The following is a 72,089-nucleotide window of genomic DNA, read 5'->3' as shown; positions in this document are numbered from 1 at the left end:
CGGGCATTCACATGATCAAAGCCTGACTTGACTATGCAATTTGTAATGTATGCATGAATATTATGACAAATAAAATGCAAAGTGAATGTGAATAGAATTGTCGCGGATGTAAAATCCTATGATACGACTTGAAAATTCTCGTGGATCAGAAGATGTCCTCTTCTTGTAGTTCGAACTTTGTTGGGAATATCTGGTTATCAGTTGTCCGCTGTCCGAAGTAAGTAGTATGAATTGAAGTAAAGATCCGTCATCGGGAGATGTTCGCAAAGCGACCTCGTGGGGAAATCTTGGTTCCCGGAGTCTCAACCGTTCTCGGAGCAACTGTTTGTTTTCTTCCTATTGTTTGTAAACCTTAGAAAGAAACTTTCACTTTTATTTTTGCAAGTAAATTCGTTTTATTTTATGAAAACATTTGTTTCAAGAAAAATGATTGTTTAAACTTAAAATGCATTTCAAGAAACTGAATAAGACTAGATGTGCAAAGGAAAAGCACAAGGCTCAAATTATTATATATGGAATGGTAATCAGCCAAATGCTTGATTCCATGGAGTATTTACAAAGTTGGAAATTGGTAATTTTCGGAAAAAGGGCTACGATGAAACGTGACGACCGTTATCTTTCCCTTCCACTCCAAGTTGCGCTGTATTCGTGCTTCGTAGAAGATGACCTACTGCTGATGAATACTCCGCTATGGATTTTGAATGATCAAGTTTGGTCCTGAACACAGTTACTCGCCATATATCCCTAACTTTTGCGTAAACTACCCCTTTCGGGTTTTAAGTCTACCGGGATTGATTTTTATTATTTTTTATGTCTCTAACTTTTGCCTGAATCGCCCTTTCGGGTCTTCGATTCACTGAGACGCTCTTTTTTGCCTAAGCCGCTCTTTGCGAGTTTTCAACTTAGCGAGCTGTTCTTTTGTTTATTTAGGCGAAGTATTTCTTGACTGCGTCGATGTTCACAGGACGGGTGAATTCTTCTCCATCCATAGTCGTGAGTATTAAGGCTCCTCCTGAGAAAGCTCTCTTGACCACGTAGGGGCCGTCATAATTGGGAGTCCATTTCCCTCTCGAATCTGTGAGAAAAGATTGAATCTTTTTGAGTACAAGGTCGCCTTCTTTGATTGTGCGAGGTCGAACCTTTTTGTCGAAAGCTTTCTTCATTCTTTGTTGATATAGCTGACCGTGGCACAAAGCTGTCATGCGCTTTTCTTCGATTAAGTTCAATTCATCGAATCTGCTTTGACACCACTCGGCTTCTGTTAATTTTGCCTCCATCAAGACTCTCATTGATGGGATTTCAACCTCTATAGGTAGGACTGCCTCCATGCCATATACAAGGGAGAAAGGAGTTGCTCCGGTCGAAGTACGTACTGATGTACGGTAACCATGAAGAGCATACGGGAGCATTTCATGCCAATCCTTGTAAGTGATGACCATCTTCTGAATGATTTTCTTGATGTTTTTGTTAGCTGCTTCTACAGCTCCATTCATCTTTGGTCTGTAAGGAGATGAGTTGTGATGTTCAATCTTGAATTCTTCACAAAGCTCCTTCATCATTTTGTTATTCAAATTTGACCCATTGTCAGTGATTATCTTGCTAGGAATGCCGTAGCGACAGATGATGTGATTTTTGATAAACCTGACGACAACTTGTCTTGTAACGTTTGCATATGAAGCTGCTTCAACCCATTTGGTGAAATAGTCTATAGCTACCAAAATGAAGCGATGTCTGTTGGACGCTTTTGGCTCAATCATTCCAATCATGTCGATTCCCCACATGGAGAAAGGCCAAGGGGAAGAGAGTATGTTGAGAAGAGACGGTGGCACATGAATTCTATCGGCGTAGATCTGGCATTTGTGACACCTCTTTGCGTACTGGTAGCAATCTGACTCCATCGTCAGCCAATAATATCCTGCTCTCAGTAATTTCCTTGTCATGGTATGTCCATTGGTGTGAGTACCAAAGGAACCTTCATGTATTTCTCTCATGAGTATTTCTGCTTCTTTTCTGTCAACGCATCTGAGCAGAACCATGTCGAAGTTTCTCATGTACAGAATATCTTCATTTAGGAAGAATCTACAAGCTAACTTTCTCAAAGTCTTTCTATCTTTCTTTGACGCCCCAAGAGGGTACTCTTGCTTTTTGAAGAAAGTTCTTGATGTCGTGATACCACAGTTTGTTGTCGATGATGGCTTCTACTGTGAAAACATGAGCGGGCCTATCCAGGCGCATAACATCGATCTGAGGAATGTCATTCCAATGATTTATCCTAATCATGGAAGAGAGTGTGGCTAATGCATCAGCCAAATTAGTTTCTTCACGAGGAATGTGATGAAAATCTACCCTGTCGAAGAATGGTAACAATCTTCTCGCGTAGTCTTTGTAAGGAATTAGCCCTGGTTGGCGTGTTTCCCATTCTCCTTTGATTTGATTGATGACCAAAGCAGAATCTCCATATACATCCAAGTGTTTGATTCTTAGATCCATGGCTTCTTCGAGACCCATGATGCAAGCTTCATATTCGGCTTCATTGTTTGTGCATTTGAAAGTTAATCTGGCGGTAAATGGAATATGGGTACCCTTAGGTGTAACAATGATTGCCCCAATTCCTCGTCCATAAGCATTGACAGCTCCGTCAAAGATTAAGCCCCACTGGAATCCTATCTCAGGTCCTTCGTCTGGTAGTGGTTCATCGCGATCTTTCATCTTGAGGTACATGACGTCCTCGTCCGGAAAGTCGAAACTGGTTGATTCATGACCATTGAGTGGGTGGTGAGCCAGGTGCTCATCTAGAATGCTTCCTTTCACGGCTTTCTGTGCGTGATACTCAATGTCATATTCTGATAACAACATCTACCAACGGGCAATTCTCCCGGTTAAGGCAGGCTTCTCAAAGATGTACTTGATTGGATCCATATGAGAGATCAAACAAGTAGTATGTCGAATCATGTACTGGCGGAGACGCTTGGCAGCCCAGGCCAAAGCACAACACGTCTTCTCGAGCATGGAGTAGCGGGATTCACAGTCAGTGAATTTCTTGCTCAGGTAGTAAATGGCATGCTCTTTTCTCTTTGTCTCGTCTTGTTGTCCAAGGACACAACCCATGGAATCTTCTAAGACGGTTAAGTACATTATCAAAGGTCTTCCTTCCACTGGAGGAGATAAGATGGGTGGTTCGAGCAGATATTCCTTAATGCTGTCGAACGCTTTCTGACAATCGTCTGTCCAGACGCAACTTTGATTTTTCCGTAGAAGTTTGAAAATAGGAGCACAAGTTGCTGTCATGAGATATATGAATCTCGAGATGTAATTCAGACGTCCAAGAAATCCTCTAACTTGTTTCTCGGTTCTGGGTGAAGGCATTTCTTGAATTGCCTTGACTTTGTCTGGATCCACTTCAATTCCTCGTTTACTGACGATGAAACCAAGGAGTTTTCCTGAGTAGACACCAAAGGTACACTTGTTGGGGTTCAAGCGAAGCTGAAACTTCCGTAAGTGTTGAAATAACTTTGTTAGATCCTGTATGTGATCTTCTTCATTTTCTGATTTGGCAATCATGTCGTCCATATAGACTTCCACTTCTTTATGCATCATGTCGTGGAAAAGTGTAGTCATGGCCCTTTGATAAGTTGCCCCTGCGTTCTTTAGTCCAAAAGGCATAACACGATAGCAGAACGTGCCCTAGGGGGTGATGAAAGCTGTTTTTTCCATGTCTTCAGGTGCCATTTTGATTTGGTTGTATCCTGAAAATCCGTCCATGAATGAGAAAACTTTGGATTTTGCTGTACTGTCTACCAACATATCAATATGTGGTAAAGGAAAATCATCCTTAGGGCTAGCTTTGTTCAAATCTCTGTAGTCGACGCACATGCGGACTTTTCCGTCTTTCTTAGGAACGGGAACAATGTTAGCTAACCACTGAGGGTATTCTGAAGTGACGAGGAAACCTGCGTTGATCTGCTTTTGAACTTCCTCTTTGATTTTCATGGCCATCTCCGGATGAGTCCTTCTTAATTTTTGCTTGACCGGAGGGCATTCTGCTTTTAATGGCAAGTGATGCTCCACTATACTGATATCCAACCCTGGCATATCTTGATAAGACCAAGCGAAGACATCTGAGAATTCTTTGAGCAGCTGTATCAAACTCTCTCTGATCTCTGAACTGAGCGAAGCTCCAATCTTAACCTCTTTTCTGTTTCCATCGGAACCAAGGTTAATGATCTCTAGAGGCTCATTGTATGGCTGAATGGCCTCTTCCTTTTGTTGAAGTAATCGTGAAATTTCCTTTGATATTTCTTCGTCTTCTTCTTCCTCTGCCTCGAATACAGGAAACTCAAAGCTTGGAGAAGTCATACGGTCGTACGTTTCAACGGGGTATTTTATGATTAATCTGCATATGTGTGATAAGTTTTATTTAGACAACGAGGGAAGACTCGGTGTATGCAGTTAATGGAATATTTTGATGTTTTTTAAGGGTGTTTTTTAGGATTACCAATTTCCGAAAAAAGAAAAGGAAAAACTAAACGAAGGAACAGAATGACATTTTTATTTATTGACAGTCATTTCTTGAAACAAAGACCCTATAAAACAAAACTCTATTGCTTTGGGCGAAGCAAAGAGGGACATTTTCCTAAGAAATAGTAAAATGCAAAGCCCTATGAAACATCTCTCCACCCTGGGCTATGGTGAGAAGACAAAATAACGGTGAAAGTTCCTACTTAGGAGTGCGAACAACAGTTGAAACTTCAACAGCTGTCCAATAGTGGCGAACCCCATTGTGCACTAAGTTATCTGGAACCTTAGGCTTAAGCTGGCCTTTGGTAGGTCTTGATTTACCAACCACTGTCTTTGCAACACTCAGACGATCTTCTTCTACTTCAGCAGACTGAGCAGTGTGAGCATACCCATTTCCAAGTGAAGTATGTCGGTTTTTCTTTTGAGGAAACTTCCAATCTTCTGAATGGAGAGACTCGTTGTCGGAGACACTTTCGAGATCATCCTCTTCTGTATTTTGGTCTTGCTCTTCTCCCAAGATGGCATTGACTAGATATGTGAACTCTAAATCCGTAGTCTTGGAAGGTGACTTGGGGATATAATCCTCAATGATGACTTCACCAGATGCTGATGATGAATAGCAAGGGTTATACATCTCTTTTGGCTGAGAGAGGTATTCATAATCAATGTTCCATCCAGTTGGAACAATGTCTTCAAGAGAGATTCTTGAACTTTCAGGAGCGGAGTATTTCACCATGTAGTCGAATTTTCCGCTTGGTTCTCCTAATGTATCCCAAGTCTCTTCGGGGATAGGGGGAACTTCTTCTGATGAACCATGACTTCTGGTGGTGAAGCTGTCAGTAACTTCATCACTGCTTGGTTGAGTCTTACTTCCAGATCCTTTAGTCGGATAACAGCAAAGTGGATCAGACTCTGATAGGGAGATGTATCCTGCTTTGTTAAGATAGGATAACCATTCCTCTTCATCGGTGTTTTCCGTATCGATGGTATTGACTGTTTGTTGAACAGGTTGAAGAAAACCTCCACTGCAGAAAGTTTCTTGAATTGGGAGAACTACCTCAATCCCTGGAATAGCTTTTGATGATGTTGGAAAGAATCCAACTCCTGTTATGTTCTTGTTGTTGGTAGGAATATTAATGTGTCCCCAACCACTGGTAGTGCCACCCTTTACAACTTGGATTGCATCTTTGTATGAAGAAATAGACGCTGCTTTCTCCTTTCCTTTGTCTGAGGAAAGTGCTTGGAATTTAGTTCCAACAACTTCTTTTGGTTCTATGTCGGAGAATGATGACAGGTTGCTGACGATCAGAGCTTGTTCTCCACATACGGTTACCAATTTGTTATTTCTTATGAACTTTAGTTTCTGATGAAGTGTTGAAGTAATTGCCCCAGCCTCATGAATCCATGGGCGACCTAGAAGACAATTGTATTGTGCTGGAATGTCCATAACTTGGAAAGTGATTTTGAACGTCTGAGGTCCAATAGTTATGGGAAGATCCACTTCTCCGAAAACTGACTTTCTTGATCCATCAAATGCTTTGACGATGACATGACTTTTTCTTAGTGGGTAATCTTCGAAAGATAGTCTTGATAATGTTGATTTGGGCATGACGTTGAGGGAGGATCCATTGTCTATTAGGACTCTTGTGAGTACATCACCCATGCAGCCAACTGAGATGTGAAGTGGAAGATTGTGGTCCACTCCTTCTTCAGGAAGATCTTCGTCACAGAAACTTAGGTTAGTTCCGGCGGAAATGTTGGCAACGATGTTGTTGAATTGGCTTATAGTAACACTTGGTTCTACAAAAGCTTGTTCCAAAACTTTCTGTAGAGCTTCCCTATGAGCTTCAGAACTCAATAGCAGGGAAAGAACGGAAATCCTAGACGGAGTATGTAGTAATTGATCTACAATGTTGTATTCACTCCTCTGGATTAACTTCAAGATCTCATCATTTTCTTTCGCTTGAACAGCATTGGTCGGATGATTATCTTGCCTATGTGGTACTTCCTCTGAAGGTTTCTCCACATTTTCTGTTGCTCTGTTGAAGACTCGTCCACTTCTGGTGACTCGACTAACATCAGCAATGTTGACAACAGACGGTAACGGTATTTCCTTACCATTTTCAAAGAATGTAGCGTTGTATTTGTATGGTATGGCCTTGTCGGACTCATACGGTACAGGACCTGGTAAGTAGATGACTAATGGAGCAATTGCTGTCTTCCGGCTATCATACTTAACTTGCATAGGTTCAACTTGATTAATTTGAGGAGATACGGTAAAGACTTTATCATCTTCTCTGTTGGCAAGAACAGTAATGGTATTGTCATCCATCAGCTTTTGAATGTCGTTGCGAACACGCAAACATCCTCGTGAATTTCTTCGACAGGTTTCGCATCTACTGTAAGGATGGAAATCCGTTCCAAAGTAGGCAAGTCCATTTAAAGTTTTGTGGAACCTGACTATCGATCCTTCGAGATCTTCAACTTTGTAGATTTTGTATTCTCCTGGACATCCTTGAACCATGTTGATGTCATGTTCAGTTCTGACTCGGATATGTTGAATCCATCCTAAGTCCATTTGCTCTTGTAATGCAGCTTGAACTACGGCACATCCTTGATTATTCTTTGGACAAATTTCACATGTGAAGTAGTTGTGAGGTGGTACATGACCGTACCCAGCTTGTCTAGCGTGCATCTTGACAAGATTTTCCCCTATCTGACGAATGTCGTAGATTTGAATGACATCGGGGTGTTGATCTATCAGATTTACTGAAGCTTCTTTATGCTGCGGCAAAGGATTTGCTTGGACATTTGGATTAGTATCTTTGAAGGATAGCATTCCGCTCTTTACTAATCGTTGGACGTCCATCTTGAAAGAGAAACAGTTCTCAATATTGTGACCTGGTGCCCCTTGATGATAAGGACAAGATTGGTCAGCCTTATACCATGGTGAGGAACTGTTTGTAGGATTTGGAGGACCCCTTGTCTGAATGAGTCCTTTTGTCAGTAATGTTGGAAATAATTCTGCATACGACATTGGTACGGGGTCAAAGGCAGGATACCTTGGAGCCCGATTGTTGTAATTTGGAGGTCGAACCTGCTGCTGAGGTTGCTGCGACCTTTGTTGAATTTGTTGTTGCGAAACCTGAGGTTGATAAGCTGGCGCTGACTTAACAACCGGAGTTATTGTTGCAACCTGAGGTTGGAATTTCTTCTTGATTTTGTGCAAGACATTGCTGACATCTTGATCCTTTTTCTTCTGGAAAGAACTTCCATACTTCCTTGGACCAATAGAAGATTCTGGTTCTTTGTTCAAGCGTCCTTCCCGAACTGCTTCTTCTAAACGTACACCCATGTTTACCATTTCGGTAAAGTCACTTGGTGCACTTGCAACCATTCGTCCGTAGTAAAATGGACTCAAAGTCTTGAGATAGATTTTTGTCATTTCTTTCTCTTCAAGTGGTGGACAAATTTGAGCAGCAACTTCACGCCATCTCTGAGCGTATTCCTTGAAGCTTTCTCTATCCTTTTGAGTCATGGCCCAAAGTTGATCTCTGTCGGGAGCCATATCCAGATTGTACTTATACTGTTTGACGAAGGCCTCTCCGAGGTCTCGAAAAGTACGAATCTCTGAACTATCCAAGTTCATGTACCATTTGAGCGCAGCACCAGTCAGGCTGTCTTGAAAATAATGAATGAGCAATTGTTGATTATCAGTCTGAGTTGACATTCTTCGAGCGTACATTACAAGATGACTTTGTGGGCATGAATTCCCTTTGTACTTCTCGAAATCTGGTACTTTGAATTTGTGAGGAATCTTAACATTTGGAACCAGACAGAGGTCCGCAGCATTCTTCCCAAATAGATCTTGTCCTCGGAGAGTCTTGAGTTCCTTCTGCATTTGCAGAAACTGTTCTTGGAACTCGTCCAATCTTTCATACACGCCAGCGTCCTCACTTGGAGCGTGATGATATACTTGTCCTCCCTGCGGGGGAAAAGTATGCATAATCGGTCGTGGAGAAGCCATGACAGCAGATCTCGGAATCTCAGCGTTCTGTTGTGCGAAACCCATTGCCGTTGCTCTTGGAACTTCAATTTCCAGAGGTTTGTAACCCTCCGGTGGACGCATATCCATGGTGACTTTTGGAGCTTCAGAAGCTGGAGGTATGTACCCTTCTGGGGTAAAGTTATACGGCATGCCCCAAGGTCGATCAGGCGGCATGGTATACTGAGGAATAGGAGTAGAAACAATCTCGGAATCCACAGTCCTTTGCGGTTCTTCTGGCGTTGGTCGATTCTGTGCAACTACCAGGGCTTCTACCATACTATTGAGCCTTTCAACAGTACTTTTGAGAGTTTTGATCTCTTCTCTGAGTTCTTCATTCTCTTGCTCAAAGTCTTCCATTCTTTTCTTGCGACTTGAACGAGTGTTGTATGAATGAGACAGCTTGAAAGTCTTGATTCACCTCCTTCTCCTCCTCTCTTTCTGGAGAAAGGAAAGTGACTATTAGATCCGCGACAATTCTCGTGTCAGTGCGTACGACTAAAGCGATGTATGATATGCAATTAAGTTAATATTTTTCAAGGAAACACCATAATTACGTTATGAAACATCAAACTTTTACTAATTAAGCGAAAATGCCGTTTTTACACACTTTGAAAAAGGGAAATACAGAGAAACTGAGAGAAAGGACTCTAAAACTTTGACGATGAGCCGACTTCACGTTCTAACATCTTCTTTTGTTTCTTGAGCTGAGCGTTCTCTGACGTGAGTTGATCGATGATCCAGGAAGCATGAGGGATATGATGAGAAAGTGACGATTGTGTCACTTGTCGATCGAGTACTTCAAGTAACTCATCCTTCCTTCTTAGGATGTTTTGAATCTCAACATTTTCTGTGTTGACGATTCGATACTTGTTCTTCCAAGCATTCCTTTCTTGGCATACCTTGTTTAATGCCGCTTGCAATTTTTCAACATCGGTGGAGAAAAGGTAAATTGGTTCCCTTAGGGGAATAGGTTATTGATGTTGATATGGCATCCTAAGCTTGAATGCTCTGACGCGTACCCATTGAAGGTAAGGATCCAGGGAGATGCAAAGATGTTTTCCTAACAATCTTCTCCCTTTGCTGTGTACAAGACGCCAAGCTTGAACAATTTCCTTCTTCAGCACGTTGCCATGATCGTCGATGTTCTTGAAGAACAGACCCTCCAATTGGATATTACTTGGTATATTTTTCATGGGATAGCCGTATTGACGACGGGCTAAAGCTGGATTGTAACTGATTCCTCCCTTAGTTCCAATAAGGGGTACGTTGGGAAAACTTCCGCAACTGAAGATTATCTTGGTTTCGTCGTTGTCAGGACTACACCACTCAATGTCCGTATGAGTGAGAGACATGATTTTCTGTGACCAGTAAAGGCCATCCCTCATGTTCCAGAAAGTGCTAGACTTCGGCAGGTGTGAAACGAACCATTCGTATAACAACGGTACGCAGCATGTGATTAATCCTCCTCGCTGCAGGTTTCTTGAATGCACAGAGTAATAAGCATCCGCAAGCAAGGTTGGAACTGGATTTCCAATTAAGAAGATCTTAATTGCGTTGATGTCGACGAAATCGTTAATGTTAGGAAACAAAAACAATCCGTAGATAAGCAAAGCCAAGACTTCCTCAAAAGCGCTCATATCTTGGATGCTGACGAAGTACCGAGCTTGATCAAACAGGAATTTGGAGGGCAATCCTTGAATTCCTCCTCTACTCACCATATGAGTTCTGATGTCGACTACGTTCAAAGAAGTAGTTGCAGCAATGATAATGTCGTCAGGATTCTTTTCCAAACCGGAGTACGGATCTTGCGCGTACACGGGTATCCCAATCAGACGAGAGTACTCCTCCAATGTAGGCATGAGCTGATAATCTGGAAAGGTGAAGCAGTGATACGTTGGATCGTAAAACTGTACCAAGGTGGGAAGGATCCCAACCACAATATTGGTATTGAGCAAAGGCAGAAGTTTTCCATACTTCTCCTTGAAAGCCTGGGGGTTGACCACCAGTTTTCCGAGCTTTCCCAGTTCCTCGACCTGGGGAATCTTGAAGGTGTATTTCCTAGCTCTCTTTCTTCCATAATCCACGGTATAGATCCTTAAGTCCTTTCTCCGTTTCTCTCTTTCTATGAAGTTCAAAACGTTCGTTATTTAGTTTCCTTGAAAAACGACTCGAAAAAGACTCTTTTTTTTTAGTTGTTATTAATGAATGATGCATGAATGCATGAATGCACACACAAGAGTTTTAAACAAACATGGCGTTGAAGGGTATAGTGGTCATGAAGTCAAAACGCGAATCCCGCCCCACTGGTAAACTAAGGTTAAGGATTTTTGTACCTGTAGAACGGGTTCTAGGGGTCTCAGAGTTTTTGCTCAACCTTAAAGATACGTTGACTGGTATCTATAAGAGAGTTTCCTCTGAGTGTAGTATCTGCGTGACAATTACTTCCGTAATCACTGCTCTACGTCCTAAAAAAGGCTTTAAGTGGGGTTAATGTGTTTCTAGGTCCTCCTGGTACAAATCAGTCTCGGAATGCAGTGGCGCAGTTAATCACAACCAGCCAGGCAAATCCCAAGAGTAGACTTGGAAACCAAGATTAGAGGGCCTTCACCGGGAAGACATCCTCCATCCTATCTTATGTTGCACTCAAATCCGGGTATAGGATTTCTCACCACAAGGGGGAATCAAGCCCTTTCCCGATACAGAATAAACAAAATAAACAAATATATATGCAGCAAACACATGATATGACACAGAGGTTAGGCAGGACCTCTCTTGTTTGAGGGGGAATTTGACATCCCTAATTCCTCATTGGGGCTGGACCAGCAACAGGTCAACCATTGGTTTGGATGAAAAACCAAGGTTTTTAACACTTATATCCCCAGCAAAGTCGCCATTTTTCTGTGGTGTCGTTTTCTTTACCTCCCCGTTTCACTTGGGAGGACGGCACGCTAAACCCTTCACGCGAAATTTGGAAGGAGGATGCGCCCGTGGTGGGATGAATTTTGTTTCAGTTCTTCCTACGATATCACACGAACTTTCTTATTTGTCCTACGAGTAGGAAAGGGAAAAAAGATCTCAACTAAACCCTAGGAGTTTGCTAAGTGTGGGGATTTCACCTAGACTAGAAATTCTGGAGTCCGGGGGGTCGGTTATACATAGGGAAGTGTTTAAACACCCTACATATCTGTAGTACTCTACAGGAACCTTCTCTGTGTCATTGTGATTGTGTTTACTGCTAATGATTGGGAAAGTTTCTCCTTTGTGTTAGGAGAAGGAATTGAATTGATTAAAGAAAGACAGACAGACAAACAAAACTGACTATTTTTGGTATTTTATTAGCTCGCTGAGATTCCTTGTGAACCTCATGCCTACATATCCCTAGTGGAAGTCAGAGCTTAATGTAGTTCGGGCAACTAACTAGGGAAATTAAATGTTTTTGGGTGCCTTGCTTGAAGCTCAAGGTTGAAGCTTGAATTAAATCTCTGTTTACAGTAAAGAGACATGAAATCATCTCTACAGAGAGGTATCTGTACTATTCTACCACAAACATTTAAAGGAGTGACAGAATAACTGAATTCATTTCATTCAAGAGGGGGACCTTACTTGTGTGTACAAGTATGCCAGTCAGATGCCTCTTAAATGAAAGAAAGATGCTCGTCCAAATTAGGAAAAGTTAGCACATGTCTGGGTTTTACTGCCAGCTCATGCCTTTCAAAATCCTAAATGGGAGACTTGATTGAAATTGTAATGTAATGTTTGTTTGTTTGAATGTGGTAGAGTAGTAAAAATATCTCTCTATAGAGATAAGCTATGTCTATCTACTGTATAAAAGATTTGACTTTAGCTGGCTTGTATGAGGCCCAAGCTTGAGGCTTTTTGATTGATTTATTAATGTTTTATTTGACTCTGGGAGATGGCTCCACTGGGGATTAATTACAGGGTATTTTTGTGTTCTGTACAAAGCCCAGAATTGAGGCTGACTGTTGAGGAAATTGGTTTTTTTAGACTATGACTCTATTTTTGTGTGCCTTGTACAAAGCCCAAGGTTGTGGCTGACTCTAGTTAGGGAAAACATTATTTTCTGCCTTGTACAAAGCCCAAGGTTGTGGCTGACTCTTTAAGTGAATTAAGTATGGATGACTCTATAAGGAAAAGATCCTAAGTGTTAGGGATCTTTGACACATGAAAATATGGTTTATCTGCCTTGTACAAAGCCCAAGGTTGTGGCTACTGGATGGTGAAGAACTCACTGGGGAGACTCTATTATCTGCCTTGTACAATGCCCAAGGTTGAGGCTGCCTCTTGACAGGGGAGTTTTATTGTTTGGGTGCCTTGTATGAAGCCCAAGGTTGAGGCTAACTGTTTTTGTTGGTTTTAACTCTATTGGAGATTAAAAAGACTGTTTTTCTTTGGAAGCTAACCCTTTCCAGGGATTTTGACTCAGCTGATGGAATTGTTTGTGAAAGATTGACTTTATCATGTTTTTTGGAGGCTGACCCTTTCCAGGGGTTTTGACTCTTTTTGGGGAAATTATCTCCTAAGAGAAATGAATCTTTATTTATTTATTAATTGATTTTTGGAGGCTAACCCTTTCCAGGGGTTTTTGTTAAAATGAAAGACTGTGTTGGAGCTAACCCTTTCCAGGGATTTTTGTTAAAAATAAAAGAATGTGTTGGAGGCTAACCCTTTCCAGGGATTTTTGTTAAAATGAAAGACTGTGTTGGAGGCTAACCCTTTCCAGGGATTTTTGAAAGAATGATTTAGGTAGCACTCCATTAATTATTAAAGGATGAAAAGATTGGCAGAAAGATTATCTAGTGGAGACTTCTTGTTTAAAGCCCAAGATGAAGGCTGACTCATGCTGAGGATGATCAAAACATGGATCCTAGACTCTGCTAAGGAAGATTGATGAAGATAAGGGTGACAGAGACTGTCCATGTCTCTCATTCCAAAATGTGTACTCAACATATGATTGAGACAAACTTAGCTTGTTTAAAGTCTGGTTTAAATTGGAAGAAACTCACCAGGGTAGGCTAAAAGGTGACTAAAAGACCTGTTCCTATGTTTATCAGAAACCTGATGGGTCCTTGTATACAAGCTCAAGAGGAAGCTGGGAATGCTTTTAAGAAGCCTGTGGGTCCTTGTACAAAGCCCAAGAGGAGGCTAGGAATGCTTTTAAGAAGCCTGTGGGTCCTTGTACAAAGCCCAAGAGGAGGCTAATCGAGGGTCCTTGTTATAGCACAAGAGAAAGCTATGTAGTTTTGAACTTATTTTGGCTCTAAGCAAATGGGTAAGAGGTTTCACCGGGAATAATTCCTCTTTGGGTGGAGGTGCCCTATTATTTTGGATTCTAAGGTTTTTGCCAAGATGTTTCACCGGGAATAATTCATCTTGGTGGTTTTAACTACAAATCTCTAATTAGGAAAGAGCCTTCACCGGGAAGACATTCTCAATCCTAGGCCATATTCCTATAATATATATATATAGTTTAACTGTCCTAGGGTTTATACTCAAACGTAGTCCTAAACAAATATATGTATATATGCACAGTTTATATTTGACAGTAATTTAAACAAAGACTGTAAATTGAAAGCTTGTAAAGCCTAACCTGGATGGAGTGGAGGCCTTTGAAGAAGTATGTACAGAGCCTCAACAGTAATTGGTGGATAACAGTTGAATGTATATATGATAAACAGTTAATGGTTTTTTGAAAACAGAAGAAGTGAAGATGGACAAAGGTCACATAGGTATCTGAAGAGTTTCACCGGGAATAATGCCCTTCAAATACCAGAAGAATGTTTTGAAAACGGAAAGAAGATTTTGAAAATACAGTTTTGAAAACAAGCTAAGAAGAGAAGGTTTTTGGGACTTACACTCTATTAGAGGCCCAGTACTTTACAGTACTGGTGTAAAAGCAACTGAAAATGATTTGGAATGATACAAGGTTTTGTTGTTTGAAAACCTTAATCATTTGATTTAATCAGAGATTGAAAACAGTTTTAAGAATTGACAAAAGTCAACTTAATTAAAGTAAAAATAAAGATTTTTTACTTAATTAAGACCTAAACTGTAACACCCCTTTTTATACCCCAAATATTTAACATATAATCAGAGAATAACATGCATATAATTCAAAAGGGCGTCACATTGATGCTTTTAGAAGAACTAAAAACCTAAAAAAAAACTGACAACATTTATCTACACAGCACAATACTCCTGGTCATTTTAATAACACTCAATATCAAATCACAATTTAACCTGGATATGCATTCACAGCGGAAATATATGATACTCATGTGATTTATAATGATTCATGTCCCATACCATGATCATACATCGACTAGTAATCTCAATTCAACATAAAACATAATCAAAAGGTTTGGCTTGTAAGCCTCTCAAAATAACAAGTAATCACCAAATAAGTTCATAAGTCATAGAATAATAAATGAGCAATATGACATGAGTTCAAATACACCTAGTCTACCCAGTGTTACATGACCAGAGCATCGACTCACTACCTAGTCTCCAATAACCAAGGAAGAACCTCCGGCTAGGCACACGCAGCTACTAAACTCCAGAACCTGCATGTTGCCAAACGAGGGCAACATTAAAACAGAAGGGTGAGAATACGAACCATTATGAAGAAAGTATAACAGAATGTAATGGTTAAATCAACCCTTCAAGCAATTAGTGATACTATGTGAAACAAAATAGATCATAGTAATCAACACATATTTCACATGTTATCGCATATACAACAAGCACAGATAATATAATATTCGATTCTACTATTATATTCTCAAGAAAGTACACAATCATAGTTATCACATATTCTCACACTTTGTCAAGTATGGATTCAAACTCCACCCGTCTCAACTATCAAACTCATACACATTTTACAACTACATCAACTTCACGCACTCAATTATTGCATAATTTTAATGTGACTCAATGCAAGATATGTGACGCTATGCATGTGGTACCGAATTGTGAACCCAAAGTTTCACCGCTTTCCGATTCAATATCTAGAATCCAAGCCACGCTTCCGATCCGGACAAGACCAAAGCCCACCAAACGTAAACATATAGTTTACCGCTTCCGATTCACTCTAGAATCTAAGCCTCGCTTATGTTTCAAAGCAAACCACCTTTGTTTCAAGGCATCCATGATATGAATGTATGTACAATGTTAATCAAACATGTGCAATTAAGATCATCTCTACCATCTTAATATTTAGCATATCACAATAATTCAACCATGTGAATTATCCACAATTATTGTACACAACATTCTCATCACATAAGCATTATTCACATATAATAGTCAACACACAATTTCAATGCACCATCTCAATTAACACTAGTAATTAATACTATCACATGCTAACTCACAATTTGTCAATTTCATATGGTTTACTCACTTTCATATTAAGCCAATAAAACATTAGTATTTTTATCAACTAGTTATTTCTAAATTTCAAATCTCTCTCTTTTTTTTTTTAGACTATAATAGAATATAATCTAATTACTATCTTTATTAGAAATATATTAGTTTATCTAGAAATCACCTTCATTTAAATATACTTATTTTACTAAGTAGTCTAAAACATATATGTGTACATATTATATATATACATATTTCCATTAAGGAATTGTGAGTGAAGTTCATGTAACATTTAAGTGATAGCTACTACAGTAGCCGTGGGGTGAAAGTGATTATCCCTGTTTGAATTGTGGCCAAGCAATCACCATGCTATCACTATAATTTGTGGTCCTTATCCTTATTCTAACAAGTCACAGTGCTACAGTAGTGGCCATAACAACCACAAATAATTCCGCAACACCTATTCTCATCAACCAGTCAGATTTGCGGTAGATATCCATCAAATAAAAAAAAAACTATGCACCTAACAACTAACAGGTCTCAAAGCCATTGTTTTCAATCAGCCCAGGAAGATAAGTTTCGGAATGGATAGCATACGGTTAACTAGTAGCAATTTAATTCAATTCCCCTCTACTATATCATTTTTTTTTTTTTGGAGAAACAAGATGATGTTATACAATTACACATAATATATAGCTCAATGCCAAGTGTCCTTATCCAATTGACATTTTTCAATGCACATTAAAGGATGGTGAATGACACCCGTGAGGAACCTATCCAAAAGTTATACATTTATGTATCTATCAGGTAGTACAACATTTTGTATTTTATCTTAATTTGATTGAAGAAACATAAGATAAGTTCATGTATGCCACAATGAGTCATAGAATGAAAAAGGCTCACATAATGAAACAACAAAACATGACAGGTCATACATGTGTTGAAGTATCAATAGCTGAGATTGATTAGATCTAAGGGCCAGCATTAGTTTCAATATTGTACTTGCATTGTAGAGTATAAATACTCATTGTATTGACACTTGTACGTTTTATCCAAAATGAACAAATAATAGCCAATGCATTTTGTGATCATCTTATCTTCTTTCTGTTATTTTCTGTTACACTCTTTCTCTGTACTTCTTCTTCTTCACCAAGAATCAGTTATGGCTGTTGTGAAGATAACTTCAACATGGTATCAGTGAGCCTGCACATCCATGGCTCCTCCTCGTAACACCGCTTCCGTTTCTAGCTCTTCCGATCCTATTCTTGATCCCACCAGTCCTTACTACGTTCATCCAAGCGATGGTCCATCATCGATTTCCATCACTCCGGTCCTCAATGGTTCCAACTACCATAGCTGGGCAAGATCGATGCGCAGAGCCCTCGGAGGGAAGATGAAATTCGATTTCGTTGACGGTACTATTCCAGTTCCTACTGATTCGTTTGATCCGTTATTCCGTGCGTGGACTCGTTGCAATATGTTAGTGCATTCTTGGATCATGCGTTCTGTATCAGATTCCATAGCTCAATCGATTGTTTTCATGGAAAACGCTATCGATGTTTGGAATGACTTGAAAGAACGGTTTGCACAGGGAGATTTGATTCGAATTTCAGAATTGCAACAAGAGATTTACGCCTTGAAGCAAGATCATCGCACGGTAACAGATTTTTTCTCTCAGCTTAAGATTCTTTGGGAGGAATTGGAATTGTACATGCCAATTCCTCAGTGTACTTGTAGAATTCGTTGTTCCTGTGACGCGATGCGTAGTGCTAGGAACAATCACAATCTGTTACACGCTATACGTTTTTTAACGGGTTTGAACGATGATTACAATGTTGTGAAATCTCAAGTTTTGCTTCTTGATCCGTTACCTCCATTGAACAAGATATTCTCCATGGTAATTCAGCATGAACGCCAAGTCTCACCTCCTCAACATCTTCCTGTTACCTCAGATGATGATCCGAAGGCACTGATCAATGCCACTGATAGCAGGAAGCCACCATTCAAGAAGTTTGGTCAAAGAATATGCACATTTTGTGGAAAATCTGGACACACAGTAGATACTTGTTATCGTAAGCATGGTGTTCCTCCACATTTGCAGCGCAATTCTAATGCCAATGCCAATAACACTAGTGCTGAGCCTTCAGTTGACAACTCTAATACATTGATTTCTTGTGATGCTGATCATCAGTCCCTACCACAACTTACATCTGAGCAATATCAAACTTTGTTGACCATTCTACAGGGAGCTAATGGCAATACACAATCCAGTTCAGCAAATCAGGTGAAAACATTCCACTCAACTGCTAGCACAGGTAACATCACCACTTCACTCTGTTTGAACAATTCTGTTCTTAGCCCTTGGATTATAGACTCTGGAGCTAGTGATCACATCTGCAGTGATTCTCATTGGTTTGACTCTTTACACAATGTAAAGCCTGTTAACATTAGATTACCTAATGGTAATTTTGCTATTGCTAGTCAAATAGGTACTATCAGTTTCACTGACCAGTTTGTGCTCAAGCATGTTTTATATGTTCCTCAGTTTTCTTTGAATCTCATATCTGTGTCCAAACTTTGCCTTGAGTTACCTTGTATTGCTAATTTCACTAACTCAAAATGTCTACTTCAGGATCCTCAGTCACTGAAGATGATTGGTTCTGCTGATTTCATTGAAGGCTTGTATTACCTCAATCTGCACAATAAGAAGATATCATCCCTACCTGGTATTTCTGTTTCCCACACCATTACCATACCTGATCAAGCCTTATGGCACTTTAGATTAGGACACCTTTCCAACTCTAGAATGCACTTACTTCAGTCTGATTTTCCCTTTATTGTTGCTGATCCCATTGGTACTTGTGATGTATGCCACTTAGCTAAACATAGAAATTTACCATATCAAAGAAGTTTTAATAAAGCCCTTACTGTTTTTGAATTACTACACTTTGATATATGGGGACCTCTTTCTATTAAATCCATACATGGTTTTTCTTATTTTTTAACTGCTGTTGATGACCATAGTAGATATACTTGGTTAACCCTTATGAAATCTAAATCAGAAGCAAGACAACACATCATGAATTTTGTTAATCTGATATACACACAACACAATACCATGGTCAAGATCATTAGGACTGACAATGGTCAAGAATTTTCTATGCCTCAATTCTATTCCTCCAAAGGTATTATACACCAAACTAGTTGTGTTGAGTCTCCACAACAAAATGGAAGAGTGGAGAGAAAACACCAACAAATCCTAAACATAGGGAGAGCCCTTTTATTTCACTCAAACCTTCCCAAACATTTCTGGTGCTATGCTGTCTCCCATGCTGTTTACATTATGAATAGAGTAGCTAGCCCTGTTCTCAATAACAAATCACCCTATTTCATCTTACATAAAGTTTTACCTGACTTACAAAATTTGAAAGTTTTTGGTTCACTTGTATATGCCTCCACTATTCAGTCCCACAGAACCAAACTTGATCCAAGGGGCAGAACTTGTGTCTTCCTTGGTTTTAAACCTGGAACTAAAGGATGCCTCTTGTATGACATTAACACTAAGGAAATATTTGTTTCCAGACACAATAAACATCATGATAACATTCTTCCATACAACCCTATATCCAAACCTGTTACATGGTCATACCATTATCCCATGGATAATACTACACCACACACCACATCTCAATCTATACCTACCTCTGTACCTTCTGCAGACTCTACACCTATACCTACTGCAGACCCTGCTTCTGTGCATAAACACACTACCCTTCCTATACCTACTGCCAGCCATACACCTGACCCACCTAACTCTCCTACTTCTCTCCCTTCCCTACAACCATCAAACCAACAAATAAACAAATCCTTTAAACCTAACAGACAGAAAATAACCCCTTCTTATTTGGCAGATTATGTTTGCAATGCCTCTCATGACTCAAAAGAATCAACATCCTCAGGTACTCTATATCCCATCACTCATTTCCATTCCTTTTCACATTTATCTCCTGCTCAACATGCTTTTTCCATTTCACTCACCCAAAATGTTGAACCAAAATCCTACAAAGAGGCTAGCAAATCTGAACATTGGCTCTCTGCCATAAAATCTGAACTGGATGCCCTTGAGAAACTTGGAACTTGGGTTATTGTTGACCTTCCTCCACATGTCAAACCTATAGGCAACAGATGGGTTTTTAAGATCAAACACAAAGCTGATGGTTCTATAGAGAGGTATAAAGCTCGATTAGTGGCCAAGGGTTACAATCAAATAGAAGGTCTTGATTTCTTTGATAGTTTTAGTCCTGTAGCCAAGCTGACTACTGTGAGAATGCTCCTTGCATTGGCATCTATCCACAATTGGCACCTTCACCAATTAGATGTGAATAATGCATTTCTCCATGGAGACTTGCAAGAAGATGTTTATATGACTATTCCTGATGGGGTGACTTGCAACAAACCTAATCAAGTTTGTAAACTCCTCAAGAGCTTGTATGGTCTTCGACAGTCTAGCAGAAAGTGGTATGAGAAGCTAACTTCCCTGTTGCTTCAGCAAGGTTACAAACAATCCACTTCAGATTATTCTCTCTTTACTTTAAAGACTGCTACAGACTTCACAGCCCTCCTAGTATATGTGGATGACATCATACTAGCTGGTACTTCTCTCAGTGAGTTTCAAAGGATCAAGACTATTCTTGACAGTCATTTCAAAATCAAAGACCTGGGTGTGTTAAAGTATTTCTTAGGCCTGGAGGTGGCTCACTCCAAATCAGGCATTACCATTTCGCAAAGAAAGTATTGTTTGGATCTTCTCAATGACTCTGGCCTACTTGGTTCAAAGCCTGCATCTACTCCTCTTGATCCATCTATAAAACTACATCAAGACAATGGCAAGCCATTTGAGGATGTAGCTGCATACAGGAGGCTGATTGGTAGATTGTTGTATCTCAATACAACAAGGCCAGACATTACTTTTGCTACTCAACAGTTAAGTCAGTTTCTCCATGCTCCTACCATGACTCATTTCAATGCAGCATGTAGAGTAATCAGGTACCTCAAGCATAACCCTGGTAGAGGACTTCTTTTTCCTAGAGATTCTGAAATGCAGCTCCTAGGCTACTCAGATTCTGACTGGGCAGGATGCATAGATTCTAGGAAATCAATTTCTGGCTATTGTTTCTTTCTTGGATCCTCTTTGATTTCATGGCGTGCCAAGAAACAGCAAACAATCTCCAGATCTTCATCAGAAGCTGAGTACAGAGCTCTCTCCACAGCTACATGTGAACTCCAATGGTTACTGCATCTGTTCAGAGACTTGGAAGTCACATCTACAAGACAACCGGTTCTTTATTGTGACAGCCAGAGCGCAATACATATAGCTTCTAATCCAGTATTCCATGAGAGAACTAAGCATTTGGACATTGACTGCCATTTAGTTCGAGAGAAGGTGCAACAAGGAACTCTTAGACTTTTACCAATTTCATCACAAGAACAATTGGCTGACTTTCTGACCAAGGCACTAGCTGCTCCAAAATTCAATAGTTTTATATCCAAACTGAACATGGTTGACATATACAATGCTCAGTTTGAGGGAGGCTGTTGAAGTATCAATAGCTGAGATTGATTAGATCTAAGGGCCAGCATTAGTTTCAATATTGTACTTGCATTGTAGAGTATAAATACTCATTGTATTGACACTTGTACGTTTTATCCAAAATGAACAAATAATAGCCAATGCATTTTGTGATCATCTTATCTTCTTTTTGTTATTTTCTGTTACACTCTTTCTCTGTACTTCTTCTTCTTCACCAAGAATCAGTTATGGCTGTTGTGAAGATAACTTCAACAACATGTGTAATGGAATAGAGGATACAACAAAGTAGATGAAATGAAACAATAAGGAACGAAAGAAACGCGAAATGTCACATGGCTACCGAACCACATACTTTCCCAGTTACAAAAAATGTCTACCATCAACGGTATCCTACGCCTCTTATTCATTTCATTATCATTTTCAATTACGTACCTATGTTCATATCGTTCCCAATCTCAATCTCGGTTAACAGAACTCAGCATTGCTAACACAGAAAATAAATAACATTTTTTTTTTATCCAATCCAACTAAGAGAAATTATAAACATATTAATATACCCATTATTCCCTTATACTAACCCATAAAGATTTGGGATTCTCCCCCTTACCTCTTGATTTCTCCTCCAAAACCCTAGCTTCCTCTTCTTGTTTCTCTCCTCCACTTCTATTCTTGAAAAAAACCAGAAAAATGATAAATGATGCTCCTACTCTCATTTCTTCTCTTACTATCTTTATTTATTATATTGGGCTTTAAAATAATAGCACCCCCCAATTGCTTATAACTCTAATAAATAGGCCCAATTCATCAAACTCTCTAATAACTTAAATAAACTCTATTAAACACAAATACACTCAAGTTTAATTAATTAAATTAATAATTAAATCCCATAATAGTTAAATAATTAATTTAACGCACCAAAAGTATAAAATAATATAATAAAATAAATACTAAAAAAAAACGGGTTGTTACATAAACAATTAGGGTTTTATCATAAACTTTATTTACAAAATGATTAGGTTAAAAAAAAGTGAACATATGTATTAAAGTATTTAAGAAAACACCTAAAACATACTATTTTAAACCTAATAAAAATTTATGAAATAAATAATATTTTTATGATTTTTTTTTATTATTCACAAAATAGATATATAAAATGACAAGTGTGTGAAAAATGAAGTGAAAATGAATTAGTTTGATAGGTTAAATAAATATGTGAAGTTGTGAAGAAAATAGGTGTGACAAGTGATAAAAAATTAGGAATGTCTCTACCAAGGCTTGAACTCACGCCCTTTAGGTCACACACTCAAAATAATACCACTGGGCCAAGGCGCGCTTGGTGTTTATGATATGCATTCAGTTCATTATATTTTCAAACAAGTGGTAAATCATGGAAAAAATAAAAGAAACAAAAAGTCTGGGGCGAGGGGGATTCGAACCCTAGACTTTGGGCATGAGGAGACTAAGAGCGCATGTGTGGCCACTAGGGCAAGTTATTCATTCGTTTAGAAAACGCCTACCATTCAAAATAAAATAAACTAAAACCCAGGAAATTTGAAAAATGGCGCCACCATCTTCATCTTCAACCTTAAGCTTCAGATTTTTTGAATTTGCTATCTCCTTCGTTTCTCAACCAAACTTAAAGATGTAAACATGGATTTTGCTCGTTTTTGGACGAGGATTATGATGGTGTCCTTTAATTTCATTTATTCTAAGTGTAATATAAAATTCGCAAGCATGAACACTAAGAACCCTAAAACTGAAATTAAACATGAAATGCTATATATGTATGTTTTGATGCAATTGATTGAGGGCTAATGATCTATGAAGGTGCAGAAACCAACTGGTAACTTCATTTTAAATTTATCATGCGTGAATCATAGAGTTTGAAGCTTTGGAAACTTACCTGAAAAATGAAGATCGGGCTCTGATCAAAGTGTGTTGCAGAGTTGTTGCAACGATCCAGATAGCTTCAGTGATCCTCCTTGAAGGTGTTGAGATGCTTAGCTTGGACTGAAAGTACCCAGAACCTCTTGCTCGACCCCAACTGCAACAGCTCCAAGTGAGTGGTGAAGATGATGATTCCTCACTTCCAGAAATGTTTCAGAGGTCTGGATCACCTCTAAATGACTCCCCTAATGTGTTTGAATACTTAATTCCAAAGGAAGAGCTTTGGTTTGAAGAATCCGAGTCTTCTTGCCAAAGAACCTTTGAAAACCTTAAGTATGGAGAAAGAAGAGAGAAAGCAAGAATTCTGTTGCTTTGGTGTGTTTTTTGAATGAGAATGAGGTCTCTATTTATAGGCAATTGGTTCGGTACTGAGTGAGAGTGTGAGCTTGCTTAATGGGAGAGTTTTGGTTTCTTAGCCATGAAGCAATTCAAGGAATCTTCAAAATGCATTGATGCATTTTCGAGCCAGCTCTCCCAACCATTGATCTTGCAGGATCTTAGGGAACATTTCTGATATGTAGCAAGTTTCTATTGGCTTAGGAGAAGATTCCAATTGGTGAATCATTGCTTATCATAAATTCTCAAAAGTAATGATTACATAATCACATGTTCTTGCTTTTGGGAATCTTCTTCAATCTTCATGCCATGGTGAAAATGAATGCATGGTATTGTTTCAGACATGTTATGGGTCGTGTAGCATCCATTAGTGAAGCAAAATGCACAAAATTGCAAAGTTCCAATTTGCACATGACCTATAATTTTACCTCATGAGGCCAACTTTGAACAAGCATAACTCCTAGCTCAAATTGAATTTGGAGAAGGTTGAACACAATTTGGAAAGCCCTAAACATCTACTTCAAATCATTAGTTTATGTCTTCTTCAGAATCATTTGGGAAATTTGTGAAAAATGAGCCCAAAGTTGGATGAAAACTAGGTTAAAACACTTAGAAAAATTTCTAAGTGTTTATGACCTAAACTTCAAAATTTCCAAAACTTCATAAATGGTTGATCTTTTGAAAAAAATTCCTTTTTAAGATGTTTTTTTATTTTGCAAGATCTACAACTTTCATGTTGGAAGTTTTTTGAGTTGTGTAGGTGAAATTTTGAGTTCTCACCATGCCTTCAAAAACCCTAATTCCCGACTTTTCGCTCCTTGATGAATTTCCTTGAATTTCTTTGGTCAAATGAGTTTGACATCCATATATTGATGATATTGATCTTTGAAAGTCATTTTTTGACCAAATACCTTAAAAGTCAATGATGATCCTTCACAGTTGACTTTTTCCTGACAAAGTGAATTTTTGGGCTTTTGTGTAGAAACAAGATCTTCTCAAATGAATGATGTAAATGGATTATATTGAGGTAGTAGAGATTCTTGAATCATGTCTTGAGTTTTGGATTCATGCCCTGAGTAAAAGTCCACTATCTTGGTGAATTAGGTCAAAACCCTAATTTGTCGACCATGTGAAAATAATGACTGTAGACTTTGAATTGAAGTGTGATGTCCAGTAGATCTTGTAATATGAGATATTTGAAGATGATTGATGTCTTTGAATGATCCCCTGAGGTTTTTTAGGGTTTCCCAAATGTGATCCCTGATTTCAGTCCTTGATAGGCTCAAAACCCTAGTCTGGTGACCTGAGTAAACCTGTACTCAGATGACTGGATGTCTAATCAATCATAGATGAAAAAAATGAAGTTCTTGAGCCTCATGATTGTATTAGGGACTAATCCTTGTATTGATTGATCCTTTGCCTGAGCTTTCTTGTCTTTGAGCATCCTCGATTAGATACCAGATGGAGAAGTGACTGCTCTGGGTACTTGTCTTGTCCTGATGAAAAATCCTGAAGATATGTCATCTCAGGGGGGTCAAAAATTAGGGTATGACAGATCCATTGGAATTAGAAAAGTATTCCATGGAGTGATGACAGTTTGTTGTTACTGTTGTTCTTTTTGTTGAGAAGACGAAGCATGTTGTTGATTTGATGAATAAGCCATTGATGAGTTGTGTTTTCTTCATTTAGGGTTTAGATGAAGAGAGAAAAGAAGAAAAAAATGCATAAAATATAGAAGATTTTAAATGGAAAGAGGGAAAGTATGTAATTGAAATGCAATTTATAGACTCGGATTTGAAATGAATTTTGCAATGGAGTTATGAATGAGAAGATTACATAATTTGAATCAATTATCATAAATGTGTAAAGACGTTAGTGGGGGTTAGTGTGAGATTTGAAAATATTTTCACGGTTACCTAGGGCGACGTCTCATCAGCTGTACGCATGCTTGTCCCTTCAGAATGAACACGCGGTCATCATCTGGAATAGCTGGTGACAGCTTTTTTGCTTTAACAAAAATTATGAATCATACTTGGGCACGTGAAAAGTTAGTAATAACAGTTCTAGAGTATCCATATGATCATACATAGTCAGAACATCTGATAAGAAAATAAAGCATAAACTTCACACTAATTCATATATCAGATAACCTCATAACTTCATTTTGGGCATAAATCCATACTGATGTTCTTCAGAATGAACTTAAAGCTATCTTCAGCAAGGGGTTTTATAAAGATATCAGCCCATTGATGGTCTGTATCAACAAAGTTTAAAGAAATAACACCCTTCTGAACATAGTCCCTAATAAAGTGATGTTTAATTTTTATATCTTTAGCTTTAGAATGTAAAATAGGATTCTTAAATAAACAAATAGTAGAGGTATTATCACAGAATATAGGAATATTACTCTCATATATCTGATAATCTTCTAACTGACTTTTCATCCAGAGCATCTGTGTACTACATCCGGCAGCAGCTACATATTCTACTTCTGTTGTAGATAGAGCAATTATTGCGTGCTTCTTGTTGTACTAGGAGACCAGGTTACTTCCCAGAAACTGACAGCTTCCAGAAGTACTTTTCCTTTCAACTCTATCTCCAGCATAATCAACATCACAATTTCCTACTAAGTTGTATTCTTCAGATCTTCTGTAGACTAAACCAACATTAGTAGTACCTTTCAGATACCTAAGAATTCTCTTAACATCAATTAAGTGAGATTCTCTAGGATCTGATTGGAATCAATCACACAAGCATACACTGAATAAAATATCAGGTCTAGAAGCAGTCAGATAGAGAAAAGATCCTATCATACCTCTGTAGATCTTCTGATCTACCTTCTTGCTTACCTCATCCTTACCTAACACCCAAGTTGGGTGCATTGGGGTTTTTGCTTCTTTGCTTTCAGATAATCTGAACTTCTTCAGAAGTTCTTTCACATACTTAGTCTGGTGAACATAAGTTCCTTCTGTAGTTTGGTTGATCTGAATGCCCAAGAAATACTTGAGTTCTCCTATCATGCTCATCTCAAACTTTTCCTGCATAGACTTAGCAAAATCCTTTCCAAGTGTAGCATTAGATGTTCCAAAAATAATATCATCAACGTAAATTTGCCAAATTAAAATATCCTTTTTATAGGTTTTACAGAAGAGAGTTATGTCTACTTTTCCTCTAGTTAAACCATTATCCAGAAGGAAAGAACTTAATCTTTCATACCAAGATCTGGGAGCTTGGTTCAGTCCTCTTTAGTTTAAAAACATGTTCTGGAGACTTAGAGTCTTCAAAACCAGGAGGTTGGTGGACATAAACTTCTTCATCTATATAACCATTTGAAAAGGCACTCTTAACATCCATCTAATATAGAGTGATGTTATTTTGAGTAGCAAAGGAAATTAATAATCTAATATATTCTAACCTGGCCACTGGTGCAAAGGTTTCTGTATGGTCAATACCTTTTTGCTGACTATAGCCCTGAGCAACCAGTTTGGCTTTGTTTCTGACAACTTCACCTTTCTCGTTCAGCTTGTTTCTGAATACTCATTTTGCTACAATTATATTGAATCCTTTAGATCTTGGAACCAGATCCCAAACATCATTCCTTGTAAACTGATTTAACTCTTCTTGCATGACAATTATCCAGTCAGCATATTCTAGAGCTTGATCAACAGAAGTTAGCTCAATCAAAGACACTAGACCAAACTGACATTCTGCATTATTCTTTAGGAATGATCTTGTTCTGATGGGATCATCTTTCTTTCCAATAATAACATCTTCTGGATGAACAAATTTGATTCTTGAAGATCTTCTGAGTGCTGGCTCTTCAGATATTCTGAGATTCTCTAAAGACGTTGCAACTTGATCTTCTGAATCATCCTTTCTTCTGGGTTCTTCATGATTTGGATCAGAAATGTCTAGATCTGCAAAATTCTCATTTTTCTTTGGCTTTTCATTGTCAAGATTATCATCAAATCTGATATTGATTGATTCCTCAACTATCAGCGTTTCAGTATTGTATACTCTGTAGCCTTTAGAGCGTTCAGAATATTCAAGGAAGAAACACTTTTGAGCTTTGGAATCAAACTTGTTCAAATGATCTTTAGTATTCATAATATAGCATACACATCCAAATGGATGGAAATAAGAAATGTTGGGCTTTTTGTTCTTCCACAATTCATAAGGATACTTATTTAGAATAGGTCTTATGGAGATTCTATTTTGAATATAACAAGCTGTGTTGATTGCTTCTGCCCAAAAGTGCTTAGCCATATTAGTCTCATTGATCATGGTTTTGGCCATTTCTTGTAGAGTCCTATTCTTTCGTTCTACAACTCCATTTTGTTGTGGAGTTCTAGGACAAGAGAAATCATGGGAAATACCATTTTATTTGAAATAAATTTCAAATAATCTGTTCTCAAATTCTCAATCATGATCACTTCTGACTTTTATGATTTTGCATTCCTTTTTAGATTGAATCTGATTACAGAAGTCAAAGAACATAGAATGTGACTCATCCTTGTGTTTTAAGAAATTTACCCAAGTCCATCAGTTGTAGTCATCTATGATGACCAATCCATGTTTCTTGCCTCTGATTGATGTTGTTTTGACTGTGCCAAAAAGATCAATGTGCAGAAGTTCTAAAGGCCTAGAGGAAGAGACAACATTTTTAGATTTGAACGTAGGTTTTGAAAACTTCCCTTTCTGACATGCTTCACAAAGAGCATCTGATTAATATCTCAGATTAGGGAGTCCTTTGACCAGATTGAATTTGTTAATCAGAGAAATCTTTCTCAAACTAGCATGACCCAATTTTTTGTGTCAGACCTACTGCTCTTTGTTAACAGATAGAAGAGAAGTAACCTGTTGGTTCTTAAGATCTGAAAGATCAATCTTATAAATGGTGTTCCTTCTTTTGCCTGTAAATAGGATTGATCCATCCTTCTGACTAACACCTCTACAAGACTTTTGATTAAAGATTATGTCATAACCATTGTTACTTAATTGACTTATGGACAATAAATTATGAGCTAATCCATGTACTAAAAGAACATTAGTTATAGAGGGAGAATTACCAATACATATGGTTCCTGAGTCAATGATTTTTCTCTTCTGAATCCCTCTAAACTTTACTTCTCCATCCGATTTAAGTTCCAGATCTTAGAACATGATCTTCTTCCCGTCATGTGACGTGAGCATACAGAGTCCAGGTACCATGACATGTTTTCCTTTTGTGATGTGAAGGAGATCTGCAACAAGAATGATCTTATCCTTAGGTGCCCACATTCTTTTGGGTCCTTTAGGGTTAGTCCTTCTCACGTTCTGATTGAACTGAGATTTTACATAAGATTTACCAGAATATGCAACAACATTTTTCTTTGTGTGTGTTATGTGGAAACTCTTAGAGTGAGATGTGTGTTTAATATCATGAGAGTGACCATACATAAACTGTTCATGTAGAGGTTTATATTTAATGATCATTTCATCAACAGGTTCTACTCTATATGGGATTTCTCCCTCAAAGTTTATGCATATTCTTTTGTTTCCACTAACACCATAGATCATAGAGGCTAATTAGCTTCTGCCTATACCTCTAGATAAGAACTTTCTGAAACTTAAGTCATATTCTTTCAGAATATTATTAGTGCTTAGGATAGACTTGTCTGAACTTGAAGATGTTTTCAGAGTTTCAACATCTTTAGTAAGTTCTAAAAAAATTTGTTTGAGTTCAGAGTTTTCTACTTCAAGCTTCTTAGTTTCAGATTCAAATGTGTTTCTCAGACTTTTGTATTTGAGACTAATCTTACTCTTAACTTCCAAAAGTTCTGAAAGACTAGAAACTAACTCTTCTATAGTAAGTTCAGAAAATACCTCTTCAGAGTCTGAGTCTGATGTAGATTCTGATTCTCCATCTATGGTTACCATTAATGCTAAGTTGGCTTGCTCGTCTTCAGAGTTCGACTCTTGATCAGAAGAATCTGAGTCATCCCAGGTAGCCATTAGACCTTTCTTCTTTTCAAATCTTTTCTTGGACTTTTCCCTCTGAAGCTTTAGACATTCATTTTTGAACTGTCCAGGTTCCTTGCATTCATAGCAGACAACTTTCTTCTTGCAAGATCTTTTGTGATCAGAAGATTCTCCCTTTTCAGGTCTTTTGTAGTTCTTAAGTCTTCTTTGCTTGCTTTTCCATAGTTGATTTACTCTTCTAGATATGAGAGACAATTCATCCTTTTCTTCAGATTCTGACTCTTCAGATCTTTCTTCTTCTGCCTGAAAAGCGTTAGTGCATTTTTTATTATTTGATTTCAGAGCAATAGACTTACCTTTCTTCTGAGGTTCATTTGCATCCAACTCAATCTCATGACTTCTCAATGCACTTATCAGCTCTTCAAGAGTACCTCATTCAAATTCTTGGCAATCTTAAAGGCAATCACCATGGGTCCCCATCTTCTGGGTATGCTTTTGATAATCTTTTTTACATGATCAGCTTTGGTGTGGCCTTTATCTAGCACTTTCAGCCCAACAGTCATAGTCTGGAATCTTGAAAACATTGCTTCAATGTTCTCAACTTCCTCCATCTTGAATGCTTCATACTTTTGGATGAGAGCCAGAGCATTTGTCTCCTTTACTTTAGCATTTCCCTCATGTGTCATCTTTAGAGATTCAAACATATCATGAGGTTTTTCTCTATTTGTTATCTTCTCTTACTCAGCATGAGAAATAGCATTTAGCAGAATTGTGTCATACCCCAATTTTTTACCTAAGATACCACCTCATATCATAACATATGCATCATTTGCATCTCTAACAAATTGCATAGCTTGTGTTTGCTACTTGTGACTCAACAGGATTTAATCAAGAAATCACTCATCAATACAAGCAACAATCAATTAGGGTTTTGTTCTCCCTTCATCTCAAATGAATCATCTTCATCAACAATCAACATTTGGTCCTCAGAGATTCATTTCAACAAGCTTAAAGGCTCTGAATCAACCAAATTAGGGTTTTGACTAAAGATAGCATACTCTTGACTTTTGCTCAGGATTTGGCCTAATGACTTGGGACATGACCTCAAGACCCCAAGTGCATCATTTTGACCTAATTCATTGGCTCAGGACATCTCCTACACAAGGATTGATCAACAGTGAAATTGCAAATCATCAGATTAGGATTTTGAACTATCAGGGACCAAAATCAGGGATCACATTTAGGAAACCCTAAAAATCCCCAGGAAGTCACTCAAAGGTTTAAATCATCTTCAAATAATCCCTATGACAATATCCAATGGAAATTACATCTCAATTCAAGATCCACAGTCATCAATTTCATCAGGTCGACAATTAGGGTTTTTGACCTAATTCACCTGAACCACTGACTTTTTAATCAAAACATGGTGTCACAACTTAAACCATGGCTCAAGATCCTCCAATAACTCAATGTGATCCATTCATACCATTCATTTGGTGAGGATAGCTTGATTCATTTGAAATCTCCAGAAACGCGATTCGTTTGAAAAAGTCAACTATACAAGATCACCATTGACTTTTTGGAATTTTGGTCAACCATGACTTTTGAAGTTTTAAATCATCAATATATGATATATGAAGTCATTTGTTCAAATAAAATCAAGAAAATCAATCAAGAATCAAAATGTCAAAAGTTTGACTTTCATACTTAGAAAATTTTTTAAGTGTTTTTCAATGGTTTTTTCCAAACTTTGGAAGGGAATAACTCAAAATTTCACCTACAAACTGAAAAAAAAAACTTTCAACATGAAAGTTGTAGACTTTGATCCAGTAAACAACTTTGTCACATAAAATGATTTTCCAAAAGATCAACCATTTAAGAGATATGGAGCTTCAAAGTTGGTATCTTTTGAAAATTTCACTTAAAATCTCATTTTCTTCAAAGTTCATGGATCTTTTTCACCCATTTCCTTAAAGGTCTTGAAGAAACTTTCAACTAGGGTTTTGAAGTGTGTAATATGAGCTTTCCAAAATGTCCAAGAGCATGAAAGAATATGGAGTGTAGCCATGGTTTTGAATTTTGTCATTAGAGGTCATTATGCTTGAATTTTCACCATTTTTCACTAAGTTTCAATGCTATATGGCCTCTAATGCAAGTAATGACACATCAAAGCAATAATTGAAAGATATTTTCTGATTTGAAGATCAGAATGGAAGAGGATAAGAAGCTTGGGAGAATGACCATGGTTAATTTACTTTAACCATTTTGCATTAAATGTAAAAGATTCAATTTTATCTCTTAAGCCAAATCATCACTCCTTGATCAATTTGTAAAGGTCTGAGTTCAGAACCCTTGGCCTATAAATAGAGGATCAAATCACTTCCAAAATCACACCAAAACCTCATAAACATAGGTTTTCTCTTCCTTTCTTAGAATGCAAGTTTCATAGTTTTCAAAAGAGGTAAAATTCTCAATCTCTAAACCTTTGAGGTTCTAAATAAAGTGATGCTTCTAACACTTCCCAGATACCATATGGAAGTTGTTTGAACCTTTGAAACCTTCCAAAAACATCAAGAACTCAGAATCACTACCTCACTTCCCAAATATGCATAACACTAGCCTTATCATGCCAAAATCAATTCCAGGCCAATTATGTCCAAGCTAATCATTCAAACACATTCCATATACCATATGTGAACTATCCAAACACTCACACATGACTTGAAACATCTCCATCATCAAATTTGATTCACTCTTGAAGCTTCTGCAGATCGGGTACCATTGCCATGCTCAGATGAATTCAAGTGGTTCCTGTTAGAACAATATTTGTTCTGATCAATTATCTTAGTTTTTATGATAACAATAATATGAATTTTGCTTAAGATAATATGGTACTCTAATCCAATGCAATTTCCTTTTCAGGAAATATATAAAGAGTATGCATAATTCAGCGCTCAGAAGATGTGTCTCAAAGGGTTCAGCATGCAACATCAGAACATGGTCTGGCAAGACATCAGAAGATGGTCGAAGCAGAATCAGAACATGGGTCTATGGAAGCATCAGAAGAACATGAGATCAGAAGCACTGAAGCTCAGAAGATGGTATCACGCAACAGAAGCACTTCAAGGTCAGAAGATCAGAAGATGCTATGCACCAAGCTGTTTGACTCTGATGATATTCAAACGTTGTATTCACAAACATCAGATCAGAAGGAAGTACAAGTGGCAGGCTACGCTGACTGACAAAAGGAACGTTAAAGCTATTAAAGGCAACGTCAGTAGACACAGCGTGAACAAGGCTCGAGGTAGTTGACAAAAGCGTATAACATTAAATGCAATGCTGTACGGAACACGCAAAGCATTAAATGCACTCAACGGTCATCTTCTCAACGCCTATAAATATGAAGTTTTGATGAGAAGCAAGGTTAACGAATTCTGAACGAAACAATTCAAAAAGACTTGCTGAAACGCTGTTCAATCAAAGCTCAGAAACTTCATCTTCATCAAAGCTCACTACATTGCTGTTGTAATATATTAGTGAGATTAAGCTTAAACGATAAGAGAAATATCACAGTTTGTGATTATAGCTTTTAAGAAGCAATTGTAAACTCTTGAATTGATTACATTAAGTTGTAAGGAACTAGAGTGATCGTGTGGATCAGAATACTCTAGGAAGTCTTAGAAGTTTTCTAAGCAGGTTGTAACTAGAGTGATCGTGTGGATCAGTATACTCTAGAAAGTCTTAGAGTGTGTCTAAGCAGTTGTTCCTGGAGTGATCAGTGTGTGATCAGAAGACTCTGGAAGACTTAGTTGCTGACTAAGTGGAAAACCATTGTAATCCGTGCGATTAGTGGATTAAATCCTCAGTTGAGGTAAATCATCTCTGCGGGGGTGGACTGGAGTAGTTTAGTTAACAACGAACCAGGATAAAAATAACTGTGCATTTTATTTTTATCGTCCAAGTTTTTAAAGTCACACTTATTCAAACCCCCCCTTTCTAAGTGTTTTTCTATCCTTCAATTGGAATCAGAGCGCCGGTTCTAAGGTGCAAGCACTTAACCGTGTTTAGAAAAGATTCAGGAAGAGAAAAACGCTTCAGTAGAAGATGGCTGATGGAACTGAAAAATCTACATCTACATCTGGCTCTGCTGAGCAACACAACGGTAACAATGGTTATACAAGACCGCTGGTATTTGATGGTGAAAACTTTGAATACTGGAAAGATAAACTGGAAAGTTACTTTCTTGGTCTAGATGGTGATCTATGGGATCTTCTGATGGATGGTTGCAAACATCCAGTAAATGCCACTGGCGTAAAGCTGACAAGGCAAGAAATGAGTGATGATCAAAAGAAGCTTTTCAGGAATCATCATAAATGCAGAACTGTTTTGCTGAATGCTATCTCTCATGCTGAGTATGAGAAGATATCGAACAGGGAAACGGCCTATGATATATATGAGTCCTTGAAAATGACTCATGAAGGAAATGCTCAAGTCAAAGAGACTAAAGCTCTTGCTTTAATCCAGAAGTATGAAGCCTTCAAGATGGAGGATGATGAAGACATTGAAAAGATGTTTTCAAGATTTCAAACTCTTACTGCTGGATTGAGAGTTCTTGACAAAGGATACACCAAGGCTGATCATGTAAAGAAGATCATCAGAAGCTTACCCAGAAGATGGGGTCCTATGGTGACTGCATTCAAGATTGCAAAGAATCTGAATGAAGTTTCTCTGGAAGAGCTTATCAGTGCCTTGAGAAGCCATGAAATTGAGCTGGACGCAAATGAGCCTCAAAAGAAAGGTAAGTCTATTGCATTAAAATCCAATATCAAGAAATGCACTAACGCTTTTCAGGCTAGAGAAGAAGATCCTGAAGAATCAGAATCTGAAGAAGAAGATGAACTGTCCTTGATCTCCAGAAGGGTAAACCAACTCTGGAAGAGCAAGCAAAGGAAGTTCAGAGGCTTCAGAAGTTCAAAGAAATTTGAACGTGGAGAATCTTCTGATGACAGAAGATTTGACAAGAAGAAGGTCATGTGCTATGAATGCAATGAGCCTGGACACTACAAGAATGAATGTCCAAATCTTCAAAAGGAAAATCCCAAGAAGAAGTTTCATAAGAAGAAAGGTCTTATGGCAACCTGGGATGAGTCAGAAGATGATTCAGACTCTGAAGATGAGCAGGCTAACTGTGCGCTGATGGCGACAGAAGATGACAGATCAGAATCTACATCAGAATCAGATTCTGAAGAGGTATTTTCTGAACTTACTAGAGATGAGTTAGTTTCCGGGTTAACTGAACTTTTGGAATCCAAGTCTCAGATTTGTATCAAATACAAAAAGCTGAAAAAGCTATTTGAATTTGAAACAAAGAAGCTTGAGTTGGAGAATTCTGAATTAAAAGAAAAACTTTTAAAATTATCCAATGATGTTGGATCTCCTTCTGATTCCGAAAAATCCACTCCTAGTCTAAACCATATTCTGAAAGAATATGATTTAAGTTTCAGGAAGTTCTTATCTAGAAGTATTGGCAGAAGTCAGCTAGCTTCTATGATATATGCCGTGTCTGGAAACAAAAGAGTTGGCATTGGTTATGAGGGTGAAACCCCATACAAACTTGAACCTGTTGATGAAATGAAATTCACATACAAGCCATTGTATGATCAGTTCAAGTATGGCCACTCCCATGATATTAGGCACACTTCACATGCTCAAAGTTTTCACATAACACACACCAAAAAGCATGTGACACAACCTAGGAAATATCATGAGACTCACATTAAAAATTATCATGCTGTTCCTCCTATTGCTTACAATGTCAAACCCAAGTTCAATCAGAACTTGAGAAAATCTAACAAGAAAGGACCCAAGAAGATGTGGGTACCTAAGGATAAGATTATTCCTATTGCAGATATCCTTGGCTGCAAAAAGGACAAAGCACAACATGTCATGGTACCTGGACTCTGGATGCTCACGACACATGACAGGAAGAAGGTCTATGTTCCAAGACCTGGTGCTTAAGTCTGGAGGAGAAGTCAAGTTTGGAGGAGATCAGAAGGGCAAGATAATTGGCTCTGGAACTATAAAGTCTGGTAATTCTCCTTCCATTTCTAATGTACTTCTTGTAGAAGGATTAACACATAACCTCTTATCTATCAGTCAATTGAGTGACAATGGTTATGATATAATCTTTAATCAAAAGTACTGCAAGGCTGTAAATCAGAAGGATGGCTCAATCCTATTTACAGGCAAGAGGAAGAATAACATTTATAAGACAGATCTGCAAGATCTTATGAGTCAGAAGGTGACTTGTCTTATGTCTATTTCTGAAGAGCAGTGGGTCTGGCACAGAAGATTAGGTCATGCTAGTTTGAGAAAGATTTCTCAGATTAACAAACTGGATCTTGTCAGAGGACTCCCTAATCTGAAATTTAAATCAGATGCTCTTTGTGAAGCATGTCAGAAGGGCAAGTTCTCCAAACCTGCATTCAAGTCCAAGAATGTTGTTTCTACCTCAAGGCCATTAGAACTCTTGCACATTGATCTGTTTGGCCCAGTCAAAACAGCATCTGTCAGAGGGAAGAAATATGGATTAGTCATCGTAGATGATTATAGTCGCTGGACGTGGGTAAAATTCTTGAAACACAAGGATGAGACTCATTCAGTGTTCTTTGATTTCTGCATTCAGATCCAATCTGAAAAAGAGTGTAAAATCATAAAGGTCAGAAGTGATCATGGTGGTGAATTTGAGAACAGATCCTTTGAAGAATTCTTCAAAGAGAATGGTATTGCCCATGATTTCTCTTGTCCTAGAACTCCACAGCAAAATGGAGTTGTAGAACGAAAGAATAGGACTCTGCAAGAAATGGCCAGAACCATGATCAATGAAACCAATATGGCTAAGCATTTCTGGGCAGAAGCAATAAACACTGCATGCTATATTCAGAATAGAATCTCTATCAGACCTATTCTAAATAAGACTCCCTATGAATTGTGGAAGAATAAAAAGCCCAACATTTCTTATTTCCATCCTTTTGGATGTGTATGTTTTATTCTGAACACTAAAGATCATCTTGGTAAGTTTGATTCCAAAGCTCAAAAATGTTTCCTTCTTGGATATTCTGAACGCTCAAAAGGCTACAGAGTATACAATACTGAAACATTGATTGTGGAAGAATCAATCAATATCAGGTTTGATGATAAGCTTGGTTCTGAAAAACCAAAGCAGTTTGATAATTTTGCAGATTATGATATTGACATATCAGAAGTTGTTGAGCCAAGAAGCAACGCATCAGAAGCAGAGCTTCTCAGAAGCAAAGAATCTGAAGATCAAGTATCAGCTTCTCTGGACAATCTAAGCATTTCTGAAGAACCATCTGTCAGAAGATCATCCAGACTCATTTCTGGTCATTCAGAAGATGTCATTCTTGGAAAGAAGGATGATCCAATCAGAACAAGAGCATTCCTTAAGAACAATGCAGACTGTCAATTAGGTCTTGTATCTTTGATCGAGCCAACTTCTGTTGATCATGCTCTAGAAGATCCAGACTGGATAATTGCTATGCAAGAAGAACTGAATCAGTTTACAAGGAATGATGTTTGGGATCTTGTTCCTAGACCAGATGGATTCAATATAGTCAGTACAAAATGGGTCGTCAGAAACAAGTCCAGAATGAGAAGATGAGAGGTTCTTATAATCTCTTTGAAAGCAAAACAGCTGTAACTGGCTATCCAGATAGTATACACGTGTTCACTATTCCTGGACGAGCGTGCGTGCAGTTGAGGGGACGTCTACTTAGGTAACTGTGCAAATCACGTCTTTTGTCATTATTATCTCTCCTCACGTCACGTAACATTAAATGCTTTTCATCATTTACTTTCTTTCAGTTTTCTTTTTATACTCTTCAAAACGGTTCTTTTCCCTCTTGTATTTCTCTCACTTTGTATTCAGTTTCGTTTTAGTTCTCTCTCTTTGCATTCATATCATAAACCCTAGCAGTTTCCAATATCTGCAACTACATCATGAATCCATCGTCAAACTCTGGGAATCAAGATAATGATCGTAAACAAAAGAGAAAGGCAACTGATGAACCAGAAACCAAACCCAAAAAGATAAAGATCACCTATGACCCTCTCAAGGTGAATTCAATCGAAGCAAAGTTATCTGGAAACTATTCTAGACGTGTGTTTCAACCCCCTGGTGAAAGCCCTCCATCGTCTCCATCGTCTTCCTCATCTTTTTACCTTCTAGACTCAACTTCCTCCTCATCTAACCCTTCCTCTCCCTTAACCCATACATCAGATATTTCTTCACCTCTCTCACACCCTTTTCCCACCAGAACACCTAATCCCTATAGTGTTGTTCTTCCCGACTCCAGGTTCACTGTCATCCCTCCAACCCCTACCACTCAATCTGTTCTGGAGCTTTTACATTCTGATGTAAATGGCTGGTTGGAGATTCTGGGTGCTGCTTACCTTAACCATCTGGATGAGTATGCTACGAGCAACCTTTGGGATACCTTTCTTCAGGACTTCCTGGCTAAGGCTACAGACACTCAGAGAAGGATCATGTCTGAAGCTCCTGGTCCTCGTGGTTTTCGGTTGAAAGTTGGTGAAAGCAGCCATCACCACCTCATCAGGAACAGAAGCGTTCTTGAGAAGAAGTTACCTGCAGATGAGTTGGAAGAAGAAAATCTCTGCAGAGACATCGTGGTGTGGAAACCTTGGTTTCCTGTGCTGACTGGAGATTTTCAGTGGCTGTTTAACTGGTTCAGAATGAACCCTTCTAAAAAGGCACCTCACATGGTCTTTCCAGTAGTGGTCTATCCTGCTGAAGTTACTGCTCCTACTCCTCCAACAAACCTAGCAGCTATTCTTCAAGCGTTGGAAGTTGGAACTTCTGAGCTGCCTGAACCAGAATATGCTAAGGCTACTTCTGAGTCAGACTCAGATGAGGAAATGGAAGATGCACAAGCTGACGATCTTCCACAAGATCACCCTGCTGAGATTGCTGTCCCTTTTGGCAGAAATTCAGGTGCCTCTTCTTCTGGTGAAACCTCAGCTCGGTTGGAGACCTTGGAAGCTCTTCATCAGAATCAAGCTATGCTGGCTTCGCGTTTGGATGCGCAAGAAGCAGTCAATGCTGAGTTTCGCTCCTTCATGGCAAGGTAAACTACAAGCACTGACGGGATTCATGATGTTCTGGCACGGATTTTGCGTAGGCTAGGATCTTAGTCCTTTTGTCTTAGTAGTTTTCCTTCCTTGTTGCATCTGTTCTTTTCTGCATTCCAGTCTGTAATCCTTGTTTTGATTATTAATGAAAAGTTTCTTTGCTTTTTCATTCCAGTAATTTTCTTTGTCGTTTTATACATCTGAATCTTTTGAAATATTCTTTTTGATGTTATGACAAAAAGGGGGAGAAGATAAATGATAAATGATTTGATGAATCTATCAGTTACTGGGTAAAGCTCCCACAAATTTACTAACAAGAACTGCAAGTTCTATATGGTTTAAGTGTTTTGCAGGTATAAGGAATTGAAGAGAATCTTCAGAAGCAAACACAAGAAGCAAAACCATAAGAAGAGTTATTCTGTAAAAAGAATAAGCTCTTGGAAACTGAAGCAAGCTGAGTGCTATCAAGCTTCAGATATCAGAAGCAAGACAGAAGAATGAATCAGAAGCACTGATAATAGAATTTGATCCATATTTGTCTATTTGCCTTGACAAAATTCTATTTGCTCTGATATATTATTTTAGCCTATATAGCTCTGATATATATGGCTCTGATACATATCATGTATTTTAATATACATTTTATGTTCTGACTCGTTCATGCTGACTTTTGTCATTTAGTTTTTTGTTCAGTAACATTTCAGGATGTAGAGATGCTCTGATGATGCTCTGGTACATTCAATAATGTTCTGATACAAATCTAGCATGAAGTGATGTTGATAGACATTCAAAGTTCTGAAGCTATCCGAGGGAAGCAGAAATCAGAAGATGTGAATGTTCTAAAAGATCCAGAAAACTCAAGTTCTGAAGCTGTCCTAAATGGAAGCAGAAATCAGAAGCTGTGAATGTTCTGATGATCAAAGAAATTCAAGTTCTGAAGCTGTCCTAGATGGAAGCAGAAATCAGAAGCTGTGAATGTTCTGAAGATCAAAGAAATTCAAGTTCTGAAGCTGTCCTAGATGGAAGCAGGAATCAGAAGCTGTGAGTGTTCTAAGGATCTAAAGAAATTCTAGTTCTGAAGCTGTCCAATGGAAGCAGAAGTCAGAAGCTATGAATTCTCTGAAGGCAGAAGCTTATGTGATCGTCTCTACCGAAATAATCAGGGAAGTCTTTTATTAAAGTTCTTCGAGTATCTATTTCAGGGGGAGATTATTTATCTCAGGGGGAGATTGTTAATCTCAGGGGGAGACATATTCATATGCTTATGCTATAGCTGTGTAATTTGTCTTTTGCCGTCTGCTCTTTCTGATCGCAAATTCATATCATTTATATATGTTTTTGTCATCATCAAAAAGGGGGAGATTGTTAGAACAAGATTTGTTCTGATCAATTATCTTAGTTTTTATGATAACAATAATATGAATTTTGCTTAAGATAATATGGTACTCTAATCCAATGCAATTTCCTTTTCAGGAAAATATATAAAGAGTATGCATAATTCAGCGCTCAGAAGATGTGTCTCAAAGGGTTCAGCATGCAACATCAGAACATGGTCTGGCAAGACATCAGAAGATGGTCGAAGCAGAATCAGAACATGGGTCTATGGAAGCATCAGAAGAACATGAGATCAGAAGCACTGAAGCTCAGAAGATGGTATCACGCAACAGAAGCACTTCAAGGTCAGAAGATCAGAAGATGCTATGCACCAAGCTGTTTGACTCTGATGATATTCAAACGTTGTATTCACAAACATCAGATCAGAAGGAAGTACAAGTGGCAGGCTACGCTGACTGACAAAAGGAACGTTAAAGCTATTAAAGGCAACGTCAGTAGACACAGCGTGAACAAGGCTCGAGGTAGTTGACAAAAGCGTATAACATTAAATGCAATGCTGTATGGAACACGCAAAGCATTAAATGCACTCAACGGTCATCTTCTCAACGCCTATAAATATGAAGTTCTGATGAGAAGCAAGGTTAACGAATTCTGAACGAAACAATTCAAAAAGACTTGCTGAAACGTTGTTCAATCAAAGCTCAGAAACTTCATCTTCATCAAAGCTCACTACATTGCTGTTGTAATATATTAGTGAGATTAAGCTTAAACGATAAGAGAAATATCACAGTTTGTGATTATAGCTTTTAAGAAGCAATTGTAAACTCTTGAATTGATTACATTAAGTTGTAAGGAACTAGAGTGATCGTGTGGATCAGAATACTCTAGGAAGTCTTAGAAGTTTTCTAAGCAGGTTGTAACTAGAGTGATCGTGTGGATCAGTATACTCTAGAAAGTCTTAGAGTGTGTCTAAGCAGTTGTTCCTGGAGTGATCAGTGTGTGATCAGAAGACTCTGGAAGACTTAGTTGCTGACTAAGTGGAAAACCATTCTAATCCGTGCGATTAGTGGATTAAATCCTCAGTTGAGGTAAATCATCTCTGCGGGGGTGGACTGGAGTAGTTTAGTTAACAACGAACCAGGATAAAAATAACTGTGCATTTTATTTTTATCGTCCAAGTTTTTAAAGTCACACTTATTCAAACCCCCCCTTTCTAAGTGTTTTTCTATCCTTCAGTTCCAAGCATCCAAACACCTTCCATAAGGTCCATTGAAGTTGTCCAGATCAAGAAACAACAACTGGAACTCCTCATTTGCAGAATTCGATTCTCAGTTTTGCCATTTTTAAGGTAAATGCTCATGAACTTCAAACTCTATCATACATGCATCATAAATGAAAAACTGGTTTACCATCTTGTTTCTGCACACATGAGGATCATTAATCCTCAATCAATTGCATCATAACTTGCACATACACGATTTCAGAATGAATCATAGGATTAGGGTTCTTCGTGTTCATCAGAAAATCCATGGCCTTAGAGCAAAAATAAATGAAATTAAATGGTACCATCATGTTCCTTGCAAAAAATCGAGCAAGATAGGCTATTCACTTGATCCAAACAATTCAGTTTTGAGAATTTTCAAATTTAAATGGGATTCATGTTCTTGGCGCCATATTTTTTAAACTGAATTTAGTAACTTGATTCAAAATATAACCTATTCAATGCCTTTGTTAATCAGACCACGCGCGTGGTCTAGTTGGTTATGTTTTTGAATGGTAAACACAAGGGCGTGGGTTCAAGTCCTTTGGAAGACAAACCCTATTTTTTATCACTTATTTTCTTCATTTTCTTCACAACTTCAACTAATTAAGTAACCAATCAAATCAATTCATTTTTTATTCATTTTTTACACACTTCTTATTTTATATATGTATTTTATGAATATTAAAAAAAATCACAAAAAAATCTTTATTTAATACATTTTTAATTAGGTTTAAAATGACATGTTTTTAAATATTTTTAATACTTTAAATATTGTTTTTTTCATTTGATTTTCAAACTTAATCAATTGTAAATATTTTTTTGATCAAACCCTAATCATTTAGGTGTTAATTAAGTATAATCTTTGTGTTTATCTTAATTAAGTTGATTTATTTCAAAATTCCAAACCGTTTTAAAACAAACGATCACAGTTTTTTCAAAACGATAAACCATTTCTTTTTGGTTTTCTTTTCAAAAGAAACCATTGATTAATTCTTTTTGGATTGATCAATTGATTTTCAATAATATTGATCAATTCTTTCAAAAACTTTCAAACTATTTTCAAACGACGAAACCTCGCATCGTTTTCAAAATAATCAACCTTGTAAAATATCTTGGACATCCCTTATGGTATAAGTCCCATCCCCTTGTATAAATTAGGTTTTTCATTGTATAAATACCTATCTTTTCATACTTCGATCAAATTGATTTAAACCCTGGAATAACAAGATCAAAATTAGGGTTTTCTTCAAAACACCATGGGCATCCCTTAAGGTGTAAGCCCCAAACCTCTTTGTAATTTTTTTTTTTCATTTATTTACATAACTTTAATCAAAAACAAATCTTTTTCTAGGTTTTCTCTTTCGAAAAAAACTCTTGATTAAATCTTTTGATTGATCAAGTGATTTTCAAAACAATCAACCATGTTTTATAAAATAAAACATGGGCCTCTCCCTTGGAGTTGTAAGTCCCATTTCTTTTTTCTTTTGTACATATCTTTTGTGTAAAAATATTTGTTTGAATTCTATTCCAAATAATTCTAAGAGTATGGTTTCTCGGTGAAATCGCTCGCAAATCATCTTGGGCCTCCATATAGGTGTAAGCCCCATTCCTTGTGCAAATATCCATCAACCATGATTTTCAATAACATGGGCCTCCTTGTAGGTATAAGTCCCAACCTCCCTTGTAAATATTTGTTTACATAGCTTTGAATAAAACTCAACGGGCCTCTCCCCGAGTGTAAGCCCCGAGCCCCGTGTATACAAATGGATCATGCTTACAGGTATATTTCCTTCATAAAATCCATTATACACACACACCTTGACATATATATGTAATTGTTCATACTTGTTCATGTTTGTTCATACTTGTTCATGAGTTTGTTCATGTTATATATACTTGTTCAACTTAGTACAACACTAGGTTCCCCATAGCCTCCTATTGGGCTTCATGCAAAGAATCTCCTTAGTTTAGGTTAGGACATAAAGTATGGTTTCCCGGTGAAATCGCTCTAAGAGCTCAAACCAACTATACCATGCCTCCTCTTGGCTTTGTACAAACGACTTGTCCCTCCCATAGCCTCCTCTTGGGCTTACAATGCAAGGACCCTCGATTGTCCCTCCCATAGCATCCTCTTGGGCTTACAATGCAAGGACCCTCGATTGTCCCTCCCATAGCCTCCTCTTGGGCTTACAATGCCAGGACCCTCAGATAGCCTCCTCTTGGGCTTCGTACAAGGACCAACGGGCTTCTTATAAGCATCCCCAACATCCAAAACAAATACCCTAGGAGATTAGACATTTATCATCTCTATGATAGGAGTATCTCTTCTATATCATCACAAACAAACAATCAATCAATCAAACTCAACTCTTTTATTTGCCATAAGGCTGGCTAATCAATCAAACCGTTTGCCACCATACTGGCTGATTAATCAAAGTTTTTGTCAGAAGGCTGACTTCATTGAAACTTTTGCCACAAGGCTGGATGATTAATCAAAACTTTTTGTCACAAGGCTGACTTCATTGAAAGTTTTTGCCATAAGGCTGGCTAAACAAAAAACATCTTTATCATTCTAATCACCATAAGTGGCACAACCCAGGGCTTATAATGAAAAGATTTTCAAACAAAAATCAAACAGATGTATGTGATGATATATATTAGATACATCTAGCATTAAGACGACATTTGTCTCTTTTCCTTTGCTTCCACTAGCATAAGTGGGAACTACAATTGCTCTGACTTTCTCAACATCCCTTTGAGAATACGTAGGCACAAGGTCGTATCCTTGGCGAGCAAAAATTCTCCCTCAAACCACTCAAACCTTAGCACCCGTAGACCCCGTGCTACAGATGCTCTGATTCCCTTTAAGGGATATGTATGCAGAGGATCGCGATGATCTTTACGAGCATAATCAAACAAACACCTTAGGTCCCACCTATTTCACAAGAACCTTCCACCATAACATAGAATGAAACAAACATAATAAAGAAGCCTATAGAGTACTATAGATACGTTGGGTGCTAATACCTTCCCTTCGTATAACCAACCCTCTTACCCGGAATCTCTCCCCACTTTTGCATTGCTTTTAGTTTTGGGCTTTGCATCTGTTTTTAGGTTATTGCAACTTTTTTCCTTTTCCTACTTTGGAAACAATAAAAAGCTTGGTCGAAACAAAAGAAAAATCATTTTCTTGAGCACTCAAGCCCAAAGAAGGCATCAGGTGTCTCATCCCGAAAAAGATACGATTTTTCCCCGCGACAGAAAAATGGCGACTTCACTGGGGATTTTTATTGTTTCCAAAGAAAAGGGTTATTTCTAATTATTATGTTTTTATTTTATTCTTGTTACATGTGTGGTTCCTTGGTTCCGTTACTTGTGTGATTCTGTTACAAGTGATACATTATGGAAAAATCCTAACCCGGATTAAGTACACATAAGAATTAGGTGGAGGGTATAGTCATGTATGGCATACAAGGAGTTCAGTCCTTAAAAGGATGGCATGAGAAACCTTCTGCTCAGTGGAGGTTCCTTGTTTGTAGTATATGTTTAGCAAGTTCAATTGCGAAGACATTATTGCTTTCATTGAACTGTAGAAGCTGAGTTGGCTGTAGAAACCATAACCCATCCTGGCCTTATTAGGTTGTGGCGCAGAAACTATTCAGGTGAAGGCTTGGATTAGTTGTCATGCGGAGAGCCACACTCAGATGAGTTTTTCTTGAGAATATTGATAGCTCACAAGTTCAGTTGTGCAAGCTGGTAATATTCGAAAGAAAAATGTAGACTCTGACGTATCAGTAGAACATGTTGTGCAGGTGATTAAACCCTAGTACTATCCCATGTTTGGTTCTCTGACCTCATGCTCGTGACGCTGAACTTTTGAACCTATGTGTACCATGTTTGTATTACCATGTTTGTAGAACTATGTTTGAACTACCGTGTTTGCATTATCATGTTTGCCTTACCATGTTTTTATATGTGGCATTCATGCATCCATGCATTCATACATTCATAGAAAATCCATCTTTTCAAAAAAAAAAAAACACAACATGATTTTTCCAAAAAAATTTAGAGAAATTTTCTTTGCAAACATTATTGGATTAAGTTATGGAATGGGTAAAAAGGCATACCAAGAGGTAAGATTTCAAAGCGCCTAATGTGGGAAAACTGAAAGAGTTAGCATCTTTTGTACAAGATCCTTCCGATTTTAGGAAAAGCCATGGAAAGCTTTTGCATATTTTGAACACTCAAGTTGATGAAGGACTTCTCAAAACTCTGGTTCAGTTCTATGATCCCGTCTACCGATGTTTCACCTTTCCAGACTACCAGTTGGCACCAACCTTGGAAGAATATGCCAATATTTTGGGTATTCCTGTGTCTGGCAAAATACCTTTAAATGGTTAGGAAGCCATTCCTAAGTCACAAGTCATTGCAGCAAGTATCCACTTGAAGAAATTTGAAGTAGAAAGCAATTGGACTACCAAAGGAAACCTTCCGGGTTTGACTTCGCAGTTTCTAATAAAGAAAGCCTTTGATTTCATCGAAACTGGTAGCATGATAGCTTTTGAAATTGTATTAGCCTTGCTCATCTATGGCTTGGTTTTGTTTCCCAATGTCAACGACTTTGTTGATATCAACGCCATAAAGATCTTTCTGATTGGAATCCTGTTCCGACTTTGCTTGGTGACATGTATTTCTCTATTCATCACAGGAATCGCCAAGGCGATGGAATCACTGTATGTTGTGCACCTCTTTTGTTCAAATGGATTGTTTCACACTTACCTAAGTCTCCAATTTTCACGGAAAATCGAGAAGGTTTGCGTTGGCCTCGAAGACTTATGTCCCTTACTAATAATGATATTCATTGGTATGCTCTGGCTCTCTGTGGTACAGAAACCATTGATAGTTGTGGAGAGTTCGCCAACGTACCCCTCATTGGTACACAAGGGGGAATTAACTACAATCCAGTCCTAGCCCGACGACAACTCGGGTATGCAAATTCAACTAAACCCATTGGTCTCGCAATAGAATGTTACTTCTACCAAGAAGGGGAAGATCCTCAAGGGTTGAAGACAAGAATGGTAAGAGCTTGGTACGACGTCCGAAGAAAAGAAAAAGGTGAGATAAGAAACTGCATTGCTACAAACGCCTACACTTGTTGGGTGAAGAAAAGAGCAAGGGAGTTTCAAATGCCTTATAATTATGAAGAACCCATGTTCCCTGTGGTATCTCAACTACCCGATATTCCCATTGGCACTATATAAGAATACCAAGAGACTTTGGCTAAGATGAGGTTAGAAAAAGACGCCTGGGAAGAAAAGTTTCGTAGAACTGATGTGGAAAACAGAAAGTTGAAGAAACGGGTGAAAGATCACAAAGAAACTCTCTATTATCAAGATGGGTGGCTCATGGGTAAAGATGAGAAAATTCGTCGGAAAGATGCCGCAATCAGGAGGTACATCAAAGAAAGCAAGAGAAATCTTGAAGGTTCAATAAGCAACGCTCCGATGCCTAACAATTGGAAGAATGTTGTTGAAAAACTGAGGACCGAAAAGGCCGAGTTGAGAGCTTATTATGGGAAAGAAATCATGAAGCTCAAGCTGCATAATGCATTTGGTTATTCGTCCGATGAAGATGTTTAGGATTTGTTTAGATTTTTATTTATCATTTGCTTCTGTAAGGAGCTACGCTCCAATGATGTAACATTTCCCATTATTTCAATAAAAGAAAAGTTTGTGTTCAAATGTTTGCAAGGAAATAATCTTTAAAATGTTTGGAAAAATCATAAATTTCCTTTTTGCATACATCATTCTGCATATCGAGCCTGTTGTATAGAGTCTCATCTTTTGGATCTTTCTCCAATAGATCGTCAAGTTGTCGCGTCTCAAAGTTTCTCGACCGCGCTCGCAATCAGATCACATATACAATACTCGTTCAAGAAAAAGAAGAGTGATGGAACACTCCAAACAAGAGAATATTGAGCTTCGTGGTACAGTGACCACCCTTCAAGAAAAATTGGAAAGTCTCACTACTCTGGTTGACTCTTTAATGGCCGCACAGAGTCGCCAGCTGTCGCGGGTCAAAAAATCATCGCCACGAAATTGGTGTAAAACAGAGTCGCCACCAAATTTTATTTATTCCAATGGGAAAGGGAAAATATTGATAAAACCCACAAATGAAATGAAATGGGCAAAGACGGTCTTCGCAACCAAAATTGGGTTCGGGAGTCGGTTAAGCAAGGGGAAGGTATTAGCACCCCTTACTTCCATCGTACTCGATGGGACCCATTTAGTTATTCTTGTGATTGATTGTTAGCTTATTATCTACTTGCATTCTAATTATTATGTGGACAAGAAAGAAACGAGATTTGGGTTTTTTATTATTGTGCTCGCCAAGATATTTGAATCTTGTGCCTACGTATTCCCTCGTGCAATGGGAAATTCAGAGCGTTCGTAGTTCATGGCTACGAAATTATATTTTTTCTTAGTGTGCTCGCCAAGACATTTGAGTCTTGTGCCTACATATCTTCGATGGAAGAATCAGAGCGAATGTAGTTCGAAGGAACTACGAGTTTGTTGATTGATTTTAATGGGTCTAATCGCACTTGGGCGGGAAGACGAGTTTTTGAATGTGGTTCGCACTTGGGCAAGATTTGCACTTGGGCAAAGAGAAGATGAGTTTGAAATAGGTGTTTTATGAAAAATTGGAATTCGAGTACGTAAACAATGGCTTAACGGCCATCGCCTAAAATACTTGAAAGAGCGTTTTGCTAAATTGAGCGTAATGAAGTTTTTAATGGAATACAAGCATTCAAACAAAGGCTTAACGGTCATCGCCTAAATGCTTGAAAGAGCAACTTGTACAAGTACGTACAAACCCCTCTTGATTCATCCATTATAAACCGAAATTGATTTGATAAAAAACGTTTTGTAGAGAAAGGCGAGTCAAATCGAATTTTAAGGAGTCTTTAATGGAATCAAAGCATTCAAACAAAAGCTTAACGGCCATCGTCTAAATGCTTTAGAGCAACTTGTACAAGTACGTACAACCCCCTCTTGATTCATCCATTATAAACCGAAATTGATTTGATAAAAAACATTTTGTAGAGAAAGGTGAGACAAATAGAATTTTAAGGATCTTTAATGGAATCAAAGCATTCAAACAAAAGCTTAACGGCCATCGTCTAAATGCTTTAGAGCAACTTGCACAAGTACGTACAATCCCCTCTTGATTCATCCATTATAAACCGAAATTGATTTGATAAAAAACATTTTGTAGAGAAAGGTGAGACAAATAGAATTTTAAGGATCTTTAATGGAATCAAAGCATTCAAACAAAAGCTTAACGGCCATCGTCTAAATGCTTTAGAGCAACTTGTACAAGTACGTACAACCCCCTCTTGATTCATCCATTATTGACAAAATTCTATTCGATTACTAAAACATTTTGAAATATTTTTTTTTTAATTGTGACAAATGAAGTTTGAAAATGATACTTGGTGTTTGACCAAGATTTATTGAAATTGTTTGAAGTAGACTCGACATTGGACCGAGTGTTATTGAATGAAAATTGTTTGTGAAAAATGAAAAAAAATTGATTTTATTATGGAATGGAATAGCTTAACTAATGAAAATATGATTAACTATTAATCAAATAAAATGAAGAACTAATTTACCAAAATTAATTAATCAATCAAGACAACTAAAAACTAATTAATAAAATTATCTAATCAATAATATTTTGATTAATCAAAACAAGTTTACCTATTTCTTTTATTATGAAAAGGAAAAGATTTATGAATTTTCTAATCAGAGTCAAGACAAATAATAAAAACACAAACAGACTCACTGGGGGTGTCCGTATTGGGTTTGATTGACCCATTGAAGCGAAACAAAAGAAGAGAAAAAAAATTAAAACAAAAACAAACAACCATGGGCTGGACCGGTTCGACCCGGATCCAAACTCAAAATGAACTGGACCGGGTTCAATAACCCTAGCCCCTTTTCTCTCTTCAATTGGTTCTGTCCTCTCACGAAGAAGAAAAACAAGAAAACACGCTCAAAGATCTCCTTCTCTCTCGCGATTTCTCATGTTCTCCTCTCAATCGGCGATCTCAATCTCTCGATTTCAATATCTCTCGACTCTCATAACGGTAACATTCAATCAAATAGTCAAGAACCCTTATCCCAACATAAATCCCTAAACCCCAATTTCATTATGATTTCATGCTTTACATATCGCAAATGGAAACAATATGAAATTAGCTGGGAGAGAGAAAGAAATGAGTGAACGCATCAGCGACAACACAGGTACCGTTTTCGACTCTTTTCTCTGCTCCGAACTCGACTTCTTCTTCTTTTGGAAATCAATTCTTTGACGTTTCTGAGATGCCCTGTACCTTGTTGTTATCGTGAAAGTGAAGATGAGTGAGGTAGCTTCTATGGTGAGGTCTTATGTAGTTTTGTGTATGATAGGTGTGAATTGTTGAGTGAGAGTTATTGAGGTGATCTTCAGGCGAGGAGGATTTTGAGATGGTGATGTTGTTAACGTGAGGTCAGGGATGTTTGGTATGAGGTGAGGTTGAATGTGTGGTTGAAGGATTCAAAGGTGGTGAGTATGACTCGGTTTGAGTGAAGTTTAAGGTGTGTCTTTCTGGGCAGAAATTATGGATAGGTTTGAGAGGGATTTGTTATGAGATTGTTGATAGAGGAGAGGTTTTGAGTTTAGAAGAGGTTTTGTATTAAGATTTTTGTGGCTGCTACTATGGTTTTTTCGCCTCCCTTCTTTCTGTTGCTGTGAATTGATTTTATAGATGGGATGAGATAGTTTTTGGGGGGGAAAATGTTTGGTAAGTTTGAACAATTGTGTATTCTGATTTTGTTACTTTTTTGGTGCAGGAAATTGTGTGGCTATTTTGGTGAAATATTTGGACTGTTGGCAGCAAATTGGAGCAGCAATAGCAGGTTGGGTGGAGCAGATAGGAGCAGAATGCAGCAGGCGTGGCATGAGATGAACAGGTTGTCTGGCGTGGGAAGTTTTGGTGAAGAGGGAAACAACATTTTTTTTGTTCTTTTGTGTATGTAATGGGCCTAGTGTATTTTTTATGAATGGGCCTCATAAAAGAATGCTGTAAAAAAAAGAAATATACTAATGTTCTATATAAAAAAAGTATTAAACATAGTTAATATGATTTTCTTTTTAATTCTAAACTTCAATTGAAAATAATAATTAAATAATAATTTAATCGTTAATTCAATCTAAAAATAGAATCTTAAAGAGAAATAAGCAAGTTAATTTATTAAAAATAAAATATGTCATGATAAAATTGAACTCAATACGCAAAAATAAAATAAATTGTTAATTGAAATGATGGACAAATTAATTGTGAATTTCATACTAATAATAAAAATAAAAAATAAAAAAAAAGACGCAACGCGCGAAGTCGAAACTTAATATGGATGCAGATGAATTGATCGATGCTAATATGAATGAATCAGATGGAAAAACTTAGGTCAAAATTTAGGGTGCGACAGCAGCCACCACCCAACAGTCAAGCAACAGTGACATCCGAGACAACTATTCCAGTTTCTACAGTTGCATTCAGCATTCCATCTTTCTCCATGCCAGAAGGTTGGGGCACACCTTTCAGTTTTAGTGCAGGTTTCCGCCATAATTTCACTGGGGTTCAAACAACCACAACTGAAGCGCCTGCTACATAGGGTTCGACGTTTATTCCACATTCAGGGGTGAGTTTTTCCCAAATCACTATGGCACTTTCTCAACCCACTATGACAGTTCCGACTCCTACGGTTCACACAGTTCCTTATGGTGGCAATGAGATATATCATGATCAAGATGATAGCACAAATCAGCATAACCTTGTGGAAGATCTCCAAGAACAGTTCAACAAGATTCAACTAGAGGTCAAAGCAATTCGCGGGAAAGATTTGTTTGGAAAGAATGCCCAGGAACTCTGTTTGGTTCCTAGTGTACAAATACTAGCTAAATTCAAGGTCCCTGACTTTGAGAAGTACAAAGGTAGTTCTTGTCCACAAAGCCATCTTGTAATGTATGCCAGGAAGATGTCTACTTATGCAGATAATCATCAGTTGCTCATCCATTACTTTCAACACAGTTTGACTGGTGCCGCACTGAAGTGGTACACAGATTTGGATAGCACCAATATTCGGACTTTCAACGATTTAGGCGAGACATTTGTCCGACAATACAAATAAAACCCGGATATGGCTCCCGACAGAGATCAGCTCCGATCCATGGCTCAGAAAGACCATGAAGCTTTCAAAGAATATGCCCAACGATGGAGAGAAACTGCTGCTTAGATTAATCCACCGTTAAAAGAGAAATAGATGACAAAGATCTTCTTGAATACTCTTGGCCCGTTTTATTATGAACGCGTGATTGCTAGTGCTCCAAGTGATTTCACCAAAATGGTAAACACGGGGATGCGTCTAGAAGAAGGAGTCTGAACCGGATGTTTAACTAAAGAAGGTGGATCTTCAAGCGGAACCAAAAAGTTCGGAAGTGGTTTCCAAAAGAAGAAAGAACAAAGTGTTGACATGGTGTCCCAAGGAAAGCCAAGAGGAAATGTCAATCGTCAACAACAAATTTCTGCTATTGCGCCAGTCGTTAATACAACACCGAATCTGGGATTTACCCCGCAGTTTCAACAACAGCCTCGATAACAGGCTCAACAGTTTAACAACAATCAGAATCGTGTGCAAAGAGCTCCGCAGTTTGATCCGATTCCGATGACCTATACAGAGTTGTACCCTGCACTGATAGAAAGAGGTCTTGTTCAAACTAAAGCACCACCACCAATACCTGAGAAATTCCCATGATGGTACAAAGCTGAGGTCTCATGCCCTTACCATCAAGGATCACCTGGCCATGATCTTAAGCATTGCATAGCATTGAAATATGAAGTTCAGAGTTTGGTTAGATCTAATCTCCTCTCTTTCAGAAATTTGAATCCGAATATTCAAGCAAATCTGCTACCCAACCATGGAGGGCATGTTTTAAACATGGTATATGAATGTCCTGGTCCATACCGAGTCTATAATATCAATTTCTCAAGGGTAGATTTGGTACAAATACACGCTGTAACGCCCGTATAATTTTAATATTAATTTAATTTTATTATTGAATTAATAAAATTAGAATTATTAAAGAAATTGTGGAAATAATGAATAAATGAGGTTTTTGGCTTTTGGGCCATATGTGGAAATAGTAAAAGAAGGGAGGTGATTCTGTAAACCTTTTACTAATTTTATTATTATTTCATAACATTGGGAATTGGGAACAAAGAAAGAGCGTGAAAGAAAGAAGTCTGAAGAACGAGGAACGTGAAGGAGAACGGCAGAGGGAAGACCAAGAATCCAGAATTATCTAAGGTAAGGGGGGACTTGTCTTGATTATCATCTATTATCGGGTTAGGGGTTGATAATGCTGAATAGATGTAGAATTCAGATAGATTGAGTCATATGATAGGTTTAGGGATTGTGTCAATTGTATGATGTTTTGATCTCTATGTGTGAATCTATGATGTCTGTGTTGTTATAGTCTCAATTGATGCGTAATTGGTGCATTATGAGACGTAATTTGTGTTGTTTTGGGCAATCTATGTATCTATGTTCGCACTGGTATGTATTTGGGGTGTTTGGAATGCATAGAATGCTGTTTTCTGCAGATTGGGGTTTCTGAAAATCGCGGTTCGCGCCGCGTACATAGGGGTGGCGCCGCGAACCTGAAGGCAGAATGCCAGGAATTTGTGATACGCTCAGGTCGCGCCGCGTACCTGTGATCGCGCCGCAAAGGCGTAACTTTTTCTCGTTCCGCGCCGCGTGTGGATGTGTGCGCCGCGAACAGCTTGGCAGAGAGCCAATGAATTTTTGGGACGCTCAGTTCGCGACGCGAACTGGTGATAGCGCCGCGTGCTGTTGGTGTTTTGGGATTTTTTTTCTAAAAGTTTAAAGATGCATAACTTTTTAACCGTTGGTCCGTTTAAGGTGCCGTTTTGAGCTGAACGAACCTTTTAGGATAATCTATATGATGATGATTGATTGGTTTTAGAATGATGATAATATATATGTGCTATTCATTATTGATGATGATGATCGGTGCAGATACATGTATATTTTCTGTATGATGATGATAGAATTGTGATTGAATGGTGTGAATATATATGAACATACTGATGATGATGATGGTATTGATGATAATGATGATGATGGTATAAGTATGTTATATATGTTGCATTCATTCACATACATTGATGATATTGTATCCATAAGGGTGGGTTGGATCAGTGAAGGGCATGATTCCCATTGTGTGGAATCTGTGCTGGCAGGGCCGTATCTTGATGATGTTGGATCGGTCATGGGTTATTCCCATTGGATGATGTTGGTACCACATGCATAGTGTCAGTCCATTCATATGCATGATTTATAACATGATTGGAGGTATTCCAGTGTTGTAAATGTTGATGATGTGTTGGTTGTTATTTGTTTTGTTTTGATTGTCTGTTTATGAAACGATTGGGTGAATGATGCAACTGTGATGTGTTATTGCTTTATAACCTTATAACATTTGTTAATTATAACGAGACTCACCCTTACATGTTGTCATTTTCAGATTGAGGATAGCGGCTGTTCGACTCGGTGAGGATTAACTCATGAGTCAGTGTTTTAGTTAGCGTCAGGTGTCAGGCTCTGATAGTTGTAACACTGGGAACGCTTGTTTGTAGTTTGATTGTAACTCTACATTTATTTGTTTTGGTTGAAGTCTGATACATTAGTGGTAATGTTGACTTGATGAAATATTTCCGCTGCGTAGAACATGGTTTTGAATGATGAGTTATGATTTCCAGGTGTTTCGATAATGCATGACTTATATTGACGTGTGTTTTTAATTATTATGAATTGTGATGCCTCTCTACATGTTACTCTGATTTAATAATTACTTATTTGTCGCGGGTTATTAGAGGGGTGTTACACACGCTACTCTCTGTCAAGGGAAGAATGCTCACGGGTAACAAGAAGTGGACGTGTGTATACTCCACTACCTCCAAAGCAGCCTGTTACCCCTGCAACCAGGAAAAATCCTGTCAATACACCAGTGGTGAATCCTGTGGAAACTCCTATCAATAACACAAGCGCTGATGTTGGCCAATTCAGTGGAACCAATGTCAATCCTGATTTTGATGAAATTTTGAAGCTTATCAAAAGAAGTGAATACAAGATTGTGGATCAGCTTATGCAGACTCCTTCAAAGATCTCAATACTTTCATGGCCCCGCAGTTGACTCGGAAAGTGTCTTTGACAATGAGTCTCTTCATCCTGAAGACTGGGAAATACATCCTGAAAATTCTGAAGATTGTGACTCATCATATGCTCTTCAAGAAGTAGAAGAAGATCGTTTCAACTCTACAAAGAACAAGGTTGACAAACCAGGGTCTTCAAATCCTTCTCGACCAGCGGTCAATGTCAATACTGAAGATAATTTTGAGGAGAATTTTCCTGAATACATAATACACAGAGGAGTTCGTTGCTACTGGAAAGCTATCGACGTTCCAAATGTTGTTCGCCGCTCAAAGTAATCACCTCGCTGTTATTTTGACCTCTTGCCTAGCCCAAAGCAGAGAGATGTTTTATAGGGCTTTTCTTTTAAATGTTTTGCCCGAATAAGTTTGTGTATAGGGCTTTGTTTTCAAAAGTTTCCCTCTTTGTCCTGCCCAAGACAAATGAGTTTGTGTTTAGGGCTTTGTTTCAAAAATGAATCATAAATAAAGTTTCATTTTGAATTCCCTACATTATGTGTTTTATTTTTGCTTTTTTCTTGAAATGGTAATCCTAAAAAACCCAAAAAAAAAACTTTTCCAAATAATCTGCATACACTCTTGCATTCATAAATTTTCTGAAATAAATATAAATCATATGTGCAGATTAACTATTAATAAACCCATTGAATGCAATAACCCTACGCCCTCTCCCAACTTTGAGTTTCCTGTGTTCGAAGCCGAAGAAGAGGAAGAAAAGGAAATCACGGACGAGATCTCTCGATTACTTAAGCACGAGGAAAGAGTCATTCTGCCTCACAAAGAGCCTTTAGAAAAGATCAATTTGGGTTATGAAGAAGACAAAAAAGAAGTGACCATTGGATCGCTGCTTGATACTGATGTCAAGAGTAAGCTGATAGATCTTCTCAAAGAATATGTTGACGTGTTTGCCTGGTCCTACAAAGACATGCCTGGGTTGGATACCAATATTGTTCAGCATTACTTGCCATTGAAACCAGAATGTCCGCCAGTTAAGCAGAAATTGTGAAGGACTCACCCTGATATGGCTAACAAGATCAAATGGAAGTTCAAAAGTAACTCGACGCAGGTTTTCTTGTCACCTCGGAGTATCCTCAATGGTTGGCCAACATAGTGCCAGTTCCGAAGAAAGATGGAAAGGTCAGAATGTGTGTTGACTATCGTGACTTGAACAAGGCCAGTCCAAAAGATGACTTTCCATTACCACATATCGACATGCTGGTCGATAACACCGCTAAGTTCAACGTCTTTTCCTTAATGGGCGGGTTCTCCGGGTATAATCAGATTAAAATGGCTCCCGAAGACATGGAGAAGACATCTTTCATCACCCCATAGGGTACCTTTTGCTACAAAGTGATGCCGTTTGGATTAAAGAATGTAGGCGCAACTTACCAAAGGGCAATGACTACTCTCTTTCATGACATGATGCATAAAGAAATTGAAGTTTATGTGGACGACATGATAGCCCAGTCCAACATAGAAGAAGAACATATCGAATACCTTTTGAAGTTGTTTCAACGACTAAGGAAATATCAGCTTCGCTTGAATCCTAACAAATGTACTTTTGGGGTTAGATCTGGAAAACTCTTGGGTTTCATTGTCAGCCAAAGAGGTATCGAAGTAGATCCCGACAAAGTCAGAGCTATTCAAGAGATGCCTGCACCAAAAACTGAAAAGCAAGTAAGAGGATTTCTCGGACGATTGAACTATATCTCCAAATTTATCTCTCAAATGACTGCTACTTGTGGGCCAATTTTCAAGCTTCTCCGCAAAGATCAAGGGGTTGTATGGATTGAAGACTGCCAGAAAACATTCGACAGTATCAAGGAATACCTGTTAGAACCACCAATATTGACTCCTCTAGTTGAAGGAAGACCACTAATCATGTACCTTACTGTGTTAGAAGAATCTATGGGTTGTATGCTTGGACAACAAGATGAGACCGGTAAGAAGGAGCATGCCATCTATTACTTAAGTAAGAAATTCACAGATTGTGAGTCTCGTTACTCCATGCTCGAAAAAACATGTTGTGATTTGGCTTGGGCTTCAAAACGTCTCCGCCAATACATGATTAACAATACTACTTGGTTAATCTCCAAAATGGATCCAATCAAGTACGTCTTTGAAAAGCCTGCCTTAACAGGAAGGATTGCCCGATGGAAAATGCTGTTATCCGAATATGACATTGAATACCGTGCTCAAAAAGCGGTTAAAGGAAGCATTCTCGCCGATCACTTGGCGCATCAACCAATTAATGAATATCAATCTCTCAAGTTTGACTTTCGTGATGAAGATGTCATGTACTTGAAGATAAAAGATTGTGATGAACCGTTACCTGAAGAAGGTCCTGATCCTGGATCAAGATGGGGCCTAATTTTTGATGGAGTAGTAAACGCTTTTGGCAATGGAATTGGGGCAGTCATCATGACTCCCAAGGGTACTCATATCCCGTTCTCCGCCAGACTGCTATTTGATTGCACCAACAATATCACAGAATATGAAGCTTGTATCATGGGTCTCGAAGAAGCCATTGACTTAAGGATCAAGATCCTCGACATATATGGAGATTCAGCCCTCGTGATCAACCAAATCAAAGATAAATGGGAAACTTTCCACCCTGGCTTGATTCCTTACAGAGATTATGCAAGACGTCTGTTGACTTTCTTCAACAAAGTTGAATTGCATCATATACCTCGAGATCAGAATCGAATGGCAGACGCCTTGGCTACTCTATCTTCCATGTTCAAAGTCAGTCACTAGAATGATATGCCTAAAGTCAGAATTACGCGCCTTGAAAGGCCCGCCTATGTGTTTGCAACTGAAGCAGTCATCAATGATAAACCGTGGTTCTACGACATCAAACGCTTCCTCCAAACTCAAGAGTACCCGCTTGGGGCATCAAACAAAGATAAGAAAACTCTAAGGAGACTTTCTAGCAGTTTCTTCTCGATTGGAAATGTGTTATACAAAAGAAACTTCGACATGGTTTTGCTCAGATGCGTGGATAGACACAAAGCAGACATGTTAATGCATGAAGTGCATGAAGGGTCCTTTGGAACTCATTCAAATGGGCATGCAATGTCCAAGAAAATGTTAAGAGCAGGATACTATTGGTTGACAATGGAATCTGATTGTTATAAACACGTGAAGAGATGTCAAAAGTGCCAGATCTATGCAAATAAGATCCATGTGCCACCGACTCTACTCAACGTTCTCTCATCTCCGTGGCCTTTCTCCATGTGGGGTATCGACATGATTGGAATGATCAAACCGAAAGCTTCAAAAGGTCATCGTTTCATCTTAGTGGCTATTGATTACTTCACCAAATGGGTCGAAGCAGAATTCTACGCCAATGTTACAAGACAAGTGGTTGTGAGGTTTATCAAGAACAACATCATTTTGCGATATGGTATTCCCAGTAAGATCATTACTGACAATGGTTCAAATTTGAACAACAAGATGATGAAAGAACTGTGTGAGGAATTCAAGATTGAGCATCATAACTCTTCTCCTTACAGACCAAAAATGAATGGCGCAGTCGAAGCCGCCAACAAGAACGTTAAGAAGATCGTCCAGAAAATGGTCGTCACTTACAAAGACTGGCACGAAATGCTGCCATTTGCTTTACATGGGTACCGTACTTCAGTGCGTACTTCAACAGGGGCAACTCCTTTTTCTCTAGTATACGGCATGGAAGTTGTGCTCCCCGTAGAAGTTGAAATTCCATCAATGAGAGTCCTCATGGAGGTCATGTTATCAGAGGCTGAATGGTGTCAAAGTAGATACGATCAGTTGAACTTAATCGAAGAAAAACGTATGACTGCTCTATGCCATGGACAATTATACCAAGCAAGGATGAAACAAGCCTTCAACAAAAAGGTTTGACCTCGTGAATTTCAAGAAGGCGACCTCTTGCTTAAAAAGATCTTGTCTTTTCAACCAGATTCTAGGGGAAAATGGTCGCCCAATTACGAAGGCTCGTATGTTGTCAAAAGAACATTTTCTGGAGGTGTAGCAACCTGCCCTAAAAATTATAGCTTTTAGAGTCGCCACCTATTCTGAAGGGCGAATAGGAAACCCTACGCGGTTAAAATATTCGGGTAAGTTATTATAATCAGGTCGAGGGAAGGTGTTAGGCACCCTCATCCCTTTCCTATTAGCTTTGAATCTAAGGTAAAGGTTTATGGCTAAAATACTAGGATTTAATATCTAAGAAAGTGAATAGGGGAAAAATTGAGATTTTAGGGAGGGGGACTCGCCTTGGTTATCCAAGTGCCTACGTATCTCCTTATGGAGAATCAGAGTCAACGTAGTTCGCGCACAAGGTTGTACGCCTTAAAATTAGAGTTGATATGGTTTGAAGGCTTTTTGAATGGCCTGTCGTAGTTTTGCATTTGTTTTGAAAATCGCAGTTGAATGGATGAAAATCCGTAGTAATGTGGTTTAGTGTGTATTGAATATTTATTTGGGCGTACAACTCTGATTTAATATGTCACCGTTAGTTGCGATGATCAATAGGTTTGATCGTTATAGTCAATGGATTAAATTGTATTGCTGGATACTCTGACCAATAGATTTGATCGTCGCGGGCAGCAAGTTGAATGTGTTTTAATTTTTGTATTTTTTATCTCTTTTCTAATGCGACTAATAGATTTAGTCGGGTCGAGAAGAGAATTAAATAAAGAATTTTACCATTTTTTATTTCTCGTCTTTACGACTAATAGCTTTAATCGGGTCGAGGAGAGAATTAATCGAAGGTTAATATTTTATTATTTTTATCTCTCGTCTAATGCGACTAATAGATTTAGTCGGGTCGAGGAGAGAATTAGTAAGAATTATTGTTTTGCCAAACGGTAATGGGATTGGGCAAACCCTAACGCCTTGGATAAACTTTCCTAAGGTTTTTTTTTTTTATAATTTAATAGTTAATAAGTAATTAATTTAATTAAGTCGAATAATCGGGATGAACCTTAATAATCCTAATCCTAATTTTAACCTTGATTATATTATTCAAATTCTAAATTAAATTAAATAAATTAAACATAATTTACATTTAACCTACATAATAAAACTAGAAAAATAAAAATATATAAAACACCTGGGCCATGATCCTGTGCAGTAGCTTTGGAAGGTACATGGTGCACCTATACATTGAGCAGCGTTGGATCAGTGAGGAAGAGATCTTGTGGCCTAGACCTGAGGTTGTATCGCGTTCATGTGTGAGAGAGTTGCGCCAGATCTGTAAGCAAATTGTCACCTACAAATAATAAAAAAAACCTGAAGGCGCGTGGGGTTCGAACCGCCGTCACAAGGGTTACCAACGTTTCAAGTTTTCCAAGCCATCCATTCTCATCTGCTGTTAATGACGTTGAAACAAATAATAATAAATAAAAACACACGCGCATTAAATTCTTGGAGGGACCAAAAAGTCAGCGCGGGACCCTCCTCTCTGACCGGCCAATCTCGCAGCGACAACAAATCACCTTCTTCTTGGGGCAGCATAATTGATCGTGAAAAACTCCTCCAAAGCCACAAAAAAACACAGCTCCACCCTCCATTTTCACATGCCCATAACTCTCTCAATTCTCCATGAAATCAAGCGAAATTTGAACCAAAATTGTAGTACTAAATGTCATGAACACGACCATCACAAATTTGGAACAAATGGAAAGTTGTATCAGGTATAAAATCAAACTCAAAGTCATGATTTCAATATGTTTCAATAACATAAACACATAATTAAACTAAAACAAACCACGGTTATTATGATAAAGAGATCACCCAGATCTTCTAATTAAAGCATGGTGAGTCATGGATATCGAAAGAATTAGTAAATTTTCTACAATGTTAATAAATCACAAATATTATCACTATTAGAACCATTTGTTAATTATTGGAAGAAAAAGATTAGCATGGTTAGTGATGAAACTGGCTTTTGAGAGGTAACGTGGAATATATACAAGGGGTTGTTTGTGTTGGTAAATTGGTATCAAAGAAAGAAAAAAAACAGTTGTTTGATATTTACAGTGTATGGAAACGTGAAAACATGTGAGTGATAGGGATAATGGTTTTTTGTGAATGGAGTTGGCCTCCCCTTATGCACAATAGTCTTCCCTTTTTTATATTAGTCTATTAGGTTTTTTCTACACCTAATGGGCCTATTGCCCAATTAATTAATTTAATAACAACAATAAAAAGATAATAATAATAACAATCATAATAATACTAATATTAAAATTAATAGTTATAATTTTAATTATACTAATAATTCTAATAATAATAATATTAGTTAGTTAACAAAATTGCAATAGATAATAACCGCTAATAAAATTATTAAAAACAAAAGAAATGTTAGTAAAAGGCGATTATATCCAAAAAATGGTAGAACCCTTGTAGTAATTGGGTCCAACTTTTAGATCCCAAAATACCTGTTAATCGCACCTCATTTTGTTCTCAGGATATTTTATAAGAGGGCGGGTTTGACAATAGGAATGTCAAACCCCATAACTCTTAATTTTGACCCTTGATGAATTGAAAGATATAGATCTGATCGGGCAAATTTTAGGGTATGACAGCTGCCCCTGTTCAATCTTCTTAAACCTGAAGAGTTGGATAGGCACGTCTGCTTATCGTGATCTTAAAGGTAGAAGATGATTGAACACTAAAAATGCCCTGGAATTTGCTTTTGTCGGGAAGAAGTTCTGCGGGAGGTGGGCTTACAGATGCCACCCAAGGTAAATACCATTTCTCATGAAGTGAAGCAGATGCTTTCAAAAGGAACCACTTGCTTTGATTATAGTACGGCCTAAAGAGGCAACCTGAATTTTAGGCAATGGTATGATGCATGCGATGTATGATCTAGTAAGCTTCTCGAAATAAATGAGAGCCATGTATGTATATGCACTATGTATGAATGAAGTATGTTAGTTGAATGATGCATGATTGTCAGTTAAAGCATGTTAGTAGTTCTGAAAAGAAAGATAACACCTTTGATTATTATTGACGATGTTTTAGAGAATATCACTGCCGAGGGACTCACGTGATAAACCCAATTGAAGAAACCTTTTGTAAAACCTTGGTATTTTTGAATAAGATCACTGCCGAGGGACTAACGTGATAAACCTCTTTGAAGAAACCTTTTGTAAAACCCCATTGTCTTTCGAAGTATATCACTGCTGAGGGACTAACGTGATAAACCCCATTGAAGAAGCCCTTTGTAGAATCTTGTGCTCGAGTGTGAGACAAAAGAGTCGTCCTGCTAAAGCCTGAGTCTTACATAGCGAGGACTCGCAGTTTGTTGTAGAAGATAGTTAATTTTCTATAGCGCTAGCAAACTTTCGTAGTTTGTGAACCCCACTTACTATAGTTCTAGTAAGTTTCTGTAGTTTGTAAACCCCAAAAAGGATCACTTGCTATAGCTCTTGCAAGTTCACCTGCACCCATAGGATTACTTGTCATAGCCCTGACAAGCTCACCTGTACTATTTGAATCATCTGCCCTTGTTCAAACAAATTTCATCTGCACCATTCGGATCATTTGCCCTTGTTCAGACAAATTCGCCTGCACCAATTAGGATAATTTGCTATGCTTATAGCAACTTCACCTGCACCATTTAGGCTAATTTGCTATGCTTATAGCAACTTCACCTGCACCATTTAGGCTAATTTGCTATGCTCATAGCAACTTCACCTGCACCATTTAGGCTAATTTGCTATGCTCATAGAAACTTCACCTGCACCATTTAGGCTAATTTGCTATGCTTATAGCAACTTCACCTGCACCATTTAGGCTAATTTGCTATGCTTATAGCAACTTCACCTGCACCATTTAGGCTAATTTGCTATTCTTATAGCAACTTCACCTGCACCATTTAGGCTAATTTGCTATGCTTATAGCAACTTCACCTGCACCATTTAGGATCATCTGCGAGGGTTATCGCAAATTCACCTGCACCAATTGGATTGTTTGCGAGTGTTATCGCAAGTTCGCCTGCACCATTAGGATCATTCGCGAGGGTTATCTCAAATTCACCTGTACTATCAGGAGTCACTTGCCCTGGTTCGGGCAAGTTTACTTGCATAAGAGGAGTCATTTTCTATAGTTGTAGTAAACTTTACCTGCATGAAAAAGATTCACCTGTTTGGAGAACTGTTTGAGAGACAAAGAAAATAAATCCATATTTTTGCAAAGAGATATCACTGCCAGGGGACTAATGTGATACGAATCGCCGAGAAGATTTGAAAGGAGATCACTGCCAAGGGACTAACGTGGTATGACATAACTTATTGCTACTCAGGGACTAACGCAATAAGTCATGGTTGGGATTGAAATTGAAAATTGAAATTGGAATAGGATTTGAAATAGGATTGAGATAGGATGTAACAGGCAGCCGAGAGCTGACTACCAGACGGGAAGTGGATTTAATGTAACAGACAGACGGGGGCTGACTACCAAACGAGAATTGGATTTAATGGTTTTCTTGGACGAGGACTGGACTTTGCAAGGATTTGCCAGGACAAGAACTGGACTTTATAAGGATTTGCCAGGACGAGAACTGGACTTTGTAATGGTTTGGATTGCCAATAAAAATTGGGCTTTTTGTGATATGTATATGCTAATGCTAATGCGTATGTATGTATGCTAATGCTGATGCAATCCCAAGATTTTATCTCCTTAAACCCATTGAACTTGTTTACTCCATGCCTGCACCTATACCATGACTATGCTTATGCTGGCTTTGTAATGTTTATGTATGTGGATAATGCTTATGCTTCTGTATATGTTGATTGATGTAATGATTGGAATGAAGTGGTGTCTTTTATAAGATTACCTGAAAAGGTTCCTGAAATGGATATGAACATTTGTCTTAAAGAAGACTACCTGAAAAGGTTTTTAGAATGGACGAGGAATGTCTTTAAAGACAACTACCTGAAAAGGCTAAAAGATGTCTTAAGAGGGATTACCTAAAAAGGTTCTTGGCAAGGATAGAAATTTGTCTTGAAGAAGACCACCTGGAGAGGCTGAAAGATGTCTTTTAGAAAAACTACCTACAAAGGTTCTTAGCAAGGATAGAAATTTGTCTTGAAGAAGACCACCTGGAGAGGCTGAAAGATGTCTTTTAAAAAAAATACCTACAAAGTTTCTTAGAAAGTATAGAAATTTGTCTTGAAGAAGACCACCTGGAGAGGCTGAAAAATGTCTTTAAAAAGCCTACCTACAAAGGTTCTTAGAAAGGACGATTAATGTCTTAGAAAAGACCACCCAGAACGGTTCGTAGAATGTCCTAAAGAAGACCACCTAAAGAGGTTCCTGAAAAGGATGATAAATTGTCTTAAAGAAGGCTACCTAAAAAGGTACTTAGAAAAAGAAAGTCCTGAAGAAGACTACCTAAAAAGGTTCTTGGAAATGACGATGATTGTCTTAGAGACGACTACCTAGAAAGGTTCGTAAAACGTCTTAAAGAAGACAACCTGAAGAGGTTTCTGAAAAGGATGACAAATTGTCTTAAAGAAGACCACCTGAGAAGATTCCTAGAAAGGATCGTGCGATTTGTCCTAGAGAAGACTACATGCAAAGGCTGAAAGATGTCTTAAAAAAATACCTACAGAGGTTCTTAGAAAGGACGACAATTGCCCTAAAAAGATTCTTGGAAAAAGAATATCTTAAAGAAGACTACCTAAAAATGTGTAGTGTGATGTATCAACCAATGTATGCAATGCATGATTCATATGTATTTGCATGATGCTCCAATGATAGGTTGTTGATAACCAAAGCGTATATAGCTTGCTGAAGTTGCAAGTTTGTTTGATAAGGTGGGGTGTGATGCTAGCGCGATTCCCCGATACCTGTTTTTGAAGATCGTAGTTAGGAGAAAGATTTGTTCGATGTTGTAAAGTGTGAGAACGCCTTTTCCTTGTGTTGTGCGCCTTGCTCCAGTTTGACTTTTTGAGATACTCCACGCCTTTAACCTTTTGAGGTTCTCCTTATGGATTTGATATCCAATACCCCAACGTTTAATGGAAGGGATGCCTATGATCTCCAAGCCATGAAGGAAGTGCCCCGAGAAATAACCTTGTCATATACTTCGATGTTTAGATTGAAGGGTGTGCCCCTGGTTTCCAGGATATGGAGGGCTATCCATAATGTTCTATCCTTTGAATTCTAATTCTTCCCGTGTTTGACATGCCCCTGCTTTCTGTTGCTTCGAGATGTGCCCCAACTCTATTGAACCTTTAGGAAAATTTCCCCTAGTTAATAGGATGTTTGATTGCATGCCCCTGCAATCCTTGAATTTTTGCCCCTGTTTAGGAGAACCCCCTAGATGTGATTCTCCCCACTCCAGAGTCTTTATTAGAAAGGATCTCCTTTAATTAACCCATTTCGAGATCTTCTCGATGCTTAGTGTATACTTGCAGATGACGTTGTACCATTTGGGAAGTAACTCCAATGTAATGTGTATGCAAGTTTTGAAATCGAAGTCCGTTATGAATTAGGACTAGATGGTTTTGAAAAGAATGCTTGAAGAAGCACAGTGTTACAACAAATCCTGCTTAATATGCTTTCATAGTTAACCTTGCCTCAATTAGGACTTTTAACTGTTGTAACTTGGCCTGGTTCATGTTTTAAGAAACAATGGATATAAGGCTCAACATTTATTTATCCCACCCCTTTCTCCTTGATGTTCTCCAAACCTAAAAGTCGCCTAATCCAATGGATGTGCCTTATTTGTAAGAGAATCAGTTTTGTTGTTGAGCAGAAGCCTCGGTAGAGATCCAAGCATTGACGAAAGATGTTGTAGAGACCCAAGCATTGATGTGAAGCTTTTGATGGTTTAGCAGTCACACGATCATCCTTTGTAGTTCGCCTTTGTTTTTATCCCTTATTTTTGCATGAACCAACTCCTTTGAGTTTGATCCATCGGGATGCCTAAGCCATTTTTGTTTTCTTTTACGAATTTTTTTTTGTTTTGACTTAGCGTGCATTTTTATTTTGAAGGCTCCTTTTGAGATTGATCCTTGGATATCGAATGTTGTGACTGCCATGTTGACTTTGATTTGTAAGCTTCACCTTTGATACTTCCTCGATCTTGAATGATGTATTGAGGAAGAAGATTGTTGTGAATGTCATCTCTATTGCTTCCTCAATCCTGGATGAATGCGAGGAAGAAAGATATGCTTGAACCCTATGCTTGAACCTTTGCTCGGATTGACCGATTCTCTTGACAACCAAAATACCCCATTGAGTTAATTGAAATCTACCCTGCCCCTGGTTGAAATCAAGGTTTAATTGAAAAAGTAAAAAAACAAACTCCAACTCCTGGCTCGAGGGTGTGACGAGGGATTAACATCCTTATGTCTCCACTGTTTGGGAATTGAAGCAATGCCTGTACATCCTCGGCTCGGTCTTGTCTTGAAAGCATATGTTTAGTTGGACTTTGTTATTTGTATTCGTCATTCTCCCTCACGCCTATTAATAATCCTAAAAATAGAAGTGTGCGACTAGAAAGTCGTAGTAGTGAGTGAATGTATTGACTCTAAAACCTGCATGGTCATCCCATTAGAATTGCTAAGCCGAAGGTACAACTTTTATCCTGAGAAACACTTAGTGATCGCAGGGGTTGAAATTCTGAGCCTGGTAAACACCTATTGATCCTAGGGACAATCTCCTTTGTAGATCCATTGATCTAGTTTTACTCCTTAGTTCATGTACTTGCAGAAGTGAAGGGTAATCTCGAATTCTCCTTGGGCACGTCAAACCTGTCGGGAATAAATTGTTAGCGGTGGGTTTTCGTCGTATCGGAACTTTATGAGTTTCCTTTGACTGAACCTCTTTTGCTTTTCCTAAGGATAGTATCACCTATGACCCTTTTCCCCTTGGTGTGGGGTTGACATATGTCGACTTCCCTCCATCGTAGTCATGCATCTTTGTTCAGGGTATTGCCCCAGTTGGACTGACCCTTGCCCCTAGGTTATCGTGGAGCGTCCACGTAAGTTTTGCTATGTTCATAGATGAACCCCCTTATGACTAGATACCCCTTGTGTGTATCTATGAGGGAACTCTTTTATTGAACTAACTCTTGCTCGACGATGACCTTTGTTGTATTTATAATCCTGTTACGACAAGGTATGGACATGCGACGGTCATGGCGAAAGGCATCCTTTTTAATTTGTGTGACCAAATTCGTTCTTGGTGGTTGCCTTCGTTCTCAATAGTTTATCCTCCTTTCTACATAGTCTACAATCCTTTTGATTTTTTTTTGAGTCTCAGGAAACCGGCTAGCGCGGTATGTGTGGGTAGAAATGCAAATATAGATGCAAATGTATGAATGCATGAAAATGCGAATGCATGCGTATGCGAGAGACTCATTTTTTTATAACCTCGTGTATGCAATGCAGACGTGTGACGTATAATCCTAGGGATAGCCTTAAAGGCGACATTGTGCCCTCGTGAAATCCTTGCAAGGTAGATGTTTAACACGCCAATGGAAATCCCTTAGATTAGGGAATATGAAGAAGGTAGCGGCTGGTGACCGTTCAAGACAGTCCCCAAGTCTCATGACCATCGAGAGGCCAATCAACGTGTACGAATGAAGTTGTCCTTAGTGGGAAGGTTCTCTATACGGAACACAACCTATATAATGACGATATTAGATGAAGTGAAATCCCTACAGGCTAGGGATGAAAGATGTATAGATGGACATCCATATCCTAAAAGTTAGAGAGTGCGCGGGAACAAGCATGGAGTGACCGTTCAGGACAGTCACTAGATCTCATAGCCATCGAGACGCCAATCAAACGCATGCTAATGAAGTTGTCCTTCAAGAAGGATGTGTTTTTTGAAATATAATCCCTACAGGCTAGGGGACGCGTAGATGTAAGCACGTGGTGACTGTTCAAAGTAGTCACTGGATCGCATGGCCATCGAGAGGCCAATCGACGTGCGTAAACGAAGATGTCCTTCTTGGGAAGGACACGTAGTTGTAATGTAATACCCGACATTATATTTATTCAATCTTTATGTTTACTAATAAAAATTGGTATAAAATAAGATGGATAAATATGATGTATATTCTACTAATTGGTATTTAGTGCTAACTAAACTTATTAGTGGCAATAGGAGGGGTATAATGGTACTTTCACCCTTAATTAGAACTTAGGACATGTTTGAATCCCTCATTCCTTTCTTGACCAAAAACAGAATTTGCGAGGGAGAGAAAGAGGAGAAGAAGTGTGGAAAGAGAGGAAGAGGAAGAAGAGTCCCAAAACTTAGTCCAAGCTTCATCCTTGCATGCAACCAATTCTGTCCCAAATCTTGCTCTTTCCATCATCATCATCATTATCATCATCATCTTGCTTGCAGCTTTGTCATCATCATCTTCTCCAACTCTAAGGTGAGTCCATAGTTAGTGACCTTGGGGGTTTTGCATGTAAGGGTTCAATTGGGGTTTGGGGATTATGAGTAAAGTATGAATTAATGATGCTAAACATGTTTGCTTTGCTCTATTCTTTGCATGCTGATGTTTCTAATTGCATTTGTGTGACACATTTTTGTTTGGACTGTTATACAAGTGTAAGGGATCCTCTATAGGTTGTTTGGGACTGATTTAGGGCTTCTAAAACGCAGAAAATTGATTATGCATCAGAGTAATCGGTTACTGGGTCATGGGTAACCGATTACCCTGTGTAATTTGGCGTTGATGGGCATTTTTGAAGCCAATAATCGGTTACTCTGGGACCAGTAACCGATTACCCTGGGCAAAAGTGCAAAAATCAGCAAACTTCGGAAATTCGTAACTTTCGGCTCGGGTATCGGAATTGCGCAAACTTTATATCGTTGGAAAGCTAGCGACATTTACTATCTAATGTAATTGATCCCCAAATCAGAATTTTTGATTTAATAATATTGGAACCCCACTTAGTGCGCCCCATCGGGCGAGATTTTACGTTACTAACTCCCCCGAGAGCAGTTCTGTTCCGAATAGAGAACCAAACGCCTCCTTAGGCGTGTGAGACTTGTTTAAATTATATTTGAACATGTTAATGCTGTCAATGATCATGGATGTGTTAATTCTTAATATGCGGATCATTAATTAATGCATTATATTGATATGCTTTGTGATGATCATATTATGTTTATTCGTCCGTTCGATTGACGTTCGGAGATGGTTGCTTGTTTGTGGCATGATGCTTTGTGTGATAATGATCATTAATTCCCATTGTTTCGGTTAAACATTCGGGATTGATTGTATTATGTGATTGACGCTTGTTATGCGTGTGGTATGCTAGAATCGAAGTGGGCCACTACTAGGTGGTAAGGCACCATTGTATATGGAATAGTTTCCAATTACCATTGCGATGTGCTCGTGAGTTTCCGTACGGGGTTTTACTCACTTGCTGTTAACACATTGGCGTTCTTGGTATGATTAACACACCTGAACTACCGTTGCAGTGTGCTTGTGAGGGTTTGGAGGCATTTTACTCACTTGCTGTATACACACTCGCGTGCTCGGTATGATGGCGTTATGCGGCTAAGTAAGCCTACGCATAACAGGTAAACCATCTCTAGTGATGCCATGTAGGCTACATCATTAGGTTCCTACCCGGATGGGCTAATGCGTCGAGACGGCGTGTTGCACTTGCTGTTAACACCACGTGCGTACAGATGGTTAATGGGACGGTGTCTCCTCTTAGGCAAGGTCATCTCGCAGCCAAGTAGGCTTGTGCGAACCCATTTAATCATCTTTGCAGGGTGCTTGTGCAAGTCTCTTGACAAATAGGCATGGGTGAACCCACCGAGGGTGTGCGTGCAGCCTTGGTAGTTTGGTTGTTACCACTTCTGGATTCCCCGTACATGGGTATGGGTCTGCATACGTGTTTGTTGTACTATTTGTGTACTTGTGATATGATGACTCCTATGGTTGACGATTCTTGTGTTTGCTCCGTACTTGTACCGGATGTGAGTTTGAACCCCGGATCAATGGTGGATTCGGTTTGGGATGCATGTACCCTGTAGAACCGAGTGGACCCATAGTATAGAAGGACTCACTGAGATTTAGTAATCTCACCCCAATCAACTTATATTTTTTCCAGGTGCAGTTAGTAGCGTTTGATCAGTAACAGGTTTGGACTGAAGACTTGGAAGTGGTGTTGGCTCGAAGACCTCGTTGGTTTTGACATTCCGCTGTGCAAGATCCATTGAAGACTCATGTATTATGCTTCTCTTTAGAATTTCATGTTGTATTTTATATGGATCTTTCTATAACTATAGCTTCTGTATGTACTCAATATCAATTTTAACGTTTCATGCATAATATACTAGTCAGTTATGTATGGGGTGTTACAGTTGGTATTAGAGCAGGTCGATTCTCGGCCGAGCCATGAGACATCACTAGCAATTCCTTTTCCTCCTCTCAAGTGTGCGTTGCTAGCCTGATTTTACTGAAATCTCATTCAGTTGTTGAACTTGATCAACTCATCGACTGAGTGTGAGACAGTAGAATTACGGCAGAGCCGCCACGAGGACTCGTAAAACCTGCAAGGTTGTGAACCTAAGTTGTTGGAGTGGGATGAGTAATGAATTGTTGGACATTTTAAGTGGATGATATTGGAGTCATCAAGATTAAGGAGAGCGTTCGACACGAAGTAGTGATACCCAAACTGTCAAGGTGTGGATTGAGGCAGCTAAAACCCCCAGGATTTTGATTGGACGAAGTGAAACCTTCTCTAAGTCTTGGTAATAGCAAGGGAAATCCAAATAGGATTGAGTAGGAGCCTTGTAAGTGAGATTCTCCAAAGGTGTTGAGCTGTGAATTAGTAGGATTCAGTACTGATGATGATGTCGGTGTTAAGTGTGACGGATGAGCTGATAGGACAAAATGGCCTTTGGAAATGCGGACAGAAGAGTTAGACCATTCTGATTGCGCTAGTATGGACAATAATTGGTTGGATGAAGTATTAGATCCTGATCCAACTTGAAGTACCCTAAGCAAGAGTAGATACCTAGTAGATGTTGGTGGAATGTACGAGTGTGGTAGCTTACGATTGGGTGAGGCTTGAATACCCGGTCGATAGAAGAGGATATGTATTTCTGTTCTTATCATTTTATATTTAAGTTCTAGAACTACGCTAGATGGAATATGAAATGATGTAGAAGCGTGAAATGCAATAACCTAAGTTCTTGTTAGTTGTTGTTCGTCTGACCCCGAGTGAAGCCATAGAACTACGCTTGGCGTTGGGCGTTCAGGCGAGTAAGAACTAAGATCTATCTGGAACGTCAGTAGGATGATCGCAGTTGAGTCGACTGTTAGGAACCATGGTATTCCTATATGGACTGAATTATCCTTGGAATCTCATGCATGCGTGGGACTAGTGGGTACCCGCACTGCATGGTAACCCGAAGTTGAACTTCAAATCTTCGTGCTTGGCGTTTTGGCTTTCCGAGTAAGTAACCTTGATGTGTAGCACTCTCAGGTTTTAGCATCCTGAGGAGTGTGATTCGAAGGACTTGAGGGACGATGAACCCGTTGGAGGCCTGTTCAGACACTTGTCGATTGCAACTATAGGATACGTGTGGAGATCATTATACGCCACTGAAGTAGGTTACCTGAATACATGGCCTCGGAGTTAGACCACCATGTTGGTACTACCAGAAAGGTATAATGCCACAGTATCGCTATCGTGCACAGAGATGCGTGAGTCATCTTTTTCCGACATGTGTGGGACAAAGGTGATATGAAGCTCAAGGTAGAATTCTGACGTGATACTCATGATACACAGATCCAAACTCTCATAAGGTATGTGGGATAAGGATCCATACGTCGCGCTCGATAGTAGAGGAATGACTAGACAACCAATGGTGAAATGGATCAAGATCCAATACTATCCTTATGGAGACCCTGAGTGATCGTGATCGCATGAGTTAGTATCCGATTGCACCTTGGGGATGTTCTCGTTTCGTGAAGTGTTAAGTTGGAAATTTTGCATGAGTTACTAGAGTGAAACTTATGTGCGGTCATGATATCCTGGTCTGCATAGTGAGTGGCTATCATGTACCATTGGCGACCGGTAATGGAATATGCGAATTGTGTCTTGGACTAGTTCGATGTGCGATGTGTCTGGTAAGGTATTGCTAGATACTCTGAGTGGAGAAGTGTTAATCTTGGTAAAGCATGGACATTTTGGTTTGAGAACTGTTAAGGAGTTTATAAGAG

The sequence above is a fragment of the Vicia villosa genome, linkage group LG5 (assembly GCF_029867415.1).
Source record: "Vicia villosa cultivar HV-30 ecotype Madison, WI linkage group LG5, Vvil1.0, whole genome shotgun sequence".
In the NCBI taxonomy this organism is placed as follows: Eukaryota; Viridiplantae; Streptophyta; class Magnoliopsida; order Fabales; family Fabaceae; genus Vicia; species Vicia villosa.
This window is presented reverse-complemented; position numbering follows the sequence as displayed.